The 62896-nt window shown below is 32.5% G+C and overlaps 1 protein-coding gene across 1 annotated transcript; it reads left to right on the plus strand.

The window, feature by feature from the left end:
• Window positions 1-17592: 17592 nt before the first annotated feature.
• LOC146528221 (octopamine receptor beta-2R-like) lies at window positions 17593-59967 on the plus strand. Its single transcript, XM_085202778.1, has 4 exons — window positions 17593-18160; window positions 47347-48447; window positions 53618-53729; window positions 54079-59967. The coding sequence occupies exons 1-4, from the start codon at window positions 17593-17595 to the stop codon at window positions 54293-54295; spliced, it is 1998 nt and encodes a 665-aa protein (XP_085058904.1). The 3' UTR covers window positions 54296-59967.
• The last annotated feature ends 2929 nt before the right edge of the window (window positions 59968-62896 follow it).

Genomic DNA, 62896 nt, shown 5'->3' on the forward strand with positions numbered 1-62896 from the left:
TAACCAATTAACGAGTAATTACTTTTGAACGGAAGGTAGAGAAAGGAGAGTCTTGACAGTAAGTTTTCTATGGTGATATCGAGTTCCACTAGATGCAATGAATTATTGTCATTTCATCGCTTTCCTCGATTTCGTTTGATATCAAGACAAACTGTGGATAGTCATTCAACACACTGTATTTGAATTGAGATTCAACTGCATTCAGTGAGTGGGAAACAGAGTGTCTTACCACCAGGTTCCCTCTGCCTACGCTTTTATATACGGGACATTATACGCATTTATTTTATTTTTGTAACTAAAATATTTGGATATTGTACTAAAGCTACCATCACAATACAGTCTTATAAGCTAAGGCACTTAATCAAAGTAAAACCTACTTCAGATTAACAATTTACATAATTAAGCGTGGATTCATTTAAATATATTTGAATATCATTGTGACGTTCTTGGGTATTGTAACTGTTTGTGCTGGCGGTAGGTAGTGGGTTCGGTTCGGTTGCTCTCTAAAATTTAGTAAATATAAATTTCTAAGCAAGTTATTTTTGAGTAGCGGAAATTTATAAGAAATCTTCCAAAACAGATGTTAACAACACCAATAAATAATTCTATTGAGGGGAACGACTTGTTCCCATTTTCTCCGATCTGATAAGACAAATAAGAGTGCTCTTAATTAATAGTGTCTAAAATTCGGGCAAAAAATGATGAACGAAGTGTCGGTGGATCTTTATCATACACCTAAATTATCATACATTTACATAAATATGTATGAAACATCTGTGCCCTCCAAGCAAAGAAATGTAACCAACAAAAAATAATTAAAACATATTTTAATTTAGCGTTCGCCTCGTTAGGCGGTCCCCGGCGACGCGGTCTGCGAAAACCAGACGACAAAATTTAATTCTCTAGTAAATTATATACGAGTATGCGTATTTTGACCGTAAACGTGTGAAATTGTCACTTTGAATAATAATTTGAACGGATATTTTGAAGGCCATTGTGGCGTATTGGTACAGCACCTGATTTTAAACAAAAGGTTGTAAGTTCGAATCTTGTTCGTCAGTATTTTTTGCTTGCAGTACCTTTTTATGTGTGGGATACAGGGTAACTGCAAAGGGAATTAAAGGGAAACTTAATGTTACGACAAGCTGTTGCCGTCAGCGCCGCAATGGGCTCTTGTCTCTTTATACCAGAGACCGATACACGGAAGAGAGACATATATGAAAAAAAAAAAAAAATTTAACATATTTGGTTGTCTCCTTTCGAATTGTGATGATAACTTCAACGTCGAATTTTGATATAATGCTTATGTTTTTCCTTATTTTTTCAACATTACGGGTTACCAGAGCGATAAAATGAAAATAATTCATTTCATCGAGTGAAATCGAACCCACAACCGCAAGTGCATAGTCAGATACTGTCCAATGCACCAACATGTATTTAATATTAAGCATGTTTACAAAAATATACTAAATTTTAAACAGAACGAAATACTATTTTTGAAATTTCAACGTGATTATAACTAAAGGAATTAATTCAAGAACAAGTTTGGCTCAGGCAGATGTCTAATGATTGATGTTACAAAGTTTGAGCGGCTTCAGATATTGGAATGTAACGGGATTGAACGATAAGCCGTTGTTAGATAAAACATTCAATTTTATGATATTGAAATTCAAGTTTATTTAGCTTAGGATATTGATGGGATGGGATGTCTTAACCCTAGGCTTGTAGTTTCATTCTGTCTACCCTGCTAAAACTAAGACATTCAATTTCCCATTAAGACACTTCTATTCACCACGTGTTGGATGTCCGAAGTAAACGCCGCACTTAGTTTTGTTGCCAGGGTGAGGATATTAAAAATATTTTCTTTTCATTTCCTCGAGTGACAAACGAACGCACAACCTATCCCATTTACAGTCATATGCGCGTCCTCTGCGCCACGACTGGCCACAATGTTTGTTCTAAAAATACAACTTATATTCCACACAAAAACCCAGGATATTTCATCAAGAAACTATTATATATAACCCCTGGAGTGCTTGTAGGGGCGGTGTGGAGTGACATCCTTAATCCTCCCAGTTCATCGGTCAAGAGTCTTCAACTGATTTCTTTTCGTTTACACAGAATTCTGTTAAAGCCACATGTTTTTTTAAATATCTTTTTAGGTCTTTTTATAGTAATATATTAATAGAAATATTATTCAGTAAAGTGTTTAGTGAAAAATTTCTCTGGTTTCTACGTATACTAATAAAATCGTAACTGTAGCGTAAATAAACGCTGTAGGAAATTCATCCTTCCGAAGGAACTTTATACAGATGTTATTTTTCTTTTTACTTCTTATGACTAATTCGACACTATTAAAACAGTCAGATATTATTAATATAAATAAAATTGAAATATTTCCTAAAAGAAGAAAAGATATATGAATATGTGTTGATTTTCTACATGTTTATTTAAAAGAGTTTGTAAAAACATTTGTCACTTTAATTGAGGTCTGTTGCTAATAAACTTATTACAATTGTTCTTTTCTAAGGTAATTAAAATTATTCGCTCCCAGAGTGGGAGATTACTAGAAATGAGTCATTGAGTTTCGCTTCAAAATAAAAGGAGGAAAAAGAGAAATACAATGAATTTTACTCAGCATCCTCAGCTCTACAAAATATATAAAAAAACAGCAATGTACATATTTAGCCCAAATACAAATTCGTTAAATAATAGCCATAATTAATTCTGATTTTAATTCAATCTACGGCGCCTTTTGATGTCATTATACGTAATTGAAGTCGTAAGTACCTTTTAATTTATATTATTTTATACTGTCAACTGGTTTCTACAATAATGTTATAATATCTATACATGAACATTAAGAGTTGATTAAAAGTTATAACTATCACGTCTATATTCTAATGTTCTCAATTGCGCCATGACGGATTTAATAAAATTTTCGTACAAAAAAAGCCCTTCTGGCCCGTTGTTCCTGCAAATGGGAGCAATTCTCGCAAAACACTTGCTCACATATGCTGCCCTGGTAAGGTCACGCTGAATATTCCATTAGATCGATCGAGTTCGCCCTTGCAAATACTTTGATCACTTTGAACTAAAAAACAATGGATTCGTGTTTATTTTTCATGTTTATTTCGCTTTGTTTAGTACTAATTACATAATCATAATTTCCCGTTTCCCGCTGATTGGGAATCGAACCCACAACCGTCACGTTTACCGTCACTGCTGTTCCACTGCGCCATGATGGCGTCAAAAAACCTTTCTTTTTTCAATAATAAAGACATCCACGATATTACGTCTTAGGAAAAACAAAGTGAATTCTTTCTATGAAATATGCAAAAGCCATCTCTTTTATAAGGGGTTAATATTATGAAGTTAATAAATAGTAGACTTTTTTTCTATATTTTTATTAAACGCAAACTTAGATCGGACGTTAAGAACGCGACCTACACGCTGAGAGAATGTGAAGCTTTTAAAATAACGTAGACAGAGAAAACTTAATATTTAGACTTTTCGTTTTCTTCCACTACTCCTTATTCTACGCCTAACTTTAGGTTGCCTCTGTCCAGCCTAAAGTTAAAAAAACGAAATTATAAAAATGTACATATTAAAATTATATTTACCTGTTTATACTCATACTATAAACCTTACATATTATTATACTATCTTGAATAATCGAGTCAAATCCTTTGTGTATGACGCCTTCAGTGTAACATCTTCTATAAATATCCTTCTCTTCAAATATCAAATTTCTATCGTTAGTTCGTGTTGAGCATTGATGACCCAATTAGTCTTTGTATGACATTTACATTTGTATGAGATTTACATAGACGCCTGGTTTGAAAACTGATGGCATCAGCGAGCCACCATTTTATTGTAAGCAATAGTTCTGGATTCGATTCCACTTGGAGGAAAAACAAAATCTCAAAAATTGTGGATTTAGTGTGTAAACGGACGAATTTGGAGTTAAAAATCTATACATAAATTAACGTATGAAAACATAAATATATCATCTTCATATTAATTTCTATACTCAATTTTGCTACTTCTAAGCAGTGTGTAACGAAAAATTGAGTACGCTAGCTAGAATATTAAGTCGCCGTAGAAAATATTATAATATGAAAGACGTTACATTAAAACAATATTTTAAACCGACTTCTGAAAAACCTTAGCGATGGTGCGAATAATAATGATTATATTAATAATATACTTGAATAACTTAGACATTTTTTAGACACATTAAAAACTGAAAACTCAAATATTCGCCATATTTGAGTCGATGGATGTAGTACGTATTAGCCCATGAATGCATAGTGTGACTGTTGTTCACTGAGTAAAAATAAGTTATGAATTCGATTCCTAGTCGGGTTAATTAATTATAATTTAAATTGTACGACTTTGGTTATTTTTTGTGGAAAAGATAAGGGACAAATCACTTGAAGGTAAGTGATGAGAATAGTTAGTCAATGCGTGGCGTTAAGGTGCGTTTCACAGTTTTCATGAAAAAAACATGATCAAAAGTTTTTTCTAAGTGCTGCCCAAGACTACCCAAGACGTACCAATTTTTCAGCATCCTACGCCGTTACATTCTAACCCAGAGAAGCCTTTCATTTAATAAAATCTCTCTCTCTCCTTAATATTTATAAACAGTTCATATCCATAAAAGCTATTAGGGTACAAATAGCACCAATTGAAAACACCTCATTAAATATATCAAAGGCGGTATTTCAAAGATTTCAACATCTAAAATATATTTTAGTTGGAGCACTCTCGAATTACAATTGATATCGGTTCTACGAGATGCCTTTATAATATTTTTGATGAACGTTTTATTTGTATAAATAAATAATCATATTTTTTGCAGATCAATTTTTGTTTTATAACAATTTATATAAAGAAATTGGAGCACTTAAAAAGTTTACTTGTTTATTTTTAAGTAACATACGGTTAGCAATCAAGTATTATATTATACTAGCGGACGCGCGCAACTTCGCTTGCGTATTTAAGAGTGAATTATAATAACCCATGAAACATGTGTTCCATGAAATATTTTTAAGAGTCTAAATTTCAAATTTTATAAAAATCGGTGGCAATTTAAAGATTTTTCTATATAAACTTTCAACCCCTTATTTTCACTCTTAGGGGGTGAATTCTAGAAAACGATGAAACATGTGTTCAATTAAATACTTTTAAAAATCTAAATTTCAAATTTTATTAAAATTGGTGCCGATTAAAATTTTTTTCCATACAAACTTTGGACCCCTATTTCACCCCTTTAGGGTTAAAAATTTTTCAAAATCCCTTCTTAGTGGATGTCCAGATTACGAAAGTAAACATCTGTCCAAATTCCACGTTTCTACGCACAGCGGTTACGGCTGTGCGTGCGTCTTACCTCAGCATGTGAGGACAAGTCCTTTTATATATATAGATTCAGGCATTATCCCGCATATAGCAGGTAAGGTAGGGGGATCCTAGTGGAAATTTACTACGTTCCCCACTTTCAGAGCAAAAAAAAAACATTTTTCAAGTGGGACCTTAACAATAAAGTGAATCTATAAACTGTCTAATAGGAATAGTATATAAGCTTGTTTGTATCAAATATGCACTTTATACGTAGCGTGTATGTAACGCTTCGCATTTGTATTTACTTAAAGGCTCTCTCTAAAATGTTAGAAAATAGTGACTTCCATTAGCAAATTTAGGTTATCGACAAATATTTTATGTTCAAAATTTTGAAAATGGTGTCGCGTCAAGTAAAGAAAGTAGTAATGTTTAATATTGACAGTGGTAGGTGGTAACTGTAACCAACTATCATATGAAGTACAGAGGTTCTCGTCTTTTACAAGTTTTATGAAGTAGACCTTTTTCAATGTAATCATTGAGGTGTAAAATGATGAATTATACTTCATTTTTCATGTAAAAAAACGCTTTAGAATGAGTATTTGAAAAAAGACATTTTAAGGTTATGTATATAATATGCAATATTGATATTAAAGGGTTTTTCTTATAATCATCATCATTATAAAATAAAAGGCCTTGACCGACAGACAGACGGATGAAAGAATGATCTTATAAGGGTTCCTTTTTTGTTTAAAAAGTACGAAACCCTAAAAATCAGCTTCGCACTGTAACCCACACAGAGCAGGACAAGCAGAAGGGACCTAGTATTAAGACACTCCGATCCCCACTTTCCGCCAAATTTTTCGAGACATTGCATGTTCAGTGCGGAAATCAACGCCAGGCTTTGCCTTGGTATCAGACCAAAGAAATGAAAATATTAATAAAAAATAATTCATTCTCTCGAGTGTGGATCGAACCCCCAATCGTCGCTTTACTGTCACAGAGATCGGCTCCTGGGCCACGACAGTCCAATCTCGATGGCATCATCATTATAATTCTTGATTTTTTTATATTACCATATATAAATTCCTTGTCAAATTATATGTTGTATGTTAATTAATTGAAGATTAGATTTATTTTCCATTTTTTAAATATTTAAGATAAAATGGTTTTCTTTACTGTTTATTTATATGTAAAATAATATTTTCATTTATTGGTAAATTAAAATATATAATTAGTTATATAACTATCGATATTACACAGCTACATCACTGTATACACGTTTAATGAGCATAACTTAAACCTCTGACGCTAAAACAAAGTTTCTGGTTCAGAACTTGTAACATAAGGTTCTGAGACAAATGTTAAACTTGGAAATTATATTAAAATGTTTCAGAGATATAAAATTTTACATCTCTATTTCCCCAATTTCTAAATATAGACTAGCTATAGACTAGCGACGCACTCTACTCTAACTACGCAATTATTTAATTATTAATCTGAATTACTTTCGTGTTTTGATGCCATATTAAAGACAATATAATTATATTCATTGAAAACGAAAATTTTAGCCAATTCACTGAAATAAATAAAATAATAAAACAAAACAAACGCTAAATTTATTATTGGAAGTTTCCAAAATAAAAAAGTGAACAAAAACAGAGATTTGACATTTTGTTCTTTATATAAGAATAGATTGGTATCATATAATTATAATTGCGACTGTAAACAAAACGGTTGTGGGTTCTCGCTCACATTGGCAACAGTGTTGAGTTACGCTTCTCAATACGCAATGTCTCAAGTGTCTAACCACTAGATTTAGATATACAGCGAGATGTAAAAAAATCATTTATATAAGGGAATGTCTATATTTAAATCAAAATTTAGCTTTTTTCTTCTAATTCTTTTGCGTAAAAATAATTTTCTTCACATGTGCATTTCGCATTAAGCAATTTAAGCCAAGTGCCTAAAGCCTAGTGTCAAGACACTCCGTTCTCCACTTTCATCTGGAACTCAATGCCACACACCTCGGTGAAAATATTTTATACCAAACTTCCATTTAAATTTAAATTCTTTCTAAAAAGCATTTACTGATTCATTAAATATTTCCCTACATTACACAAAAGGTATTCGATGCGTTACTTATCTCCCTCCTAACGCTACCGGTGTGTTGCTAATGTCAAAGATTAATGTACTTCTAGGGCCCAGTGATGGCCCGACTTAATTCTATGAAACGAGTTGAAATCCTGTCTAAATAGATTTTTTTTATAATTGGAAATTAATTCTATACTCAATTTGTCGTAATAAAATAATTTAAAAAATGATTTTCGCTGTATCCAGCATATAATAGGACAGACAAAGGGAACCTTGCGTGGAGGGATCACTTCCTAACTTGACTCCACGATTTGCCTTGTTACCAGAGCGAAGAAATAAAATATAATATAATAATTAAATTTCCCGAATAGGAATCGAAGCTACAACCGTCGCGTTTACATTCGCACGCTTGTACTACAGTGCCACAACGGCTTCAACCTTTTATATTTTTTACTGTGAAATAATAACATTTTTACCCTTATACTGCTTTATATCTGTTCATTACATTAAATGAAGCGTCGTAAACCCCGTCTTAGTTTACTAAAAACTTTGTAAGGGAACTCAGACTGAAATACCCGCAAATTTCTAAACGAACTATGTGACTTGAAAATTTATATTATTTATATTATTTACTTCCTGTGTTTATATTTTTCACGTTGTATGTAGGACATAATGAGGTTAGACAGAGGGAGCTTACCTCGAAGACTTTCCGCCCATCGAGACGTTGTGTGTTGAATCGCGGAACTCAACGACGCGATTTGTTTTGTTACCTTTAGGTAATTCCGAGATAATGAAAGTTATTCATTCCCTCGAGTGGGAATCGAAGCTACATCTGTATCGTACATATTCACACACTGCATTACAAACATTTCACATTTTGTTCTTACCTTTCTTTTCATTCAAAGGCCACAAGTGTGTGAACGCAACTGATTTTGAGTTCGATCCCCACTTGAGAAAATGAAATATTTACTATATTCGCTCGAGATGTCGAGGCGAAGCGTCACGTTGAGTTCCGTCACTAAACACGCAATGCCTCTAGAATTCAGCGAAAATAGAGAACGGGAAAATCATATTGGAAACGGAGTGTCTTAGCTCTAGTTTCCAAGATATGTGTGGAATAGCTGTAAAGCTCTCTTGTAAAGCTTAAAAAAATCAAGATACCAACCAGCCGCATGCTTTGCCATGTTAGTATTTTGAAATTAAATAACTACAGAATTTATATCAACATTTGACAACTACAACAGTTTATAACACACGGCTTGTCTGTTTAACTTCTACCGCCAGTATATTACTCGGTGAAGGATAAAGTGATTGTCTCACAAATCTATTTGTTTCGAGCCACTTATTTATTGCGGCGGTCGCTTATACAAATTGCTAGGATAGAGCTCGATGTTATTGAATTTACTTTAGTATAAGATTTTATAAATTTTGTAGGTTAGGTGGTGAGTTCTGATTAACGGTGGGTTATGGTTTTTTTTCTTTCAAGCTGTATCACGCATGTAGACAGAAGAAAAGTGAATGCAGGCTTAAGACCACTCTGTTACACACTTTCCAACAGTAGCGGAACACAATGCCGCACTTTTTCTAGGTACCAAAACAAGAAAATGAAAATAATTCTCTCATCAATGGGAACTAAACTCATAAACGTCACAGTTTACAGTTATTTTAAAAGGCGTATTATTGCAGTGCCTTAACAAGGTTGCCCAGGTTTTCTCTGCCTGCCCTGCTATATAAAGGATACGGCGTTAAGGTAAAGTAAAGTAAAAGTTATAGATACATTTGGTTAACTAGTAAAGCTATTTTAATTCCGCGAGATTTTAAGGAAAAAAGGAGCACAAAACAAAGATTATTGTCCATTTTCAGTCTTAAGTCTTTTTCCTTTACTAATCTTCGTTAGATCCAATTTATGACGAAAAGTGCAAAATTAGTCATTTTTTTTGTTTTATTTAATAATGCTCTACAATGGCGCAGTGGTACAGCTATGGTTGTGCGTTCGATTCCTATTTAGGGGATGAATTATTTGTATTTCCCTCCACGGGTATGACAAAGCGTGGCGCGAAGTTCTGTTGCTCTACATGTTATATCACAAATTAGGTGAAAAATGTTCAAAATCCATTGATATTTAACCGAGAAATCTCGTAACAAAAATACAAAATATAACAAATGGTTAAATTAGAAATATATATTTATATTTTATAAAAGAAGTGTTTAAATAGTATATGGAAAGATATACCTACTATTCTTTACCTTACAAAGTTTTGAATCTCAATAACTATTCTACATACAACGTATACTTTGTCTATTTAACTTCTACCACCAGTCTACTACTACACAGTTCGACTCGGTGAAGGATACAAATCTATTTATTTCGACCTACTTATTTGATTTTTTTTACTTATGCAATACATCATTCGTTAAAATACATATATTTACATTGTACAATTTTTTTAACCACAAACCTCATTTATTATATATCATTCGCATACATACATTTTTAAAGTATATTACCTTATTCTGAAGCTTTTAAGGCATCATAATACAGCGCTATGTAAAAAATCAATTCACATGAATAAAAAGTCTTTCAATGACCATAAGCTGTCTCTCACAGTTTTTCTCCGGTCAAGGTCAGTTTATTAATAACCATTTAAGATGTTACATGTACTTCTTATGGAATGAAGTTAATACTTTTACTAAAAGTTCAAAAGCTAGATCTATATCAGCATTTGATTGTAAGTGTGGTAGCTGTGGGTTCCATTCCAGGGGGAAATTTATTATTTTCATTTTCCTCTTCTTCTTTACTACTTTTTACTTTTTACTTCTCTGGTGAGAAAGTGACAAGACGAAACGCAGCGTTAGGTCCCGCCACTTAACAAGTCATGTATTGAAGTTTGGGTAAACAGTGTTTTACATTAAGGCACGTCTCTTTAAGGAAATTATTAAAAATTCGATCTCATGACCTTTGATTTACCAATTATAATAATACAATAAATAATAAAGAATAAAGAAGTAAATTAGCTTAAAATGTTAAGTAGAAAATATATACATCTATAAAAGCTATTTCAGACAAAAACTGAAAAAGGACAACAAAATTTTTATAATATTTTAACAGGGTCTAGCCACCATTTTTATCTAATTAACATGCTTAAATAGTTTTTGTTTGTTTTTAGCTTGACACTGAATTCCGCACATACCAGGGTAGGCACAGGAAACCTGGGCTCCTAGTGTTGAGATATCCCGTTCCCTTTAAGACACTTCCCTTCCTCACTTTCCACGAAATTATTATTATTATTTATTAATATATAATATATTATTAGAACTTTATTTAATTTGCTAATATTAATAATTAATAATAATTTAACCAAACAAAAAATATAAGCCGTAAAAATCACACGATTAACAAAAGAAAAATCCTAATGGCAAAATGGCAACAATGATTCCAACTGAAACACAGAACTACATCTAATGTATTTAGATACAATATGTTACAGAGACAAGGATGAAATATATGACTTTGTAACAAGCAAAAACGAAATGGAACTACGCCGTAGACTCGTAGCGTCTCTACATCAGTGTTACACCGTAGGGCGATCGCGTAGCACGTCTACGCCACTTTGTTCTGCAATATAGTCGTAAATATTACGGTAATGAGTGATTATTATATATTACCGCGTATGTACTCTGTTATGTAAAAAGTGGATAATTTTTTGTCTGTCAAGCAAACGTACAATATCATAGTGAGAGGCAATGCGAGTGTGCTCTACGGTTTGGAAGGTAATTTACATATTTTGGGTATTTGGATATATTGGATTTCGGGGTTTGAATTTAAATTTTTTTCTTAATTGAAAGAGGTTTTCTATTTTACAAAAATGGTGGACAAGAGAAAAAAGCATTTGTCTTGATAGAGTATATTATTAAAATTTTAATTTATGCATTTAATGTCCATAGATCGGTGAACATTATAATGTATTAGTAAGTTTTTTTTTAATAATATATTTTTTAGTAACATTAGTAATATAAAAAAAGTTTCAACATTTATTTATTATTTATGTAAAAATTTTAAATATCTTCTTTTTCTCTTTTTTTGTTCTATCTTTACTGTTATAAAATAATCACGTCTTGGAAGGTAATAGGCATATTTTTGTGTATTTAGTAATTTTGGATTTTGAGTTTGGATTTTCTAGTTTTTTTTTTCTTAATTGGACTCGGTTTTTTAAAACTATATAAAGAGAAAGCGGCATTTGTCTCTATGTGGACTTTATAATGAATAAATAAAAAAATATATGTAAGATATAAACGAAAAGTACCTACCCATATTTAATTATTATTAATTATTATTTTTTAAGTATATATATTCTTATTTTAAATCTTGTGCTATAAAATTATTCATATACATATTTGCAACTCATTTATTATAATTCAGTGTTGATTTAATAACGGTAATAATAAATACACAAGGGCGTGACTATAACGCGACGGTTGTCGGTTGCTGTATTTTTTTTATTTTAATAAAAAATAATTTAACATAAATACAAAATATATAACAATTTTGCATATACGTATACAATATAACACATTTTATAAAAGAATTCGGACAGTTCAATCGAGTGGAACGCGAGAGTGGACTAGAATATCCGAGCTGAGCTACCTACATGCAAATCTGTGTCACTGAAGACATAACCCACATTGTTAACAATTTATAATATAAATAGAACACTATATATGCTATATTTTATGTCGTTGTTATAATATAATATATTTCTATAGTTTTGGGCTAACATTAAATTTCGAGAATATGTTATTAATAAGAATACCTACCCTGCTATACTCGGGCTACAACGTGAAATTAAAAAAAAAACTTACATTCTGAATGACTGGCAATACTAACATATTAATGTAACTTACCAATCGAAGTTTAAGTATAGATTTCGATATATTCTCTGATTGAATTTTATAGTCTTTCCACGATAATATTGAAAATAGAAGTATATTCTGGCTTTTGTTTGTCCAAGGTATGCAGAATATGCGTAGGCGGAATTTATAATTTGTCATATTATTTTATGTATAGAAAACAAATGTTTTTTTTTTTTGGTTTTACATCAATATTTAAAATGTGTGTAGTACACACACCGTTCACTAATTTCCAGAACATTGCGTCTCGAGTGGCGGAACTTAACGCTATTTCATTATAAATAAAATAATTTAAATATAATCACACTCTCAAGTGCGAATCGAAGGCTCAACTATTGCATTTTTAATCAGGCGCTGTCCCACTTTAACACAACGACGTTGAGATTGTTGAACCTTATTTTATAAAGAAAATTCAGACATTTAGAACTATTTTTAAAAATTCAACTTAACAAAATTGGAAGCCTTACAATTTTTTTATAAAATATATCCAAATAATTGAATTAAAATGAATTATTCGTGATTTGATTTCATTACAACAAAAGAAATGCACATAATTTTATAGAAATAATAATAATTTTATATAAAATAATTTCTAGGTGTGAATAAGAAATAATGAATCTAATAAAAACGTTTATTCAATTTTGTATTATAAGAATAACAAAAAAACAAATTCGCATCACTCGCTATATTTAAAGCTAACAAATAAATTTGTAAAAAATGTGCTAACAATTTCGAATGAGTTTCATATTTGCTCAGGTTTTATTTCGTTTCGGAAAAATTCGAATTAATGGAACTGGGAGGCTAATGAGCGTAGTTTTCCACGCTCGTACGAACAAAAATGTATACATATATTATTTGTTTTTATAATATTTAAAAAAATCTTCTTTATATTGGTGGAACATACTACTGATATCATAAATGTGAAAAGATTTACGGATGGGATGTTTGTTCCAGTTTCACAAAATAACTACTGAACTAATTTAGATGTAACTTTACAGAAATATAGCTAATACATCAGAATAAAACGGAGACTACAATTTATATGAAAATTTTGTATAGTTTAGCTTTACTATCACAACAAGCTTAAGCGAGTGAAGTCGTGTTTGGGTCTCTCCCCCGAGTGGGATTAGAACCCACAACCACACAACAACAACGTCTATTATAAAGGACAATTATCAAGAAATATCCCCACGTATTTGCTTGTGTAATTTAATTTACCAATTAAGTGAACCCGCCGTCGACCGTAATGAGCATATAGCAGGATTAGCCGCAGAAATTGACGTTAGCCTAAATTTGGCTTAATATTTAACAGTACAATAATGATAGCGGAATGGTGTGTTAAAAATATTATATTTTTAAATATTATATTTAGTATTTACAGTAAGCACGAAAGTTATGAGTTCGACTCCTATTCGAAGGAACGAATAATTGAATATGAAAATAGTATATTCATTGAAATTAGTATATTCCATATATTAATTAACGCTACCTTCTATCTTTTTACCTTTTCTACCTACGGGACATATGAAATGTATAAAAAATATCGTCATATATACGAAGTGAACTCGATGCCCACTAACTAACCGAATGTGAGACGAAGCTTTGTTATCTAATATATTTGTTATCTAGTCATATTAAAAGTACAGAGCAGTCAATTGATAAGTGTCGATAGCGTCTGTTTACTTTGCAAAATGCGGGCAGTATATAAACATTTATTTCGATTCTCACTCACAGGAATAAATTATTTGTATTTACTCGCTTTAGTAACAATACAAAGTACGGCGTTGAGATCCACTTAACTGACAGTGTCTTGAAAATTTTTTTTGGTTTTGATTTTAGGTTCCTATACGCGGGATATAACGTGACGATAAGACAAGAAAGATAGAATAGAAATATACCACGTGTCAGTTGAGATTCATATATTATAAAAATAAATAAATTAATTAATCAGCTTCACGCTGTATCCCGCATACAATCCCGCATAAATGTCGGACATTTGCCTTAGTGCCTGAGCGAAGAAAAGAATTGTACCCTTCACGTCACAGCCTTGTACCCGCCGCGCCGCGATCGCTTCAAAATTATAATTATTCAATTTAATTTCCATCCACTATACATTAATTTATTATAATTGGCACTTCCTTTTTGGCCCTAACATCTATACTAACAGCATATAGAGGTCCTCACGGTACGGTACAACGTAACGTAAAGCTTAAAAAGCTACTTTCATTACTGAACTAAGCCACTCTCATGTTTGTGTACAGATGTTCCACTCCGAGTCGCATCGAGTTGAATATTGTACTGTATATTATATTGGATGTGACGTATACATTTCACGTATTGGAAATACTATTTCTCTTTCTAGTGGCTAGATTTATATAGAAATCTTTGGTATATCTAAAATAAAATTTTTGAAAACTTTTATGCTTATTATATTATCTCGTACATAGCAAAGCACTTAGTGTTAAACAATCTGTTTCACATTAAGACACTTCCGTTCCCCACTTATGCTTATGTATTTTTTGAGCTTGACAGAATTATAATTATCATTATATTGATAACTTGATTTATACAATTAAGGATCTAAAAAATAAAAAACCGCAATCACTACGGTTACAGTGTGTTGATGAGGTTTGCCGTCTACTGCAACCGTGTGGAGTGGGATTCGACTCCCACTCGAGGAAATGAAATATATCGCTGATCTTGTAAAAAGACAAAACGCGACGTGAATGCTCTGTTTACGCAAAAAACTATAATAAAATCCTTAGATAGAGTCTTTAGGTATGACTAAATTATATTAGTTGTACAAATGTAGGTAGGTACACATAATGGTTTCAATCATCGATGAATGAATTTTAAAGAATATTGCTAGAGCTAAAATAAAAGCTCAAAATCGTATAGTTATTGTAATCATTTTTAAATACATAACTGAACTGAATAAGCGGAAGTTAAACTATTCTCATAACCCATACATACATATAAGCATGTATGAAGCGATTCAAGCGTAAAAATGAATGGTATTTTTACATCCGCACCGTTCGAAGAACTGTATGACCTGAATGTTTTTTAATTCTATTGAATTTTATGAGTTTTATCGTGCATTTTATTATTTTGATTGTTCTTTAAATACTTCAAAAATATAACAATAATATTAAAAATAAAATTACTTTATATTTAATATTCCATATTTGTATTGTATGAGATGCAGATGAAAATGAATGTAAAGACCGTAGGTAATGCCCCAAGTGGTAATCGAACCTGCAACCGTCACGCTTACAGCCAGAATTTACATCAATCTATCATAACTAAAAATCTTCATAACTAACTATAACTTATATAGTAAAATGTCATACCGAATTTCTTCCAAATTGTAAACAACGACTGCCCCGCGTGAACTTTTCGACTTATAAAATTGGAATGGACAGCCATATACGGTGGGACCTATTAATCATTGTTGTGGGACGCCAACAGAGCCAACTTCAAAGTTTTGTGAACTTCGTTAGTTTCGAAGCATATTTATTTTGTTTACCATATTTTTTCCTCTTACGTATCGCTTTTTTGTGCTAAATTTTGAAAGGTTATAATATCATATTTTTATTTGCTTCACGCATTTACATTTACGCTTTATCCTGCATATAAGTAGAAGGTAGGCAGAGTGTTAAGACACTCCGTTCTCCACTCCAATCTGTCCAATATTAGGGAGATTGTGTGGTGGAACTCATACACCACATTTCATAAGACAGAGTAGAATAATAAAAATATTTCATTATCTCCGAATGGGAATTGAACCTCAAACAACAGTTACAGTCGCATACAATATGGCGGCTTTATTATAATCTATACTAATATAATAAAGCGGAAGAGTTTGTTTGTTTGTTTGTTTGTTTGTTTATTTGAACGCTAAGATCTCTGGATCTACTGGTCCGATTTTCATTGTTTTTGTTTTGTATGAAAGCTGCATTCTTCAGAAGTGCTATAGGCTATATAACATTACATTACACATATAAACTAATATATTTTAAAGTACATTCTAATTTGACATGCAATTTATTCTGCCATGTTAATAACAACCGTCGTCGCTACGCAACCGATACCGCGACATTTTGACATTCATCCTTATGAAAATAAATATAATAGTCACTCTTAACATTTTATCTAGATTGAAATTATAGTTTACTGTATAACATTCTAATAAATAATTAAGGAGATGTCACTGATTCGAAATGACCTAACCTACGGGCGGCATAGTGTGAGTATGACCGACGTGAACGGGCAGATGACTTTGACGGTTTTATAAATTTTCATACATTTTCGAACTATTGTAAATGTTTATGTAATTATTTGCTGTTTATAATTAATTTAAGCTACACTTTGGTTCTCTTCTTATTTTATTTGATATTGCCCGCTAAAATTATCCTATTTAATATAGAAAAATGGTTAGTTATTTTATAGAGTCGATATCTACGAGTATGTACGCGCGCACGGAAAACTTTAGGTACTTTTTCTAATATTAAGAATATCTATCCTTTAGTTACTTTTAATCCTTTTGTTGGTTCATTTCAATAACTCAGATATTTTTTTCTAATAATGTGTATCTACTTATTATTCTTTTTGATTATTTAAGTTTATATTTTCTTACTAATTCTATTGAAAATTGAAAATAATTTCATGAATATATTTAATAAATATTCTTATAGTTGAAGCAGGCGTAGCCGCGTCCGGGTCCACTAGTATCTGAATAATTTATCAATAATTATGTTGAATTTCATCAATACCAAAGTTGTATTATCATAATTTAATTACTTATTTAGTTAGTAACTCTAAATAATGTTTGTTTAGAGGCCGTCGCGTCGTGGCACATCATTACATCATACTGACTGTACACGTTGACTATGGGTTCCATTCCCATTCAGGGTAATAATTATTTTTTCCCGTACTTTTTAATACCTTTATTTTAGTTTTAAATGTTAATAAAATGTAAAACAAGAATTTTATACTATAAACGCGACGGTTTTAGGTTCGATTTCAACTTGGAGAAATAAAATATTTAATATTTTCATTGTCTCACTCGGGTAACGAGGCGGCACCCTTGAGTTCCGCTACTTAACAATGCCTGGAGGTCTCAGCGGAAAATAGAGAACGGAATAAATAAAAATCATTGATATTTAAATTGAAAGTGATCATAGTTTTTACAAGGGCAAACTCGATCGATCTAGTGATATATTCAGAGTAAGGTCACTACCTATAATAATTATGTGTATAAAGCAATTGGTGAAGGAGCGTTTCTTTAGTCGCCTGAAAAAAGTGCTTGGCAGCCTTTTATCTGGTGGCAACAAGGTGCGTACTTTCAACGGTTGGGTTATGCCGCTTTTAGCCTATACTTTTGGCATTGTAAGATGGACGCAGACTGAGTTAGACTCCGTAGATCGCCAAATACGTAAATTGTTGACGACATACCGAATGCACCATCCGCGTTCGTCTGTAATGAGACTGTATATCCCGCGTAAGTTTGGAGGTCGTGGCTTTTTGAATGTCAAGAACCTCCATAACCACGAGGTATGCAGTCTTAGAGAATATCTTCTCAAGATTGACGTGGATATGCACAAGGATGTGGTAACAGTTGACAAAGGCCTTTCTTCTCTTTCCTTGTGCAAAGAGAACTGGCGTCGGCCTGTAGTATTTACTACTTCTGATCGCATGGCTGTATGGAAGAGCAAGGAGCTGCATGGTAGATTCCATAGAGCCCTAGTGGGCCAGGACGTGGATACTGCTTCATCATTACCTTGGTTACAGTTCGGGGATCTTTTCGGAGAAACTGAAGGTTTTGTCTGTGCAATTATGGACGAAGTTATCAAGACACGGAACTACCAGAGACATATTATGAAAGATGGCACTATCGACATCTGCCGGGCGTGTCATCGACCTGGGGAGTCCCTCAGACATATTGTCTCTGGTTGTTCTCATCTTGCTAATGGTGACTATTTGCATAGACACAATCAAGTAGCCAAGATAATACACCAGCAACTTGCTCTTCAATATGGCCTTGTAGAATTGGAGGTGCCTTACTACAGGTACAATCCCATGTCAGTACATGAAAATAGCTGTGCTTTGCTCTACTGGGATCGGTCTATTATTACTGACAGGTATATTGTTGCCAATAGACCTGATATAGTACTAGTAGACCGAGTGGCGCGCCGCGCAGTGATTGTTGACATTACTATCCCACATGATGAAAATCTCGTGAAGGCCGAAAAAGAAAAACAATCTAAATATTTGGACCTAGCCCATGAGATTACCGCCATGTGGGATGTCAATGCGACTATCATTGTGCCGATAGTGGTTTCGGTTAACGGTTTAATAGAGAAAAGCCTCGACCAACACCTTAAGAGGCTATCGCTTAGCTGTTGGATCAAGAACCGGATACAGAAGGCAGTATTACTTGAGACGGCACGTATTGTGCGGCGGTTCCTCTCTCTGGAGCCCTAGCCACCGATGGCTTGGACCCTTGTCCCGCCCTCGGAAGAGTGGTTTTCTTATATTTTTTTTATCTTTTTTTATAATAATTTATATTTAAAAATGTAAAATTGATTCGCTAATTTAATAAAAGTATATGCTATATGTGTATGAAGAAGACTTCTGTGACAGCTGCTCCTATTTGCAGAAACAGATAATTAAACATCTATAATCTTTTCTTCGAATTCACAACCATCTCATGCCCTATGATTTGCTAGTTATTCTCCAGTAGACTCTATTTATACTTGCAAGATTTCACTCTGTACTCGAAAAACATGAAAAATATATAAGCGTTGATTATTAACCCGTAATTTAAATAAAGGATGCTGGCCACACTGGCAGAAGTGTGCACCTGTAAACGCACAGTTGCAGGTTCCGTTGCCGGGAAATGAATACAGTTTATTTTATTTTCGTTTCCCCTTTCCCGTTCAAAGCTTCCTGTTCCTTCCTCTTCCTATCCTTTATTTTTCTTAAATTATGTCACTAATAAAATCACTGAGGTTTCTAATATCTTGTTAACAGAGTACAAACTGACCTTTACATATAGGGAACTAATACTAGAGCTATTCAAGCGTAAGGCAAGCATTAGATTGGGTGCTCATTGGAGGATGTAAATGGACATTAGCTTTAGATTTGGTGAACGTCGTGGAATGTCTTAATGCGACTGTTGTTGCTGTTGTTGTGAAATTATTTTAATTTTTGTTTTCTGGTAGAAAAAGCGCAGCGTTGAGTTCCGCCTCTCAACTGGTATTCTCTCGAACATTAGAAGTTTTTAGTATGCTGTCTATCTAATCTAAGAAAACAGTGTTACGACACTCCGTTGAAACCATTAATTCACTTCCATTCTACACTTCCCGCCGAATTCTGAAGGTATTGCGTATTGAATGGCGGAGATCAGAGGAAATCGGAGAACGGAAGTATCGTAACACTAGGTTCTCAGGTTACATCCTGCTATGTGCGGAATACAAGGTGAAGCTGAAAAAAAACACCAATAAGATATTTGTATAAATCTATTATTTTTTACGCTTATTCAATCTAATGCTCGCCTTTCACTTGATTGATTTTGTATTAGTTTCCTATAAGTAAAGGTATATATAAGGCTTTATACTCGCTGTGTTAATAAGACGTTATAGAAGATCGATGTAGCGACAAAAATCAATTACTTTAAGTAAGTAATATTTCTTAACCTTCACGCTATATCCCGCTCACATGGCACGGTAGGCGGAAGGAACTTGATATTTTTAGGGTTGGCAGGAGGAACCTTGTGTTAACACTCCGTTCTCCAATTTCCGGTGATTAATTACTACACATTTTAAAGTTCATCGTGGCTCAGTGACAAGTCTTCTGACTGTAATTGCGACGGTTATGCGGTCAATTTCCATTCGGAGCAATAAATTATTTTTTAATTTCAAATAACAAGACAGCGCGGCAAACGCACTTTCTCGAAACTTGGGCAGAAATTGGGGAAACGGGGTGTTATAACGCTAGGTTCCCTCTGCCTACCCCGTCATATGCGGGATACAGCGTGAAGCTGCCAGCTTTCCTCTACATTAATTATGAATCCCTATTTCCCTTCATACTCTTCATATATCGCATAAAAACTTCACATTACAGCGCACGTGTAATTTTCTCGAATCTATTATGTTATTGAAATTTGATACGCTGTTAGAGTGACGAGTAATATTTAAGTAGCATAAACCAATTTTAGCAATAATTTTTTGTTCAGACAATTTTGACGACGAACATCGCTTATAAATTGCTTTTTACTTTGTATGCATTTAGAGGAGTAAATGAGAATCTTTATTTCTTTGTTCCTACAGAGATTTTTTTTTTATTCTGCTGTCCACAAATAATTTCTTATTGTGATCATTTAGCAAGAAAGAATGCTTTATATTAAATACTAGTTGTAGCTGACTAATTAGTTTGCGTGAAATAAATTATGTATATTGTGATATTAATGTGAGTTAGTTTTAGTTACGAAAGATATTAAATAAAAGTCATAAAGTGACAATATTAAATTACGAAATATAAGTCATAAAGTTTATAAACACCTACTCAAAGTCTCGAATTAGGGAAGAAAGCAGAGAACGGTGTGACTTGACACTATGCTCCATTCACATACTCTGTAATTTTTTTTTACGGAAATAAGACAAAATGCGTAAATCTTAAAAAAAAATGGCACTAAAACCTACGAAAAATAAAATTTTCACTTAGTAAGCTGTAAACTTCAATATGTTGTAGCAGATGTTCAAAGTATTTTCCTTTGGCTGGGTATTAATAAAGTTTGCTCAAGTTATAAATAATGGTTCTCAGATATCTAGATACTAAAAATATAAAATTCTGGTTAAATTCTGTAAGTCCAGACAAAATGTGATAAGATAGAGAGATAAGATTCGATTCTTACTTAATAATAAAATATTATATTTAAATTAATGTTCTACTAGCGGCTTCATAGCTTCTTAGCTTAGATCGTTGTAGCGCAGTGGTACAACATCTGAGTGTACAATACGATAATTTTGGTTTCTATTCCGACGGATTGAATTATTTGTATTTCAACGTAACAATAATTTAACTTTGAGCTACACCACTCAACACGCATTTTAACACTAGATTTCCTGTACCTAACAGCGTAAAATTAACACTATTGGCTTCGTCCGTAGTCAATATGGCTATCGACCTACGCAACACAAAAATATTTTTTTTGAACCAGCAGTTTCTGAGATTAGCGTGTTCCAGCAAACAAACTCTTCCATTCTGTAATATTAGTATAACTACTCATAAGATATACCGGCAAAGTCAAACACAAAGGCTTGTCAATCGCAATCTCGAGATTGTTCGTCGTATCGTAACAGGATTTCACTGATTGACCCCGAATCAACGTTTTTCTTGATTCTTTTCCTCATTTCTTTTTCTTGTCTTCTATTTCATCAATATTTATATTATTTTTGCATTTTGAATATCTTTTCATCGAGACACCTCATAAATATTTAATTTTAAATAAAGTATAAATATATAATGGAAAATAAATATATAAATGTAGCAAGATGATCAGTTTATCTAGCTGATAATAAGGCTCTCCCAAACTTAAAACCGCGCTTCGTGTTTCAAAATAAAGAAATAAAAATAACTCATTCCCTCGAATGCAAATTGAACCCATACCCGTCGCCTTTACAGTCACGCACTGTCCCACTTTACCAGGAGATACATATTCCACATTTTTTTCGGAACTCAACGCTGAGCTTGGTCTAACAGAACGGCTAAACTTTGCTGTCATGCATGACCTATTGTACCACAAAAACTTATATCTATATTAAATAATCAACATATTTGGTTCAATAACAATATTTCCATGGAAATCACCTGAAAGCCAATTCAAGTTACTATATCATCGCGTTATATACATGTGTATTATATGAATGTATGTAGGAGACATTCTTTCAATGGTCACCTAGAATAAAGGCGCTTTATTTCGTTTTCTATTATTTCTTTCATATATTGTATTATTCGGATATAGCAATTATTTTTGTATTATTAAGATAGTGAAAGTTTTTTGGGTACTGAATTCTAATTCTAATTGAAATTTTTAAAAAATAAAATAGTAGTGAAGATTTATAGACAGTGGATTCCAATCAGGTATACGTACTTACCTACTGGTATATCTTACATATTTTTTACCATCACGCTGTACATTCACAGACATTACGGGCTTAATCTAAAAAAAATATTTTTTTCTATTTTTCTAGAGACCATCGTAGCGCAGGGCCACAAGGTGTGACTATAACGTGACGGTTGTGGGTTCCATCCTCACTTGAGGGAATGAATTATTGTTTATTAATATTATGCTTTCTTCTTCTGGCAACAAGGTAAAAAAATTCGAAAAATTTGGCGAAAAATGTGAAACAGAGTGTCTGAACACTAGTTCCCTATGCCTACCCAGCTGTATGAGGGATACAGTGTGATACAGTGTGATTTTTCTACAATTCTTTACTAAAGTCATGAAATGTGTCACATCTGCTCATAACGAATGCTTTTCAAGAGTTTTCAATACAAAATTTATAGCTTATACTTTACTTTATATATGATACTAGTGGGCCCGGACGCGGCTACGCCCGCGAAAATATAAGCCTAAATAATTAAAATAAGTAAAAAAATAATAATAAGTGGAGATTTATTATTAGAAAAAATGTCTGAGTAACCGAAATGAACAAACAAAAGAAGTAAAAGTAACTAAAGGAAATTCTTCATATTAGAAAAAGTACCTAAAGTTTGCCGTGCGCGCGTATTAAACATTTTTCTATATTAAATAATTATTAATTATTGCGAATATAATCAATATTAAATAAAATCCTAAATGATTAAAATTACGAAATTTTAAGTGTATAACATCGGTATAGATAACCGAACTGAGATAAATTAATTATAAGCAGCAAATAATTACCTAAAAAATAATAGTAATTCCAAAATATATAAAAATTTACAAAACCATCAAAGTCATTTGCCCGTTCGCGTCGGTCATACCACACGTAGGCTAGGTCATTCCGAATCAGTAACATCTCCTTATTTATTAGAATGTTATACAGTAAACTATAATTTCCATCAAGATGAAATGCTAAAAGTGACTATTATATTTATTTTCATAAGGATGAATATCAAATTATAGAAATCATCTAATTTTTGTTAATATATACAAATCTATATCGGCGTACGCCATGTATGCATTAAGCAAACTCACTTTGGGTGACGTTTTCTTAAAACAACAAACTTTGCAAGCCGTTGCTTAGCAACGCGTAGCGACGATTGTTATTAACATGACGGAATAAATTGCTTGTCAAATTAATTATTTTAATATATTGGTATATATCGAAAATATTACAAATATGAGAAAAAAAAAGTATCCTATGTTCATCCCGGGACCCTCAAGTATCTCTATATGAGTATTTTATCACAATTAAATTAGCAGTTTGGCCCTGATTGCGTAAAAGACAGACAGACAGACAGACAGACAGACAGACAGACAGACAGACAGACAGACAGAGTTACTTTCGAATTTATAATATAGGTATGGATTCTAATACGAAATACGTAAACGAACACTACTTTTTCAAGGACTTTTCTTATACATTTATGATGTTTTTACTTAAAGCCTTTTCTTTTCATAAAATGGTTGGATAAATAGCAATTTCTCATATTAAATTAAAATTCTTTGCAACTTTTTATTATCTTCATTCTGTATCCCGTATTTGATAGGGTAGGTAGCTAAAAGACATAGCAAAGTAAATTTAACATACACCAAAATAAAACACACCAATTAATTTAATCAAAATTATTCTGTACGAAAAAAATAGAGAGATATTAACATATATTAAGGACGCTTGAAAAAATTGTCGTAATAAAAATTTTCTTTTCGCATAAATCTACGTGTCAGTTTTCTTTTTCATTTAAGATTAAAATTATCTTCGTAATGTTAGAGTATGGTTTTATAAGTTACGTTGAGAGTCTTGTAATAGGGAGATCCCTAAACTTTTTCTACCTTTTTTTAGCTTCACGTCGTATCCCGCGTATATAAGGGTAGGTAGAAGGAACCTCAGTACCTAGTGTTAAGTTAATGTTTAATGAATGTTAATTCCGTTCCCCATTCAGACACTTCCGTTTCTGACTTTCCTCCAATTTCTCAAGGCTGTGCTTGTTGAGTGGCGTAATTCAACGCCGCGCATTACTTTTACCAGATACCAGGTGGAATATTTCATTCCCCCGACTAGAAATCGAAGCCAAAACCGTCACATTTACAGTCGCACGCTTATGACTCTACGCCACAAGGGTATCTTCTTATTCCCATCCTATCCTATTCTTCCTTATACCTAATCTTTATCAGAAAAAAAATGTGTGCCCGCATATAGCAGAATAGGCAGAGGGACCTTAGTGTTAAGACACTCCATTCTCCACTTTCAGGCCAAGTCTTATATAATAAAATATACGCATACCAAATCAAACAGAATAAACACTTATACGACCAAGTTGTGGATGAGATATAGCTAAAACTTTTCCCTCGACGCTGCAATGAGAACTTAAATTCCAGTTAAATATTACATGTATATTCAAATTTAATATAGTTATATACATATTACAGTTGCTAGTGGAAAGATTTAAGTGTTTTTTAGTGTTAAGATATTCTCGTTTTTCACTTACCGCCGATTTCTGAAGGCGTCGCGTGTTGAGTGGCGGAACTGAAATAAAAAAATGAAAATATTAATTAAGGCGATCGTGACGCAACGCCACAATGTTTGACACTAAATGACGGTTTTAGGTTCGATTTCCACTTGGGCGCATGCATTATTATTACTTCTAAAAGTAACAAGACAAAAATGAAAAATAGAGTATCTTGACACTATATGCTTAAAGTTAAAAAAAAATACTGTGTAAGTACATAAAATAATTGACAAGGGCCTACAGTAAAGGTATATAAGTTTACGATATGATCTCAAATATACTTTGTTTTATGACGGGATGAAGCAATATTATTTCTTTATAGTCACTTTATGACTCAAAGCTTATAATCTGGGAACGTATTATCTAGGCTCCGGAGAAATGGATGGGACTGAAAAGATAGACATAAAGTTCTAAAGTGCTTAATTATATGACAAAGTTCCACTTTATTATATTATTTTAAAGTATTATTAGTATACATATACATATACATATATGTATATTATTTTGTCTTCACGCTGTATTAACGTTACATAGCAGGATAGACAGAGGTTACTAATTTTTATTTCTCCATTCTCTATTCTTCGCCTATTTTTCGAACATTACGTATTAAGTAGCGGATTTCAACTCCGCTTTGTGTCTTGTTACTAGAATGAGGAAATAAAAAACATTCATTTCCTCGAGCAGGAAACGAGTCCACAATGGCTTTATATAATTTATATGTAACATAAGTAAGACGCGAGTATTAGAAATGAAAAAATATTGAAAGTGTACAAGATTTTAACATTTTTTTTTTAAATTAAATGTGTAAAATGACATACTTTGAATTTGAATTATAATAATTTTAATTGAAAAGCGCAAATTTTAAAAATCTTTCAACACAAAACAAAACAAAAATCAAGCCTACTCCCATCTATCTTATATTTTTACTATTAGTAGCTATAAAAGATAAAGGCTACAAGATAAAGATAATACTTAGATTTGTAAACAAAATGAACAAATGTTTCGAAGGAAAAAACATAAAATTCGGTATTTCTTAGAACATTCTCCCTCGAGCGTTGCTCAATTGTATCAGACCGAAATGAAGTCGTCTCTCGAGTATATGTTATACAATAGTATTGTTGTTGAACTTATTTATTTGTATAAAAAATGTAAATTACTAGAAAGTACGTACATTACATACAAAATCTAATCTATATTAAGGTTAAGGTAATGATAGCTCAAATAGTTGATTTAATAAAACGGTGGAATATTTATATTATCGAGGCCAGTCGTTGTCAGGGGAACAAGCAGGGGGCTGTAGACGCGACGGTAGTGGGTTCGGTTCCCTTTCGAGGAAATATTTGTTTAAATATTTTAATTTCCTCGCTCTGGTAACAGGACAAAGCGTGACATTAAGTTTCACCACTCAACACGCAATGCCTTCGCGATTCGGTGAAAAGTGGTGAACGGAAGGGTCTAATTGAGAACGAATTACCTTAACATTAGATTTCCAGATTCCCTCTGGCTACTCTGTTATGTGCGGGATACAGCGTGAAGTTGAAAAAAATATGCTACAGCTAACACAGCGAGATTTAGCTTTTATGGCGGTTTCACACCCGCGATCAAATGGAAACAAAAGAGTTGTGTATGACACATTCTAAGTGCTCTGATCGCACCATGGAAACATTTTACGTGATAACAGCCTTCCTCAATAAATTGACTATCCAAGTTTTTTTTTTTTAATTAATCGAACCATTAGTTCCTGAGATTATTCCGATCAACCAAATAAGCTCAGCTTTATAATCGCTCAGTATAAGTGGTCAAAAAGTGTAACTGATTGTTGGGCTCTCTTTACTACAATTCTGAAAGCCAGCGAAATGTATAAGTAAATGATTTTTTTTTATTTTTATTTAGAAAACCAAAAACAGTGTCTGTAACTTGTGACCCAAGTGTAGCTGCAATTAGTCCGAGCTGATCCATTGCCTTCGAGGATATACGTTCTAGAAATAAATGGATAATAGTTTTACTCGAGCTCCGATTTTTAACGAGACATATAAGAGAGATTTCGCTGTTTTACCTCTCGTTTCTTAGCAACAAAATCGAATCCCAGAATTCCTTAACGTTCAATATCTTCACTTACAACAACTGCTAGGAATACTAATTTACTAAAATGCTCCAAATAAACTATCTTTCCCGTGATCTTTAATATTACTGTAATAACAGCAATAACAGAACGCTATAAGGCAGAAAACTGAACTTGAACAAAATAACTTTTGAGTAATGGTCGTTTTAGGTAGTGCGCTTAATACGTGACGGTGAAATCGTATTTTCTTGTCATCATTACTCACGTTCGCTGGCTTTATAGCTCTTTTAGATTTTGTTGATTTTACCTCGAAAAGTTATTTAAAATATAAAAAATATAGTTATTGTCATTATACTACCTACATTTTATTTTATTTTTATTAGCTTCACATTTTATCATTTTTCGTCCAATTTTCGAGCTGCTGCGTGTGTAGTGGTGGAACTCATCGCCGCGAGTTTGCCTTGATACCAGAGCGAAGAAATGAGAATATTAATAAATAATAATTTATTAGCCCGAGTGGCTCAAAATTAACAGGAAATTTAAATAAAAATTATATTTTAACCCTACATTTGGCATTGAAAAAGTAAACCTTGGAAGAACCTCATGCTCATGTTATCATTCAGCAACAAACACGTAACTTTTTGAGCAAATTGCATTATAATGACTCAAAAAAAAAGGAAATACTCACCTAATGTTTCCAGAATGCAATAGTACATAAATGAAATGTGTTTCTATTCTTTTTATCACTTTACCTAAAGTGTATGACGGACTTAATGTTTTTTTTTTACTATAATTTTTTTTCGGTTTGTTACTTCAAACAAAAAAAGGAAACCTATTAGAATTATTTTGTTGATCTTCTGTCTGTACATTTTTCTGTGAAGACCATTTTTCTTAAAATCACGTAGAGATGAAGAAAGAATAAGAAAGTGACACCACTCTCTTACTCTCTCTTTCCCTACAAAAATAATAAGATATTTTTATAAGTAACCACTACAACACCTATTTATAGTAGTACTGAAATAGTCAACAGGAACAAGCTTTGACCTCGCACGCTATGCCCTTGACGTGACCTTACACCTTACGTTGTTGTTCAAAGTTTTACTTAAAAACACATTTTTCCTAATTACAAGATTAATTTGGAGATAACGCTTGTTAAACTTTACTAGGCCGATAAGAAATGATTTAAATATTAATTTATGCATTTTTTAATACTTAAAGACGTCGTGGCTCTATGGGACAGAGTGTGAGTGTAATGATGTGTGTAAATGATAGCTGTAGGTTCGATTTCCGCTCAGGGGAATGGATAATTTTTACCCATATAGAAATGAGAAATGAGATAAAGCTTGAAGTTGAATATAACAAGCCCAAGAATGTAGAAAAAAATTGATCGACATTAACAAGTTACGACTATTATCTCAGAATCGTGTGTGTTTCAAGAACTATAAATTAGATTAACATGCGAGAAAGTCTCCAAAAAGTTACTTATCTTCTTACTTATTTCATATGGGATATACAAGATTAATGAATTTTTACTTCTAGACTATACTAATATTGTTATTTAGCTTCACGCTTCTGCTTCAAGGACATCGCAAGGTATGCAGAGACAACTTTTATCTTGTTACCAGAGCAAGAAAAATAAAAATATGAAATATTTAATCTCTTTGAGTTGAAATCGAACCTACAATCTATCCAGTTCACAGTCGCACGCTGTACCGCTGCACCACAACGATATAGCACAGGTAATTATTGAAAGTGAGTTGCAGAAAAGCTAGTAAATATCTAAAGAATAAGTCTTTATTATTTTGAATAAAAAACGTTACTATTTCACTACCAAATCCGCATCCATTAAAACAGTAAAAGAAAATATATTTAAGTCGTAAAAACAAATGAAATTAGCGTAGAAGCGGGAACATTAGGCTAACCGAATTAACGGCAAGGGCAGTGTTCAACTCGCCTAAGGTCAAGAGGACGCCCAATTTGTTATTATACGAGAAGCTTTTAGTGTATTTATTTATATGTAAATGATGTGATTGAATGGACATATCTCTCAAAAAATATATTTTATTTTGGTTTTCAGCTTCGAGCTTTATCCCGCATATAGCAAGCAGGCGGGAACCTAGTGTCACGACACTTACACTTTCCTTTGACTTAAGCGTTAATTTGATTATGCTTAGGTACTGTGAAAAACACTTAAATAATATATGTTTTATATTTTAACGACAGGAAGAAATAAAAATAGTTCATTCCCTAGAGTGGAAATTGAACCCATAATCGTTGCGTTTGTTAACACGCTGTACCGCTACACCAAGACGGCCTAGAACTGAACTGTGTCAAACGCAGAGATTTTTACTAATTTATAGTATTTTTCGAATAACGCAGAAACAATCCTCTATTGGGAATCCCGAACTCTATACTTTCCGCATCATCTTTAGAAATTAAACTTGGTTTAGTGAGGACTTACTTGTGCATTTAGTTGGTAAGCGAAGCGATCCGGAGGAGATTGGGATACAGGGTCAAGCTAAAAAAAAAATTATTATATTACCCATATCATGAATTCATTTCATTAAAAATACCAGCTTTAAAAAAACCGCAGAAAAAAGCAAGAACTCACGCGACTTAAGTTTTTAATAAGTAAAATACTTGAAGAGGAAAAAGAATAACGAAAAACAAGTAATGCGCGAGGCGAGAACTGAAAAAAGTATTAAAAGTATACAATACTTAGTTAAGACCCCTATAAGCTCTGTTTTAAACAGCTCTTTTCATACAAAATGTATATGATATTTAAGTAGAGGTTTAAGGAAAAACCGACTTATTGAAAAAGTAGGTACTTTGTACATTTTTAGGGTTCAGTACTGCAAAAAGAAAAACGGAACCCATATAGTATTATTTTGTTCACGTATCACGTAGACGTATTAGGCTGAAATCAATATCAGATTTTTAAATCTATGACCCTTGAAAGACAGAAAGAAGTAAAAGAAATAGAGCTTCTTATGCATCGCTTTTGCTGCATTTTGTGTGAAATTCGCCGCGAAATTAAAATCTATAGGAAACTTCCCGTCGTAAAAACTTAAAATAAACCCGCATACATAAGTTTATGAATAAATTGACCTAAATCCTGAAATTTATACGGAAACCTCGGTGGATGAGTACCACTCACACTTGGCCAGTTTATTTTAAATATAATTATGTTTTCACGAGTAGGTTAAGAGCTAATTTGTACGTGGTAGAAGTGGGAGCTCTTTATAGTTTGCTAAACGATCACGTCCTATCATCAATTAATTTCCTAGAAAGTACTTCAAAGACAGGACGTTACCATTATTTAGTAACTAACAATTAGCTAGAAATTTGAATAAAACATTTAAAAAATATATATCATTTGAAATTTATATCGGAATATTAGAAAATTATGAAGCTCAGAGGAAGATATTTGAGGCCCCTTGACTCGAGTCGCATGTAGTAAGCATTGTTCTGAGCTCCTCACCGTGCAACGAGGGGCAACCGCAGGGGGATCTATGGAATTCTAAGTAGTTTCTTGAAAAACTCTTAATCAAAATAATCCGTTCTCCCGAATGGGGATTAAATCCACTATTATCGTGTTTGCAATCAGACGGCGCCCACCTTAAATAATTATGTGTATATGTACATTTAGTTTTCAATGTATTATAGAATAGATTTTTGACTAGGAATCGTATATATAACTATTATTTAATAACTTACAATTAGCTAAAAGCTTGAGACGCTCTTAGCGCAGGGACATAAGCACGCGACCGTACATGCGACGGTTATGAGTTTGGTTCCCAATCAGGGGAATGAAATATTTAATATTTTCATTTCCTAGCTCTGGTAACGCGGCGTTGAGTTAGAAGTAGAAAGTTAGTATATATCATACAATAAATATCAAAGAAAAATGAACGCAAGTCACGTACAAACATACTTAACGTCTTAACTTCATTTGTATTGGATCATCTAAACTTGTATGAAGCCGAAGTTAGAGCCAGTTTGGTGTAGTCAAGAGAAACTTAATCGATTTTGAAACTAAGATTCATAAACTATCCCAGCCTATATTATTACCTGTGTTAAGTTAATATACATAGGTTCACAGATATCCATACTAACATTGTAAATCTGAGCTCTCTAAAGAACTAAAGAAGTACTGGTTCGAGTTAAAAAAAATATTTTATGTAGAATAGACCATTCATGGAAAAAAGCTATATAGATACCTGACCTGCGTTAATTCGATTCCCATTAATAAATTCCGTTCTCCACTTTTCGCCGAATTCTGGAAGTATTGCGTGTTGAGTGGCGAAACTCAATTCAAAACGAATCGAACGCAAAACCTAAATTAAAATAAAACCAAAATGGTTTTAAAGTCGAATTTTTGTGCTTTTGTGCCACGACGACCTCATCCTCCTCTTTATATACTTTACTTGTAGTGAGAGTTACCTCGTGCATTTACATTATGTCTTGTGCCATATACTAATCTTGTTCTTTGTATTCGACCAAGCGAGCGAAGCCGCAAATAAAAGATAGTTTAATTACATTTAGGATTTATTAAAATATGTTCAACTCCCATACATAACACCCATATGTACACGTACATACATACAAATAACGAATTATAAAGAAAATCAGAAACGTTACAATTGGCACCACGACGCGGCCATTCTTTTTTCTCTTGTAAAAAGAAAAGACTCATTCAAATCCAATGAAATGAAATGTGAAAAATTCAATTCCCGTTTGTATATTGAGATTTTAACTTTATATAAAAAAGTATAAAAAAAAATTTAAGTTAAACGGTTTTATATTGCAGATAAATGTACTAAAAGCTAAAAAATAATTTCATAGAAATTATGATTACTAAAATTTAATCGTGGGGCACGTCCAATATCTACAATTGAAAGACATAGCGTGAGACTTCACCCACCTAGTGGTAAGTAGCTGTACGTAAGTGTCCCCACGATTTTATTTTAGTAATCATAATTTCTATGAAATTATTTTTTAGCTTTTAGTACATTTATCTGCAATATAAAACCGTTTAACTTAAAATTTTTTTTATACTTTTTTATTTTTAAGTTTTTAGTTTTTATTTCTCATGCTATTCAATTCGTTGAAATGAGGCTCGATGTCTCATTATTGCAAGGTTAATGGAGAATGTTACGAACGACCCCCCCAGAGGTCCAATAGAGGGACAAGGCTATGTACAACAAGATGTGCCTGAATCTTGAGGGGAAAACGCTAACGACATATCATTTTTATCCACCTAGTGCCATACAGTTCTCGGCGCGCTTTTACCTTTTACCTTGGGTGGTACCCCTAGCGACGTATCATTTTTAGGCACCCTATAGCCACACAGTCCTCGACAGGATACCAGATCTTGACTTAGGTGGGAGATTCATATTGTAATTGTGTATAGTATACTGTATTATACTTACCAAGCCCTTTATTTTGATACCCATATTGATGGGATTGAAAACTACATTATCCGCCATTTTGTAGCAGTGGCCATCTTTGATTTTGATTTTGTATAGTGCACTGAATTCTACTTGACAAGCCCTTTCATTTGATACCCATATTGATGGGATCGAAAAAACTAACTTGTCCGCCATCTTGTAGCGGCGGCCATCTTGGATTTTGATTTTGTATAGTCCACTGAATTCTACTTGACAAGCCCTTTCATTTGATATCCATATTGATGGGATTGAAAAAAACTAAGTTGTCCGCCATCTTGTAGCGGCGTCCATCTTGGATTCACAATAATATTGAATATGGATAATTGTATTGTCACCAGAATCAAAGGCGTATACCAAATTTCAGATCAATCGGTTAACGGGAAGAGGGTTAAATTTCAATTACTAAATTTGACCCAAACAAACAAACGGGGTGAGCTAAATAAAACCGTTTAATAAAAATCATGGAATGGTGGTAAGCGCAGTTTCTTACTGGCAGACTAAAATAAAAATAATAAAAATAAAATAGATATTTATGTATTCTGATATATTATGTCACTTAAAAACCATATCAGCATATTTTTTAGTTAATATTCCAGCCAATTTCTTGAATGGCGAAACTCAACGAACCGCTTTATATACCAGGACAGAAAAAAAAATGTTCACCATTCGACTATGTCGCACTGCACCACGACAGACTTTGTGTCACAATGTGCTTATGTCACAATGTTTCTCCTATTTTCACGCCGTATCCCGCATATAGCAGGATAGGCAAAACCTGGAAACCTAGAGGCATTGGGTGTTATTGGGTGAGTGGCAGAACTCTATACCGGACTTTGCCTCGTTACTAGAGCAAAAAAATAAAATATTAAATATTTCACTCCTCTGAGTGGGAATCGACCTCAAAACTGTCACGATTGCAATCGCAAAAAGAATGTTTGTAAGTAAGGAAATATAACGAATTGCACATAACAATATAGCACCTAATGAAAAAGTAAATACAAAATACTTTATTAACAAAGTCGGTAAACATCTGCTATCGACTGTGACCGTGAAATTACATTTTTAGGGTTCACAAAGGAAAAAATTAGCTAATTTCGCTTTCAAAAGACAAAGTATTTTGAGCTGTACTTTTTGGCTCGTAGAGTCTAATTTGCGTTGAAAAATTAAATAATTTGTCATCGGTAGAGCGGAAAGGGACAAGATTTATTATATTCAAGATTATCCAAGTGCGAATAAAGAGGGTATGCGTTATCGCCATTGGGTGTTAGTAAAGTAAGGTAATTTGTTTAAGAGCGAAATCTCTTTTATGGCTTGGGGGTTTGATGAAATAACACTTTACTTTGTTAGAATAAATTTTATTTTACTTGTTAGATACAAGTTTTTAGGTTATATTTGTTTGAAGATACTTCTTCTTCATCCTTTTTGAAGTCGGTTAAATTTTTTTCACCCGACCTTAAAAAAGAATGCGCTTGATAATTCGAACTGGACACGTTCTTTTTCATTCTCACCGTGACATCCTCGCTAGCACCTTCCATTCTGTGTATCTCTTCATAGCGGATTCGATCAGAAAAGCTGACTCCGCATATCCTACGAAGAAATTGCATCTCCACAACATTCATCTTTCTTTCATTCTTCTTGTGTAATACCCACGTTTCACTGCCGTATAACAGCGTCGGTATCAACACAGCATTGTGCATACGACCAAACGTGTAGCTGTGCTGTCATTTCTCCGTCTGGTCAATGTAGCTAAGTCTCCGTTAACCCTGTTATCGGCAGCAATACGCCTTTCCGCATTTCCACATAATATACACTCTTTATAAATTGTATGAACGCTTTTTAAAATTATCATATCGTATTTAGGAAAAGTATAAAAATTTGGGCGTAACCAGTCTCGAACTCTTGTTTTTTGTATTATGAATACCGGCCAAATCCTGGTAGGTTAAAATTTCCCAATTTATTTCTCCTTAGTGTGGAATAATATTTCAAACATTATTAATATATACATACAGGGTGTCCCAGGAGTCAACGATAAAACGAAAACAGGTGATAAACCAAGTCATGACAGTTATGAGAAAAATATAAAAAAAAATCTGTATGAAATATTTTTGATATTATATTGATTTAAAAAAAATTCGGAAAAACCGACAACCTGTGATGATTTTTCAAGTCCTCAGACTACAAATATAGTGTAAGATTGAAACATACCTGCACCGGTTTTCAATAAAATGCCGTGTTTTTACCAAACATTAAATTCAAAATATTTAGTACACCCAACTTTACCCGACTGTATTGTAAAAAAAATGTACTACACTGTTTTTGCAAGTAACTTTAAAAGTTGGCGTATTTAATCTGGATTCCGAAATGGTACGATACTTACTGGATTACTTCTTCGTTGAATAGAGAAAAATCGAAATACACGATAATCGGGATGACGTTCAGCGTTTTGGTATCTTTTCCGATACATTCTAGCTGCAGCATTATCATTACATAACCATTCTCCATGAATGAAATGCATATTGGCAATGTGTCAAAGACCGAGTATATGGCCTGCGAGAGCCCGGACTCGAGCACTATCCTTATAAGTCCTGGGCCAGCCCCTAAGGTTTGGACGGTATCCTGCGATCACAAACCACACCAGTGACCTCCCACCACTTAGCCTTAACAAAAACACCACATTTTATTGAAAACTGATGCAGGTATATTTCAATCTTAAACTGTAATTCACAGAAGGGTTACTCATGATTACATTACAGAAAAAAAAACGAAAAAAGAGTAATATTTGTAGTCTTAGGACTTGAAAAATCATCACAGGGTGTCGGTTTTTCCGATTTTTTTTTAAATCAATATAATATCAAAAATACTTTTTATATTTTTCTCATAACTGTCACGACTTGGTCTATCACCTGTTTTCGTTTTATCGTTGACTCCTGGGACACCCTGTATAAGATAGTTGAGCTTGATTTCAATTTTAATGTATGTATATATACACACGTACATATAAATACATATTTTGTCCATAATTATCTACAAAGCCGAATGGCTTCGAGGTAGGATCATAACTACACTAGAGTAATGCCATCTCATGTTCTCGATAATTAATATATGATGATCACATATCGTTAGCTTTTGTTGTTATAAACCTTATAGTGCTTTCAATATATAAAATAATGTTTTGGGAGATCACAATTTTACTTAATACAAGTAGTCGATCGCAACTTAGTTGCACATACCTGGACGTGAAGATAAATAACAATAAGAATAATATAACAACCACAATATGTGGTTTTTCGGTATTCTGTTGATATTAAAAACGTGACACTCGTTGCAGAGCGTATAACTTGAGAACATTTCTCGGATTCAGGAATACGAGTAGGTACATAGAGATTCTTTTCACGCCATCGTATATTCTAAAAAGAAAATTTCCACTCTAAAATCAATCTCGCATGTCTGTGGCATCCTACCATTCATATGTACATATAAATAGTATGCATTTATCCATTTCTGTACTAATATTATAAAGAGAAGCTGAAAAGTTTGTTTGCTTGAACATGCTAATATCAGGAACAACTGGATCTAACAATACTTTGTGTGTAGACTATCCATGGTCCATTTATCGAAGAATTCTTCAAAATAAAAACTTTTAAAAAGTGACTAAGCACTACAACTAAGCGTTGATGTTTTATCAAATTCGTCACAGTAGTTTTTGGCAATTAGTTATTTGTTTAATAGTATTTATCAACTTACAATTATACAGACAATGTGATACCACTTTGACTAGTTTTATATAGCTTTTAATAAATAATATTTAACTTACCCCAAAGTGTTTCAATCCTTTCGTTATTCGTAGTCTATTAAAGTTACGCCACAACCGTTGTAAGTAGACTTTCGGTTATTGTGTTATTCAACGTTGTAATATTAAATATTAATATAAATACATAATAAATTATATTGAGATGATTTTGGACGTTGAGAGGATAGTTGGATTCAACCATTTAGTAAGCTTATTATAAACGATACTCCGCCTTTGGTCTTTTATAATTAAAAATTCTTGTATAGTTATGTTAAATATCAAAATATTCTATTTAAATTTTTATGATGTAGTGAGTGACGCAGCGAAAAAGAAGAGAGACAACGAACTTCTGACTATAAAAGCGATGGTCCCTTGTACAATTTCCCACTCAAAGGAATAAATTATTTTCTTTTCCATCCCATTTAGCACGATAAGGTAGTGACAAAAAAAATATTTTCCATGTTTTTCGTATAGATTTATAAGCTAATAGTGTAATAACTTGATTTCACGTGTCATCGTATGTGCTTCTTCCTTCTGTACTGAAGTAGTTATAGGAATGCCTTCAATTAAACTCCAAATATCCGTTTGACATTAAGTGGATCTTGCTGTCCTTAGATCTGGGTGAAGATTGAGATGTCACAGAGTCCACTTATGACTATAAACTCTGAAAGATTAGCATTACAGAAAGAAAACTGAAATAATGAAGAAAAGAAAAAAATGTTTAGGCTCTTATTATCTCACTTTAAAACACAGAAGTTTTTGGTCGTAATATTTTTGAAATTGGAGAATATTTCTTCAGCTCATAAGACCACTCCATTCCCCACTTTCTACCAAATTCTGGAGGCATTGCGTGTTGTATGGCAGAACTCAACGCCACGCTTTGCCTCGACACCAAAGCGAAGAAATGGAGATATAAACGTAAATAAATATTTCACTTCCTCCAGTCGGGATCGAACCCACAGCCAGACGCTGTTACAATCATACTTTGTGCCTCTACGCCACGACTGGCCTCTAGTGTAGTTTGTTTTGTAAAAGTCATTAATATAACTTTTATAAAACAAACTAGAGCAGAAAAATACTTAGATTAATTAGAAAAAAATCTTTGCACGTGGGACCAATCGATCTCCACACGAGTAGACGAGGGCCCTTAACGTTGAAAACGTTTAATGGTAGAACCAACATATGACCATTCATTAGACATATTAAATGATGGGCTCGATTTTAATAGACTTGATTTTTTTTATCTACGAGCAATTCTATATAACAGAGTAGGTAGATAAAGTAGTGTTAAGACACTCTATTCCTCATTTTTACAGATTGTGTGTTGAGTGATGGAACTTTGCCAAAGTGGGGATATGAAAAAAAATATATATTTGTAACAAATTTTTGGAGTATGGAATAATCAGACTGTGCTATGGGCGCCATTTCTCTTTTCTCGAGAAATTGCATGTTGAGTGGCGGAACTCTGCACCGCGCTTTGTCTACAAAAACGGGAAAATAAAATTAATTGACTCCTTGAAGAGAATGAGAATGATCCCACAACCATTTCATTTTTATATTAGACATTGTTCCACACATTCAAAGTAACACATTTTCTTAATATAGGTACGTGAAAAGTAACTCATCAAAAAAATCCGCTTCGCAAGTAAAAAAAATCTCGTCTAGACATTACTGAGAACGAACAAATACTCGCATACGAATCTCAATTCTTTATGATCCGTAATGAGACCCTCAGTGTAGCAGTCAGACGTTTAGATTAAAAGAATGTGAAAGTAAAATTCCAAATTTTGTCTTCTAATCAGGGTTTTGTACACTCACTTGATTTTTCTAACTTCATTTGGTTACATGTGAAGTAGGGAAATTCAAATAGACAATATTCTTTATTAATTGGAACGGCCCTTATACAGCGACAACGCGCGGCGCGGGTTCAAGTCAAGCTACTTTCAATTTTTTATAAGTTTTCCAAAAAAACATGACCGAGTCCAGTAGTTCGGGAGCTATAACATTTTTTTTTCATTTATACGGTATAAATGAAAAAAAAAATGTATCCAAGCCTAGAAATAAACGCTTGCATAAACATTTTAAAGCTGACACCGTTTCACGGACATCTCAAATGGGCTTGAGCTTTTCTTTGAAATATCTTGTATGTGTATATAGCTTTTGTGTAGTTGTAAATACTGTAGACGTTTTTAATTTATTCAGACCCTCGCTTCTTCTAGGGCAAAAAATCAGGTTTACTAACATTGCAACTGACAGTTTAGTGACAAATCACTCTTTTAAAGGTCATATTGTGACGCATCTTAAAATTAGTTTTATTTCCCAGCTCCAGTGGACTAAGCGCGGCGTTGAGTTCCACCACGCCACAAGCAATGTCTTGAGAATTTGACAGAGAGTGGAAAACTGAATATCTTTACATTACGATGCCAAGGCTCTTAGCACTAGGTTCACCAGGTTCACCACATGTTCCACTGTGCCTTGCCACTTTCAAATGTAAATATTATTATGTTTGAATCTGAATGAAGCTGAGTAGACAGAGGGAACCTAGTACTTCGTTCCCAACGCCCTCTCCAATTTTTCAAGACATCGCGAGTTAAGTGCCAGAACCTGAGTTTACCTCGTCATTACTGGACCAAGAAAATGAAAATACTAAATAGTTCCTTCTTCGGAATTGGAATCCAATCCACAGCGTAACTGATCCACAACGGTCTATTTATATAATATTTTTCCCAAAGCTCAATGTATCGATTGCGTGACAAAACCATATTGATTTGGCAAGTGAAGGTCATTATCTAACACTTGGCACCGCGCCCTGGACACTAGCCAGATGATAACAACCCGCTTATCCAACTCACTTGCTTTATTTAACTGGAAGGGTTAAAAATAACCCCGATTTTTCTTTCAAATATTTGAATGTAACTATTTGTAATTTGCTAAAATTTCAAAATTAAATCAAGATTTTACTAAAAATATATATATGTATATTTGTATATTACATACACAATTACAAATTTTTCTCAATGATTGTATGAGTACCTATTTCAATTTTACATAAATCTTTTTAGCTTCTTGATTTTTCATTCGTCTAGCAGAGTAGACACGGAAAACTTAGTGTTTAAACATTTCGTTCTTTGCTAAATAAAAAAAGTAACTATTTTTATAGCGAATTTGGTGATGACATATAAACAATATTTAAAAAACAACAAACGCTACGAATTGTGAGTTTGGTTCTCACATGTGGAAATGATTATTATTGTACTATTTCGATTTTCTGGCTCATTTGCTCAATTGGATACCAATAAAAATTAATTTTTAACAAAAAGAAAAACCGACTTCTAACAACGAACTAAAAAGTGAAAAATAATTATATAAAGATTTTGTAATTTTGAAGTCGGTGCCAAGTAAAACAAACAGGCTTAGTAATTAGATATTGTAGTAAGGGTGTTGTAGCATTAGTTTGACACCGACTTCAAAATTACAAAATCTTTATATAATTATTTTTCACTTTTTAGTTCATTGCTAGAAGTCGGTTTTTGTTTTTGTTAAAAATTAATTTATTTTACGATTTTTAGTGATGGGTAGATCTTAAAATGATGCTTCTTGAACGAGTGGTGATGGTGGTGGTAGTGGTTGTGATTATTCTTTGTAAAATTTCATTTAATTAGCTATTATTTTTGTGCAAAGTTACATTTTGGTATATTGACAAGAACATACATAAAAAGTATTCGGGTGAATTCGGAATCTCCCTTTTTTGAAGTTGGTTGAAAATGAGAACATTCTCTTTTTTGAGATTGGTTGTAAAGAAATGCAACGATCAGGAATCTCACCTCTGACATCAATTTAAAAGTTTTTGCTTGTAACTATTACAGTATAATCAATTTTTTACCAAAAAAAAACAAACTTTCTCAATTTTCACCGGATTCCATAATCGTAACCTAACCAAACTTTCACCAAATTATCCTTGAAGTGTATCCTTTCAAATAAAAAAAGAACCATCAAAATCGGTCAGCGCGACATTGAGTTATTCGGCTATTTGTCGCGCACATACATATGTGATTTTCTCATAGATACCATTGTCAGATATGGACCAAAAAAAAATGGACCATTCGGGAATGGACCATTCGGGAAGCTTCACCTTTCAAATAAAAAAAAATATCAAAATCGGTTCACCCAGTCAAAAGTTATGAGGTAACAAACATAAAAAAAAAATAAAAAAAAAAAATACAGTCGAATTGATAACCTCCTTTTCTTAGACACAGAAGTCGGTTAAAAACAACACAATGTTTCTTTATTTACTATGCTATGCTATGAGATAAGGCATAAAACTATTAATTTATTACAAAAGGAATCGAACCCTTCACGTATACAGTCCGTTCCACCAACCCTCAACGGATGAATAATCTTAAACAACTCAGCAATAAAAGTATTGATTTTCCAAAGGTCATCATCTAACTTGAACTTGGCAATGGACTTTGGCATGAAGCCAATATGTTTGTACCCTGTCATCTTATTCCACTCAATATGATGTTTGCTGACTGCGTCTTGTGAGAATTTATTAGGGAATTAGGTTCGGGTATTAAATGGCTATTACATACACACATACATAATAAATTTCGGTAAAGTACTGTTGATGCTAGGAATATATAAAGTATATAGATTATTTGGCCATGCCATCTTTACCTCGTTGACCTCCTTATCTTTTTTTTATTTTGTAGGTTGTAAAAAACACTTTATATCTCAAAATATGGACGCTGCCTGTTATTTTAGAGGTAGCCTGAAGCTAAAAAACAGTATTCCGTGACACCGTAGTTTTTTAGTTACTTATTCTACTGAGATAATGTTGAGGTTATATAAATCAAGCTGGGTCCGCTTACTACTCATTTCATGTGCTCACATTATTGGCTGCATTCGCCGCGTAATGAAAACCTGTATTGTACTTCCCGTCAACCTACAGTTATGAAATTTGACACGAAGTGAGAACTTGCATAACAAATAATAGAAAATATCCAAAAAATTAAAATTTATGTTTATATAACACATAAAAACTATTATTAACATAAATATAGTTAATTTTATACTAAACGCGTGCATACGCCCGCAACCCAAAGTAATCAACTTTTAAAAGTTGTAATTCCCGTTGACCTACAATCCTGAAATCAGTACGCAAGTCCGACTCGTATTTGACCTATTTTTCGTGATATATAACCATACTAAAATAAATAATCTTTTTTTATAAATATATTTAAATAAATATTCGTAAAGTTCAATGAGGCGAAGCCGCGCGGGGGCCGCTAGTCATTAGTACTTGTTTAATACATAATACGAGTTGTGTTTTAATGAATATTGTAAGCTGCGGTTTTATACTGACCTTCACCTTTCATAATTTATTTTTATAAGCAATAGCGATCTTTACATTTAATAAAAATAATTACAGTCATTTATGAAAATATTATATAATATACAAAATGTAAAAATAATTGCAAATTTTATATATATTACAAACAAACTTTACCCGACGGTAGATTCAAAATTTGAGAAAATGCTTAAATAGTTATCATTTGCTCAATCTGACCAATTAATAAAATATTTAATGAAAACAATAATTAATTCTCCATTTGTAAAACGAACCTATAAACGTCGCGTCTATAATAAAACGTTATCGTAGCGTAAATAAAGATTTATCAACGTAAAACGCAAAAACAATCCGTGGCTTCCACAAAAAGCACAGTATTTTAATTTAATTTGAACGTGAACAAGTTACTTCATGTATTCCCACCTACAAATCCGCCGAAAGCGCAACATTCGACCACAAAGCTCTCTACAACTTAGCACTTTTAAGCTGATAAAGTGCTTTGAGCTTTCACTACGAGCTTAGTTACAATACTATATTTTGAATGCACTATCAAAATGTTGTACTGTGGTTTTCTTTTCATTATGTTTATTTTTACATTTGCACACACAACCACCGTATCCCGCATATAACTGAATACTGAGGGAAAAGAAGTGTTAAGACACTTTGTCTCGACCGTTTTGTCTTTCTACGAGAGCAAGGAAATGAAAATATATTAATTCATTTTGACGAGTTCGACTATACAGACAATTTAATAAATATTCGTTGATTTTACTATTGTAGCCGCGGTTGGGTAAAACAAAAAATGGGGAAGTCCATTTTTTTCTTTTTACTTATAACTAAATCAACTTGACGTTGAGGAGCTTTTTAACTTAACCGAGGAAAGCAATATGTAGGAACATAATAGACGAGGGTTTGACATTTTTTATATCCATCTAATAGGATGTAAGGTGAACAACAGTATTGCCAGAAAGCCAATAACAGTAACGTAATATTACAATTAAAGTAAACATTTTTTATTCAAGATTAAACTTAAATTTTCTGACATTAACCATTTTGATGAAAGGAAATAAAATTATTTGACTTTGAGTATTGCATTTTTTAAACAAAAAAATATTTGTTCAGCCTCTTGATTGCAAATACGATCGCTGTGGGTACGAATCCCATGCGGAGGAATAAATTACTTTCATTCACCTGTAGTTACGAGACAAAGCGCGGCGTTCAGTTCTGCCACTCAACGATTATTTTTTTTTTGTCTATTTCGATGCATTAGGTGCTAATTGATGCAAACTAGTATAATAATAGTATAGTGCAATTTAAAATATTTTAAATACGAATATTTCCCCAAGCGACATTTAAAATTATCAAGTTGTCAGATATTCCCAAGGTAGTCCCGTTAATTTAACGATAAATCTTAACCTCTTGAATTCGAACTCACAAACATTTTTTTTTATTTTTTTAGCATCAGACTATCTAGTGAATTGCAACTTCATTCCCCACTTTCCGTTCAATTTTCGAGATTTTGCATTTTGGCTACTCAACACCACGTTTACAGACACATTTTGTGTCCCTGCACTAAGACTAGCCTCAACATTTTCTTATGGGAATTGGCGCAGTATACCCGAATACAGGCAAACAGTCCGGATACAGAGGAAATCTATTAACATTACTTTGTATTTATTTAGTCTATGTTTGTATAAAATGTGCTACGATGACGTCACATGTTCATATCACTCAATTAAAGCTCAAAAGTATAAAAAGCACTAACAGTCAAACAAAGCTGTCCTCTGCCACATTGTGTTTCAGCGCATTTACAATTTCAAATGAACGACTTCACCAACCAATACCGAATGGGAATGAGAAACTGAATTACCTGACGTTGAATTTACGGCTATTGTCCCCCGATTTGGTTGTTACGTAATTTACGAATTATTTCTTGTTTGTCCTTAAGTTGGTAACTAAGTTTAAATTTACGGATTTAGTTATGTAAAGTTGTTGAAAAAGTAAATAAATTTCGACTAATATACCCTATGTTATTTCAGCTTCAGACTGTATCCCACACATAACAGACTAGGCAGAGGGAACCTGGGAACCTAATATTAAGACACTCCGTTCCCATTAAGACAATTCCGTTCCCCACTTTCGCCGGATTCTCATGTTGAACAGACTCAATGCCACGCTTTACTGTACTTCGTTGCCAGTGCTAGAAAATGAAAATATTAAATATTTAATTCGCCGAGTGGGAATCCAACCCACTATCGCGTTTTATAGCCGCTCGGTTTTGCCCTTATCTCAAAAAAAAAAATCTATTTATACATATGTATGTATGTATATCTTAAATAATATAAATCACAAATTAATTATTGTAAATTTATATTTAGAGCTATATTTTCAGATTTAAAACCACGAAAAAAATATGGTTATATGTAAACGGTGGTTGTTTGAAAATTATAAAAAAATTGAATGAGATTATTATTTATATTAGTTGACGAAACGTAACCAATCGGTCTGTATCTGATCAATCTATAGATTTTTTTGTACAAACCTACCCACCTAGCTTCATGAACGTACGGCTCTTATACTAGAATTGATATATATTTTTTTATAGCCAATAAAAAAGCTTTGATTGATTGATATGACATTTATAACAAGTTGTTCAATGAATAGCTGTTTCGAGGTTAACCGGTATATTTCAATACAATACAGTAACTCTATTCATGAAGTGAGTACTGCGATGTTTTTCGGTTGATTTTTATGTATTTTCCGGTTGTATGTTAGTAAATGTAAAACATTGACATGATTTATCCTGCAGGATAGACAGAAGGTACCTGGGAACCTAATATTAAAAAAGTCTGTTCTCATTGACACTCTCCACTTTTACACTTTTTTGATTTATGAGCTTACAGTATTAAGAACTCTATACACAACGCCATTCAGACTGGTAGTTTTCGATAGTGTTTAATTTACAAATGTTTTTTAGAGGTTCGAATCTCAAAAGGAAAAAAACGGTACCCTTATACAATCAGTTTGTGGCCATGTGATCTTGAGATGACATGACAGAGGGTTGACACCCTGACATGACTTTCATCTCAAGATCGCATGGAAGTATTGAGCTGTAATTAATATCTATAAGTCTACGGTCCCTTGGAGTACAGAAAAAAAAAATTAAGTGAACGCAATAAAAAACAAGCATTTAAACATAGCTTTTGCTGCATTTTGTGTGAAATTCGCCGCGTAATCAAACCTATCTAGGGTACCTACCTGTGGTACTTCCACTACGGAGAATAATATGAACACAACAAGTATTTTCGTTTCCCGGTACGGCAAACCAAATGTGGCGTTAGACTCCTAACTACGTTCAATTTCAATGTCTCTAAAACAAGAGAAAGTGGAGAACGGGATAATTTATCATTAGTATCTCGCGTTTATATGCACAAAATGTGAGAAATTTATGGAAATATAGGAATATTCAGATTTCGTAGCTAATGCTACGAAAATTTAATATTTCGTAGCACTAGCTACATATTATGGAGCTACATGTGTATGAATAATATTACATATAACGACTTTAATTAGATTTGAGCTTACACATATTAGTTTCTGTAGGTAACAGTTAGTGCTTAATGAGCACTAATTTATTATATTCTAACTGTACTAAATTGCGAATACTTAGTGAAATATTTATGTTTAATATATATGTTATAGCAATAAAATACTCGTAATACTATTCATTCAATATGGAGCCAGACATATCGCAGGGCAAGGACACTGAGAATATAAACGGGATAGGTTGTCGATTCGATTACCACTCGAGGAAATTAAATATTAAATATTTTAATTTCATCGCTCTGGTATCGAAGCAGTGTGGCGTTAATTTCCGCCACTTAACACGCAATGCCTTTAGCAAAGTACAGCCTTTTCCTGCAGACTCGAAGGTTATGGCTTCGATTTCTACTCAAGGGAATGAATTATTTACATTTTCAGCTCCAGTTAGACAAAGTACAGCGCAGAGTTCCCGATTGTATCTTGGCACTCGGTTTTATCTGTCTACTTTTCTTTATACAAGAACAGCGTAACAATTAATATAGAGTTTTAACCTAGAACATTAAAAAATAATGTACTTAGTATCAAAGTAAATGTAACACAAACTAAGATGTATATACATTATATATGTACTAGTATATGTAACAGAACATTAAGCACTTTACTTAGGACAGGTGGGAAGCTCGTCATCAGGTGTTTGTTGTCACTTGAATTACATAGAATCTCCCATTAATTATATGTTTAATCTTACTCATTTATATTATGATAAATATAATTATCAAATTATATATAAAGAAGCCAGTCGTGGCCCATGTGGTTGTGAGTTAGATACACCCTTGAGGAAATGAAATATTTATTTAAATTTATATTTTCATTTCTTCGCTCTGTTCTTGAGGCACATTGCGGCGTTAAGTTCTGCCACTCAACACGCAATATCTTAGAATTCAGCGAAAAGTTTAATTTTGAATTATTTTTATCAGTTAAGCGCGGCGTTATGTTCCGAAAGTTAACGGAAAATATCATGAAAATTAGGTAAGGAATGTCTTAATACTAGTTAAAGTAGATTAGTGAGAGGGAACTCTCACTATCCTGCTATATCCTGAAGAATATGCCGTGAAGCCAACAAAAAAAGTAATATTAATTTTGCATTACACTGACAAATTAGACAGCTACTACGCGCGTGTTGCTTAAATTAAGACAACGTTTCGAGTACGTATTTTATGAGATGTTATTTAATTTTTTTTAACAATTTTTTACCATCATTCTGTGAAAAAAGGATTTTACTTAGAAATCTATTACACAATCTTTTTATATAGAAACGGCAAACAGCAAATCGTTCCATGTAAGGGGTCGTCGTGACAGTGTAACGGCGTCTGACTATAAACACGATAGTTATGGGTTCGATTTGGGTTGAGTTCCCTCTCTCACAATGTGTCGAAGATAAAAAAATGGATTTATATTACACAACCAATAATTTTAAGTACTCACAAGAACTCCCAACAGAGTATTAAAGTGTCTTATTTAATAAAAGAACCAAAGTAGTAGTGTTGAATGTAGAAAATGATTTTCAGTATGACTTTGTCTATCATAGAAAACTGTAGAACAGCAGTCGAGATGTTTTTGACGAGTGTCTGCATTCTCGAGCCCCTCATTAAAACTTGCTTTACATGGAGTTTGAGTTTCCTTTGTGCTCCTTTATAAGTATCTTATTATTTGCCCTTTTATAAAAACGTCCAATTTTTATTTGCATTTAGTCTAATATTTCTTCGATCTTTTAATATTGAAAATTAATTGTGGCCATCGTGGCGCAACATGAGGACCGTGGCTCAAACCCCATCAGGAACTCCACCCGAGGAAAATGTCTAGAAATCATGACTTTGAGGTGTTCCAAACTCGCAACATGCATTATTTTAGATTCGTAAGCTATCATATGTTATTTAATAAAGCAAAAACTATTTAGTAGGTTTGTACAACATTTGCAACTCGAATATTTTGTGCCATATTACAAAATATTTCCGTATTAAATGAAATTACACACTAGTACTAGATCAATAAAAATAATGTCGTATTACTAACACTATTAACTTATCAACAGATGGTGCCCTGCGGGGGGAGATAGACGTGCGCGGGCGCGGCACGGAGCCAGCGTTACTCCACGAACTGCATTCAACGCTGCCACCTGCCGCGCCCGAAACCTGGCACACCATCTCCCTTATCCTCAAAGGACTCGTCTTCATCACAATCATTCTTGGAGCACTCCTCGGAAATGCTCTCGTCATCATATCTGTCCACCGTCACCGGAAACTTCGAGTCATCACCAACTATTACGTCGTCAGTCTCGCCGTCGCTGATATATTGGTTGCTTTGTGCGCGATGACGTTTAACGCGACAGCTGAACTAACTGACACTTGGCTTTTCGGCCCTATCGTCTGTGATATCTTCAATTCTCTTGATGTTTATTTCTCCAGCGCGTCTATTCTTCACTTGTGTTGCATATCAGTCGATAGATATTATGCTATAGTTCGCCCATTAGAGTATCCTGTTACAATGACGCATAAAACGGTATGTTTCATGCTTGCAAACGTTTGGCTCTGGCCAGCCTTTATTAGTTTTGTTCCGATTTTCATGGGATGGTATACAACAGAGCAACACCGCCAAGAAAGAAAGTCTCATCCAGATATTTGTATGTTCAAAGTCAACATGGTATATGCAATAATATCATCTAGTGTCTCTTTCTGGATACCAAGTGTTGTAATGATATCAATGTATTGTAAGATATTTAGGGAGGCTATAAGACAAAGAGAAGCATTGACGAGAACGTCCTCAAATATTTTGCTCAATTCTGTTCATATAAAACACACATCGCATAGCGCACATCATTCACATTATTTGCATCCTGACAGAAGACCATCGGACATAAGTCCAAATTATAGCACATTCACTGAAGTTGGTCCAGAAGAAACTGAGTTAGGTGGAGAAGTCGTGATGGCTTTGGGGGACATATGTCCAAGTAAAGAAGCCAGTCCTAGAAAATCTGTGAATATCAGCTGTGACACAGCTAGTTCTGGATATTGTTCTGGAGGTTCTAACAAAAGATCATCCAGTGGGCAACCACCTAGTGGTTGGAGGCCAAGCTGCACATCCGCAGTTGCTACACGAGAGTTAGCCAAAGCAGCAACTGAACTAAATTCTCAAGGTAAGGCTTTCTGGAATAATCTAATATATAGTATAAGTGTCTAGTATAAACATATAGTATGAGTATACTTTAGAAAATATATTTAATGTGAAATAGATTTTTTTATTGGGTCATAAATTAAAATATCAAATGAGTAATGAAACACAAAGATAAGCGATACATCGTGTGAATGGATGAATATGGTCCGCCATTTTAAAATCAGATAAATCTCTTTGAAGTTTGTTCGTAATGTGATTGTTATCTTTTATACGCGAGTTTTGATTAAAATTTATACACGAGGCAAAATTTTTATCTAAAATATTCATAGCACATACTAAGAAATTTATATTCTTAATTAACTGTTTAAATATGGCTGTATTTTAAAATTTTATAAAGGAAATTTTAAAATACTATTTAGTAAAGAGACGTATAAAAATTTTCATTGTGTCAGTAATAGTAAATCTTCAAAAAAAAATAATGTTAAGAAGAAATCGAGGAGATGTATAATTAAGTTTTTCTCTCGCAGAGCCAAAGAGAGTTGTGAGTTACTTTTTGTTTTAGCTTCAGTCTGTAACTCACATAGCAAGGTGAATGGAGGGAACCCATTGTAAAGACACTTCATTGTCCGTCCATGCTTTTAAAACATTACGTGTCAACCGGTAGCACTCAACTCAATAATTTATTTCCCCGAGCAGGAACAGAATCCACAACTGGCACGTTTACGGTCAAATGCTATTTATTCCGCTATGCCACGACATCTTCGATGAAATTTCTAGATGAACTTTGATATCAAAAAATATATTTTATTAAAATTTATTAACAAAATTTGGTAGCTCATTTGACTTGTCTGGCTTGACAAAGTAGGTAAATGGCTGTGATTACGCCATGTTTCGAAATTAAAGGTGGTAGTGGTGGTAGATAGAAAAGACTGTAACGACAATTAGTAATTAATTCTATTTGTTCTATAAATTCTAATTGTACCTAAATAAATATAATTATCCTTCAATTAAATTTGTTCAGAAGAAGATTTCTTTTTAAAAAAAATCAGTTATAATAAAAAAATAAGTGAAAAATTTCAATGAGAGTATTTGTCATCATTCATTTCTGACCACCTTTACTTACTAGGCAAGTGTTTGAAACGTAGCATCCTATACTATCCTATCTATACTAATATAATAAAGCGGAAGAGTTTGTTTGTTTGTTTGAACGCTAAGATCACTGGATCTACTGGTCCGATTTACTTTGTTTTTGTTTTGTATGAAAGCTGTATTCTTCAGAAGTGCTATAGGCTATATAACATTACATTATACATATATACTAATATATTTTAAAGTACTTTCTAATTTGACATGCAATTTATTCTGCCATGTTAATAACAACCGTCGAGTCGCTACGCGACCGTTTGACCGCGACATTTTGATATTCATCCTTATGAAAATAAATATAATAGTCACTTTTGAGCATTTCATCTAGATTGAAATTATAGTTTACTGTATAACATTCTAATAAATAATTAAGGAGATGTCACTGATTCGAAATGACCTAGCCTTCGTGCGGCATAGTATGAGTATGACCGACGCGAAAATATTCTTATAGTTCAAGCAGGCGTAGCCGCGTCCGGGTCCACTAGTATCTTATAAAACAAAGTCGCTTTTCGTGTCTGTCTGAACTTTCTAACTCTTCTTCTTCTAAGCCACCCAACGGATTTTGATGCGATTTTCACCATTAGGTCGAGTATTTTTCAGGGAAGGTTTATATATAGTTTATTATTTGTACATTCTTATGAAAATAACATAAATACGATAAATGTGTATAAAGCCCTACCCGTTGAGACACTTTCGCGCATGCGCTGCTTTAATGGTAACTACCACATGAAAATAATGTACTGGAGTATTGTTCCTCTTAATAAGATCTACAAAAAAGTCCGCGGTGGCATATTCGTATCTTTTAAGAATAACGTGTAGTGATCATGTTTCTGTCTAAAAATAATAATTTCAATATATTTTTTATTGTGAGGGATATTTTTCCATAATGGTATTAATCCTTATCCTTTAAAATACTTTATTAATTTTCTACGTTAAACGAAGATAAAATTTGCGTCTTACACTATTTCGAAATTGCGAATAGTTTTAGAGAAAAACGCATTTAATTGTTAACACATCACGCCGTTCACACATCAGCTGTATCGAGTCAAGTTTTACTTATCCCTTACTCTCAGCATATAAATAAGTGTATTAGTTACGTTGGTCATTTAATGTAGATCAAGACTGTCTTTTACTGTTTTTCATTTTAATAAGTACTTTAGAAGATTAGTAGCACAGATTTATAATTACGGTACCTACTAAAAAATCCTTGCTGTGTAAAACAACTGTAAAATCCTTATTGAAACTATGAAAATGCGGGTTGCATTAGGGTTTAATTAATTTTCACATTATCTTAAGTGCTTTGCAAGCATACATTATATGAATAATCCAGTAGTTAAAGCGGGCGAAGCCGCAAGAGGGTCGCTAGTAATCAATAAGTGATTTTTCAGAAAGAAAAGTAATATTGACGCACCTCGAAGATTGAACTCTACATAGAGTTGGACTTTCTATGTATAAATGTCAAACTGATTTTATCCAAGCAAATGAATCTAAACGACCCGGCTTCCACAGCCTTCCTACTGTCTATTTGAAACCAAATTCTATCACTTTGAAATAAAGTCCAGAATTACTATTTCACAATTTTATAATTTTATGTAACTCCAAATATTTCAAAAGATAAAATATTTTAGATTTATATGAAATTATTTGAGATATTTTTATGAGAGAGAAACTTATAATTATACAAGTAATTATATGGTTCAATGAAATATCACAAATGTATTAGACAACTTATTTTAATTCAATAGAAATAGGCTGTTTCTGAAAAGTTTCGTAATAAATTATTTCACTTATTTTTGCAAATAAATGAAAAATAAAAGTCTTATAATGAAACTAAATATATAACATTATAAGTTTGCGCTCGATAAAAAAAGAGACCTAAATCATTCACTATTTAGATATAATAAAATTACAATATCAAATTATATTATATAGCAGACCCGACCCTACGAACATTTATTAAATATATTTATGAAATTGTTTTCAGTTTTCAATACATTTAGTAAGAAAATATAAGCTAAATGTAAACTAAGCTAATTTACTAAATAAACAACATAAGCCGAAAAAGAATAATAATAAAACATAAGTAAGGAAAATAATATTCTTTATATTAGAAAAAATATCTGAGAAATCGAAATGAATAAACAAAATAAGTAAAAGTAAGTAAAGGAGATTCTTAATATTAAAAATAATAAGAAAATTGAATCAGTGATATCTCCTAAAGTATTTATTATAATAATGAAAGCTATTGTTGTAATTTAAATAGATAAAGTTATTTACACATATTTAACTAAATATATTTCAGAAGGATTATATTTTAAGTATTTCTAATTTTACCTTATGCTAAATTAAGGTCGATGTTGAGTTCCACCATTAAGAAATTTAAAATCGAAAACTCGTGAAACCTCATATAACATCTATACAATAACTATATAATGTATTACATACATAAACTTCTTTGTAACTTAAATAAAACAAATCTAACGAAAAGTAAAATAAATAGCTAAAACTATTCAAAGAATAGTTCAATAGAGTAGAAGAAAAATAAACCTAAGCTCACATTTCTGCTAATGACAAACTTCAAAGTCCAACATAACGAGCTTTTAAGTCACTCTAACTTTCAATCTCAGAGCTTCTCAATAGCTAGTCGCTGTAAAAAGAAATAAGCGTATTGTATGGCTAGTGCGTTATTATTGTCATAAGTATAGTAATCGAATACAATAGCTAAAGAATATTCTTTTAGATACTTGTAACTGTGCGTGTGTGTAAATGTGTTTATTATTATATCTGCCAATTTGCCAGCTCTGGTAGACGAAGCGTGACGGCGAGTTCCGCCTTTCAACACGTTTTCTTGTCTTAAAAATTATGCGGAAAGCGGAGAATGTACTCGTAGTATCTTAACACTAAATTCCTTCTTCCTAACCTGTAATGCGGGAAAACGTGTAAAACTATTATGAAAATTGAAATGCGGTTAAAATAAAAATTCCGAAACCAAACTGGAGGTAAACGAAACTATTACGATCTTTATCTACCCATAGTTGTTTACAAGCACATTATTCCAACTTATTGTATAGATATCAAGAGTTCTATTTGTTTAGGTTTCTATTTATATAAACAACCAAAAGAAAATATTTGTCGCTACATAGAATCAATACGAAAGGGATCGTGATATTTGCTATATTGTAAAAGACAGATACAGTATTTTCATAATAATCACAAATAGAAACTTTTTTTATATATTTTTATAGCTTATTGGCCATAGTAGGAACTGTCATTTGTCATACATTTGGGATATTCCATGTTGAAATGCTGGTCAATTTTTTATATTTTTACGCGGCTTTTGCAGAAGTTTAGTAAGGAAGTTAGTAAAGCTAGATCCTCATAAAAATGTGGTCCGCATCTTAGAACCAATTTATTATTTACGTCTTTTTTATGTATAGCGGTAAGAAATACTCGTTTTATAAAATTTAATTTAGGAAATGTTATAATAATAACATTTTACAAAAAAAACTATATTTCATTTATTTTTAATTTTTATGATTTATAAAACAAAACGAAAATCTATAAAATACTTAAATTTGCAGAATACTAACAAATATTATCACAATTGAAGTATACATATGCTGGCATCACCACAATGTCTCTACATAAAACGTAAAATAAAATAATGCCAACCAATAAGCTGTATACAAAATTGCCGGTGTTCGATGTTCCATCGATATGCAAATTGTAGAGCTGCATTTCTCTGAGCATCTCTTCAATTTGACGTAATAGATTTTTCTTACTCTTATTTTCAATATATTCTAACTGAGAGAATGTAGATTTGAATACAAGTGCCAAGTTGATGATATTTTGTAAGAATTTTACATTTTTATAGAAACAGCAATTTAAGTCTTATAAATGACGTATACGCACACGAAGTGTCGGGCTATGATTCGTTTTCTATAAATTATATACCATATTCTATACCATTCATTTGTAATAGCAAAATACAGCATAATGCATTATACAATTAATTATGATACTAATGAATATTTAATTATTCGTAGGTGCATCGCTACGAGCGGCTGGCAAGTCATGGCGGGCGGAGCATAAAGCTGCGCGTACACTAGGGATAATTGTTGGCGTGTTTTTGTTGTGCTGGTTACCTTTTTTTCTTTGGTAAAAATTTTTTCATTATAAAATTATATTTTTTATAATAAAAAGTCACATATTAGCTGTAAATGATCTTTTTTTGTGACTTTAATATATAAAACAATCTAGTCCCAATTAATATAACAAGTTATTAATAAAATGTTTGTACCGTTTAAATAAATAGACTATATGTATATCATAAATACGCAAAACCGATACTTATGTTTGTCACTAAATATTTTCACAAATATAAATTGAACTCGTAAGCTAGATAGTAGCTAGATAAGCAATTAGATATGCCAATAAATCAGCAGCGTCAGGCTAGTGGAATATATTTATTAGTAATAAATTCAATAATAATATTTTTTTATCTCAGGTACGTGACAACAAACGTTTGTGGAGAACCGTGTCAAACCCCACCTATAGTCGTCGGCGTACTTTTCTGGATAGGCTACTTCAATTCAGCACTAAACCCGCTTATATATGCATATTTCAACCGTGACTTTCGAGACGCATTCAAAAATACTCTAATGTGCGCTCTACCTTGCTGTTTCAGCTGTTGGAAAGATACTGGAACGGCTTCCTTTGTGTGATAAGTGCATGCCTCTAGATCTACACTTTGCATTTACTACGTAGTCCAACTTAAATTATTAATACAGAAAGATTTCTGTTAGCTTCACGCTGTGTCCACATAGCAGGATAGGCAGAGGGAACCCTAAAAACCTAGTATTAAGACACTCTGTTCCCATTAAGATGCTTCAAACTACTTTCCGCCAAATTCTGGAGGCATTGCATATAGAGTTGCGGAACTCTACGCCGCTCTTTGTCAATAGAAAAAAATAAGAGAGAATAATAAATATTTATTAATAGATCTCTATGTAGAGAAAAGATAAAAAGCTATTTTCATGAACTTTTAAATTAACTTTGTTTATAAGTTCTGTTTAAGTCTTACTAAAATACATCGTGTAGATCTAGATATGTATATAAAAAATATGCTTTATATGTGTTAGTAAGTTGTCCTATTAATTATTATAAATATTTATTTTAAAATAACATTGAAATTACACTTAAATACGAAATACTGATTGTATACACATATCTAATCCTTAAGATAACTTTGGTTTACGAGACTGTATAATATACTCTACGTTCATTTCTGTTTTTAACCGACTTCAAAAAGGAGGGGGGTCTCAATTTAGTTATTTTTTTTTGTTTTATATACATATTATATATACTATAATTATTAATACATTTTTTTTTATTTATGTTCTGTCAAATGTACTATCAAGAAACTAAACCTTTAGCTTCCCGCATAATAAATATGTCACATTCATTGTAATCGACAATTTAACGGAGGACTACTTAATTACGACATACACTAAGTATTAACTAAGCAAGTACCGTTGGCAATATAGCTTTCATATTATAACAATCTATTGAAACCCTCTCTCGTGATTATATATGTATTTACTCCTATTGTATTATAATTAATTAAAAATACCAACACATTTTGATCAAACTGTAGGCCTTTTAATTATAATGTATGGATTTCATTTCACTCAGAATAAAACACATTAAGCTTTTTTGGCACTATAAATCTTTTTTTAAACTTCTATGCGAATCGTAATCAGTAAATCCAAGGTATTTTTATTTGTATACACGTTTTAAAATCGAAGGATTGTCTTTACAAACCAAAGTTATCCCAAATGATTAACAATACATACAAACATATATGCAACACAACGAATTTTTCCATAGACAGTTCACTTTTAACTTCAAGAAAATAAATTCGCCATCTATAGGAATAAATAAAAGCAATAATTTTCATTAGTTATATAATTAGGCAATATTCTACAAAATAAGGCTTGTTGTACATTACACACTTCTAGAATAGGAAGGTGTAAACAGGGGACTTACCACTCTCTTGTGCCCTCCATTGAAATTAATAACAATATAAAACTAATATATATGTAAAAACTAAAAAAATATAAAATGAAAATTTATCATATGCCAGAAAAACACGAATACCCATCATATTTATATACGTTTACATAACTTTATAAGTAATTTTACATAGCCAATTATGTCCAGACGACAACTATATCATAATAGTAGCTTTTTCAATATTCATAAGTTTCTTTTGTAATGTATAGCAAGCTCTATTTTACATACTATATATCATATTATATACATATATACGCATACTTTTATATATTTTCCTCCTATAAATCATTTTGATAGAAAAAAATAATAGTGATTATAGCAAAAATAATAATAAGATAGACGTATTTTTTCATTACCTTTTTGTGTATTTTTTCTGTAATAAGCTATTTTTAGTGCTTATAATATTGGCAATAACTTAAGGATTTGAACTCTATGTCATTAATTAGATAAGTAATATAATTCTCTAAATGTACGATAGATTCTTAAAGTGTCCTAGTAAAGTATGAAGTACTATGTAAAATATTGATGTCCATTATTACCTTGCAGTCCTAGAAACTTAACTATGATTCGAATAATTATTATGTAAAAAAATAGGTTTCACTTAATTTTTAATAATCATCTCACAATACTACAAACTAATTTTTAATATTCTACTTTAAAATTTTATTGTTAAATATTATTAAACTATGTTAATGTTAAACTTATTTTTAGCAAATATTTATTGTAATTACTTAAAAACTTACGTATACGCCAAATTTTCAATGACATTTGGACAACTCTGGCTAAAAAAAATCTATAGAAAAAAAAACTTAAAGCTTTTTCTACACCAAATGCTACACGAAGCACATGTGCTCGAGATGTAAGTTTTATGGACCTGAGCTCGAGGTAATAAATGCATATCAAAAATGAAAGAACAATAAATTGCAAATAAATATCATAATCACATCACAATCTTTACAACAAAATAAATATATAAGAAGATAGATAGAACTCAGAAGCAAACAAATATAAGCATACATAGAAAGAAAAATTAAGTGATTAAATCTATAAATACTGTTTTCCGATACAATAAATCCAATGCCAAAGTCGAGTGACCGTCTAACTCCAGTGTAACTGTAACTTAACATGCGATATCACGTGACTGGGAAAATAACTAATTTTAGTAAACAAGATTTTTATTGTTTAGATTAATCTATTTACTCATTATTTTGACATATAAGAATAATTAATTATTAATTTTACGTTCTGTTCTGATAGAATACTTAGTTACTTTTCCCTCTTAATAATTTTGTTTGACTCTACATAATTTTTTACATTACTGTTAGAGTATTAATTAAATTAAATACTTAGTGTTATTGTGATATAGCTATAGTACTTACTATATATTTTATAAGTCTGACAGTATAAAAGTGTTCTCACAATTTCTTAAGGGAAACCTAATAACGAGATAAAATGTAGAGTCATCCAACGATAAGTGGCACGTTTGATCTTAATAAATGATCTTTTTTACCTGAATACTTAAATTCATTTGTGATCTTCTAATATATTATATGATATGAAAATGACTTTAATAGCTTAAATATTTTTGAGGTAATTTTAGTAGGGCTCTCTCATTGTTAGCGCGATGGTTGTAGTTTTGATTCTCACTAGAAGTAAATTACATTATTTTCATTTCTCCGCTCTAGTGGATAAAACGTGATGTTGAGTTCTACCATTCCCCATACAATGTATATTTGAATTGGGCGGAGGGTTGAGAACGTAGCAATTTAACACTCTCTGCATAAATATATTGCAATGCGGGAAACAATGTGGGCTGCAAACATAAATTTTGTAATTCTATATAATGTACTGTAAGGCAATTTAAAGAATTTTTGATAGTTAAAAAATGTTAATGCTTTATGAAAACGACTATTAATATAAAAAATAACTTTATTAAATTTTCCCTCAATTTGTCACTCAACACAAACAATGCCTCGAAATGGAAAATGATCGTGAATTTCTCGACGACTGCGGGAGGCCGCTAGTATTTTATAAAAGCAACTTCTATAATATAAAAAAAATATCTAAATATAAACATAAAAAGGGGTTAGAACACTTTTATACTGACTGCCTCATTACTTATATTAATAAGCTTCATTTAATTTGTAGTTGAATTTAGTTTTAATATACATATTGTATAATTATTTTCTATATATTATAAAATACAATATATAAATAAAGAAGTGGTAGTTATATTAAATTTATTTGCAAATGGGGAAAAGAAATACGTAATTACTAAGTGTTTTAGATATCAATTGGCTGTAGTATTTAAGTTGTACATAGAATAAAGGCTTATATAAAATAAGTTTATGTAATATTTTATGATTATATTATAAGACATGAATTTCGCCATTATAAGCTATTTTTCTTAAGTATTACTTGAATATAAGGCTCTATGTACATAAAAAATACTACTAATTTTCATGTGATAGAGTTTTTATTGTTTTTTTTAAATATATTTAGCAGACAATAAAGTTCGGCGTTAAGATACGCCACTCAACCAGCAATATCTTGAATTCAGGGAAGAAGAGAGGAAGTTGGAGAATAATTATCTTAATACTAGATAGAGAGTATCTAGTATTAAAACGTTATGCATGCTTCTAAAATTCATAAATACACCAATACTTTAAACAATGAAAAACGATATCCATAAATGTACATTGGAAGATCCGAGTTGGAATCAAACCCACAACAGCCGCGTTTGCAATCAAAAGCTGCGCTACATATACTATATTGTATACAAAATAAATATTTTATTAATATCTACCAAGACAGAACCGTTGAGTAAACTGTCTCGAGTGGCTTGAATGGCTCTCATATATTTTTTAATAAGTCAGGTGCTCTCTTTCAGAGTTGAGTGATGATATTTTGAACTGTACACAAAATAAGAACTTAACAGTTCAAGGACGTAACGAATTTGCATGAGATTCAAAAAATAATACATTTATATGTGGCGCAGCATCCGACTGTAAAAGCGACGGTTTTGGGTTCGACTCTTTCATGGGAAAAAATGGTTCGGTGCACGGGAAACTGGAGTATCCTGAGATTGGGTTCCCTCTACCTACCCTGCGAGAAAAAGCAAGTGAAATTATTTCTTTTATCAATAGTTTATAGAATACTAGCGGCCCGCTCGCGGTTGCACCCGCGTGAACTATATTATTATTAATTACTGTCTCCATGGTTACGTCCTAGTGACGTCAATGCAAAATTTGACACTCCTAGCATTTGTAGTAACGAAGTTTCATACAAACTGTCGATCCCAAAAACAACCCCTTAGAAGTCGAATATTGCAAATTCCCGTCTTAGCGAGCACCTACGTCCTATAAGTAATTCCTATGCAAAATTTGAGATTCCTAGCACATGTAGTTTCTGAGATTTCGTGATGAGTGAGTGACCTTTCGATTTTATATATATAGATTAGTATTCAAATATTTTTTTTACTATTAATTATAATTGGCCACAATTTCTTTGTGGCCAATTGTGTCACAATTAAAAATGTCTTAAAAAATGTGTTAAAAAGTGTCACATTTAGGGAAAAAAGTTTATATTTCATAATACTTTCGCTTTTATGAAACTACTATTAAATATATTATAAATTATCTGGATCTATTTCAAGATGTTATTTGGTACGTTTGTATAATTTTTTTAAACGCGTAATGAAGTTCAAAAAATCTATTATAAAACTCTTCCTTTGTAACCTATTTCTGCAAAAGGAGGAGGTTATCAATTTAATATAGTGGACGTACCAACATGAAACATGATATGAAATGTTTCCACTTGGAGAGACCCACTTGGTAATCAACCTCTTCATATATGTCCGTGGTCCTCATTCTTCTTCTTGAGTGACCTTCCTACAGTATCATGGGGACTGTGTTCTCGAAGGTCAACCGAGGTCTCCATCTACCTATCTTACCACTTACTCTTACTTTTATTATTTTTTGTCATTCTTTTGTCACTCATTCACTCGACCTGCTTAGAAACTTTTATTTAACGATATTATATCAATATTTTTCATATACGACTACCTTTTTGACACACAAAAAGTAATTTGAAATAGATTTAGATTGTATTTCGAATTAATATTTAAGTCTAAACCTAATTATATTTCTTGTAAAATTGTAAATAATGTATTATAAAACAATAAGAGCAATAATATAATTAAGCTTTGTTAGTCAATAGATTGGTAATATATGTTTTTATCATTCTTGTTGAAATGGATGTCGTGACGTAGACATACGTAATGTATGTGTAAAAGTTAAATTAAAATAAATGGTTAAATATCTGTATTGGTTTTATTTAACACTTTTTTTTGTTCCTAGAATAATAAAATGAATATAGTTCATATCCCAGAGAAGGAGTCGAACCTAACACCAGACCAGAGGCACAGCCTCTACGCCACACTAACGCAAAACTGATAAAGTGCGACGTTGAAGGAAGTAGGAAACGGAGTTTCTTGACAGTAGGTTCCCTCTGCCTACGCTGTTATACGCGGAATGTAGTGATAAATAATTATTCGGAATGAAAAATAAAGTATTTAACCGTATTGATCGCGTTTTCTTCATTCAGTGTAAGTTTTCGTCTCTAAATACCAACTGTGGTCGTCCCTTAAACTAAACTTGAAAACATCGAAATGACATAACAACGTCAATACTAATGGAAGGGTTGTCCATAAAAGGGTTCACCCGCAAAGGCACGAGCTTTCAGTATATCCCTTCTATTAATGTAGTTATTTAGGACTGAGAAACCTAAATTTGTAATTCTATTGTTTGTAAGCTTTCGAATGAAACATAAAAGAAATTTGTGATCGGCACAGTGGAATAGAAATAAAGTGAGAATACATTCTCATCAACTTACGTCAAAATCGTTATATTATGCTTGTTAAAAAAAATATTCATATTGTCACCATCTCCGTAGGGAGATTTATGCTATTTTTTGCTTTGCTGAGATAATTGAAAAATTTTAAAGTACTATTCCACTTAGGAACTAATATCGCAATTCCTATATCTAAAACTTGGGCGTAAAATGAATAACGTAGTGGCTTGTCTCTAGTGCCTGCATGTAGCTAAACAAAGTAAAAATCAAATGCTAAAAATTATCAACCAAAATAGGCTGTCGTGGCGCAGGGGCACAGTCAGTTCATACTCGTAGAAATAAAATATTTAATATTTTCATTTCCTCACTCTGGGAAAGAGGTAAAGCGCAGCGTTAAGTTCCGCCACTCAACACGCAATGCCCTCAAAATTCGATGGAAAGTGGAGAATTAAGTATCTTAATGGGAAACGTGGTGCCTTGACACTAGATTCGATCTGTCACTGTTATATACGGGATAGAGCGTAAAGCTAAAAAAACGATTAACAATAAAATACTCCTTAACACCTATTCACAGTATTTAGAAGTAATTTATTACTTGTTGCTTTACTAAGCAATATATAGCAGTTTAAACACAGGAAGTTCCAAAACTTTAAAGTTTGGTAGCACGTGCAAAGAGTTTATATTTATGAGCTGCTTTAGTAGTTTTTGTTCCACTGAAACTGTGAGAAAGGATTATGTAACTTTCGGGGGAGTAGTCAAAGTTAAAGGATATTTAACAAGTATTTTTGTTTGTTTTAATTTCGTTCTAAGAATATACAATTTCCATATTTTCTATTGATATATCTATCCCATATACTCTGGTAGACAAGCGTTCGCCATACAACATGTCACGAAAATTGTGCATGTAGAAGAGAGTGTTTTAATACTGGTTTTTCTAAGCTTACTCTGCCATGTGCGAGATACCTTATTTACGTCGAACTTAGAGCCCTTCGCGTATAATTCAATACTGTAGGGAAATTTAAACCAATATTTCACACATGTCTTACAAAACGTGAAATATTCACGTCCCTTAGAGCGTTGTTTTTCTTCCTTTTTTTCTAAGAAAATTGATCATAAATATGCTAATTTGAGTTTGGTATCCCTAATGTGACATAGGCTTAATGTGTTTTGAGAAATGTCTGTATTTTTGTGTATAATATGCACATATAGTTATGGTAGTAGAAAAAACAGCTTCACGCTTTTCACATAAAGCAGAGGGAACCTAGTGTTCAGACACTCCCCTCTCCACTTTCAGGTCAATTTATGAAATATTGCATGCTGAGTGGTGGAAATCACGCCCCACTTAGTATGGGCTCGTCCCGTAAATGATAATAAACATTTAGGTTAGTCGAACCATCCTCTTTAGACACTCCAGCACATATGTGAACGTCGACTAATCATATTACAAGCGTAGGTAGGTAGTAGAAGTTGAATCGTGTGAGAAAATTGCCTCTCAAAGTGCTATACTATATGTAAATTAATAATTTGCATTTCATCGATATGCTTTAAATCTACCAAGTCCCTTTGACACTCTACTACTTGGACCGTAAATTTTATTCGATTTGTTTTAGTCTAGTATGGCGTGAATTTACTCGTCATTGAATGTCTTAATGCAAATGGAAATGTCCAAACAACCTTATTTAAATTTGACGCCGTCGCGTGAGAGAGCTTCTAAGTGCAAACGCGACTACTGTGGGTTCGATTCCCACTTGGGAGAATAAATTATTTTTTTATTTACTCAGTCTGTTACTAACTAGAGCGGCGGCGGCGTTGAGTTGCACCACTCAACTCGCAATATCTTGAAAATTAGGCAAAAAATGGAGAAAGATTTTATTTATGATAAAGAAGAAGATCCTTAGCATGCGATTTGTTTACCGTCCCGTGTCCGATGAGAGTAGGTTTAAATATATACATCAATGTTGTAACTTCAATTATACACATTATAATCCATGAAGGGACTATCCAAAACAAAATAATTTCAAACCAATAGTTCCTAAGATTAAGGCGCTCTACCAAACAAACTCTTCAGCTACATAATATTAAGTACAAATGCTTTTACATACACGTATTCTATAATAAACAACAATTTAGATTGTACGTGATCAAATTTTCTTACAAAAGTTTATTCCTATGCTACGCATTCGCATTTACACGCGCTCACAAAAGATTGAGCCTACACTGTTTATGGATCGTAAAACAACTATTTCCACGTTTTGGATAATAAAATGGCAAATTTGACGGTTTAATGTAACACCCGTGCTGGGAACCTTATTTTACTTTATAGCGCTAGTTAAGTTAAGTTTCAGATTTTCTTATAAAAACGATTTGCAGTTAATAGTAATTAATATCAAGACGTCTCC

This window comes from Heliconius melpomene, chromosome 19 (assembly GCF_056956725.1).
Source record: "Heliconius melpomene rosina isolate 202511_hmr_F chromosome 19, ASM5695672v1, whole genome shotgun sequence".
In the NCBI taxonomy this organism is placed as follows: Eukaryota; Metazoa; Arthropoda; class Insecta; order Lepidoptera; family Nymphalidae; genus Heliconius; species Heliconius melpomene.

Coding starts and splice junctions, on each gene's coding strand:
- LOC146528221 (XM_085202778.1), top strand. CDS start 17,593: ATGTGTATAAAGCAATTGGTGAAGGAGCGTTTCTTTAGTCGCCTGAAA. Junction 48,448..53,617: donor AACTGAACTAAATTCTCAAG/GTAAGGCTTTCT, acceptor AATTATTCGTAG/GTGCATCGCTACGAGCGGCT. Junction 53,730..54,078: donor TGGTTACCTTTTTTTCTTTG/GTAAAAATTTTT, acceptor TTTTTATCTCAG/GTACGTGACAACAAACGTTT.